This window comes from Cucumis melo, chromosome 9 (assembly GCF_025177605.1).
Source record: "Cucumis melo cultivar AY chromosome 9, USDA_Cmelo_AY_1.0, whole genome shotgun sequence".
NCBI classification, from domain to species: domain Eukaryota; kingdom Viridiplantae; phylum Streptophyta; class Magnoliopsida; order Cucurbitales; family Cucurbitaceae; genus Cucumis; species Cucumis melo.
In genome coordinates, this window is record NC_066865.1 from 6,918,086 (window position 1) to 6,990,174 (window position 72,089).

At 32.8% G+C, this 72,089-nt stretch overlaps 4 protein-coding genes across 5 annotated transcripts; all 4 read right to left on the reverse strand.

The window, feature by feature from the left end:
* Positions 1–20,836: 20,836 nt before the first annotated feature.
* Positions 20,837–23,249, reverse strand: LOC127151065 (uncharacterized). The gene is made up of 2 exons (XM_051090446.1): positions 22,531–23,249; positions 20,837–21,616 (listed from the first exon to the last, which is right to left on the reverse strand). Exons 1-2 carry the CDS (start codon positions 23,212–23,214, stop codon positions 21,110–21,112), a joined length of 1,191 nt encoding a protein of 396 aa, XP_050946403.1. The 5' UTR covers positions 23,215–23,249; the 3' UTR covers positions 20,837–21,109.
* Positions 23,250–25,338: 2,089 nt separating this feature from the next.
* On the reverse strand, positions 25,339–38,673 carry LOC103501686 (disease resistance protein RPV1). The gene is made up of 4 exons (XM_008465355.3): positions 37,596–38,673; positions 37,042–37,317; positions 35,451–36,560; positions 25,339–25,956 (listed from the first exon to the last, which is right to left on the reverse strand). Exons 1-4 carry the CDS (start codon positions 38,565–38,567, stop codon positions 25,339–25,341), a joined length of 2,976 nt encoding a protein of 991 aa, XP_008463577.2. The 5' UTR covers positions 38,568–38,673.
* Positions 38,674–39,265: 592 nt separating this feature from the next.
* Positions 39,266–47,564, reverse strand: LOC127150834 (disease resistance protein RPV1-like). Its single transcript, XM_051089522.1, has 2 exons — positions 47,071–47,564; positions 39,266–39,650 (listed from the first exon to the last, which is right to left on the reverse strand). The coding sequence occupies exons 1-2, from the start codon at positions 47,562–47,564 to the stop codon at positions 39,266–39,268; spliced, it is 879 nt and encodes a 292-aa protein (XP_050945479.1).
* A 15,525-nt stretch (positions 47,565–63,089) lies between these two features.
* Positions 63,090–64,371, reverse strand: LOC127151066 (putative disease resistance RPP13-like protein 1). Of its 2 annotated transcripts, none has more exons than XM_051090448.1 (2): positions 64,104–64,371; positions 63,090–63,660 (listed from the first exon to the last, which is right to left on the reverse strand). In XM_051090448.1, the coding sequence occupies exons 1-2, from the start codon at positions 64,369–64,371 to the stop codon at positions 63,263–63,265; spliced, it is 666 nt and encodes a 221-aa protein (XP_050946405.1). In that variant the 3' UTR covers positions 63,090–63,262. The 2 variants fall into 2 exon arrangements, with proteins under 2 accessions (XP_050946405.1, XP_050946404.1); XM_051090447.1 differs by having other exon boundaries at positions 63,090–63,717.
* Between the last annotated feature and the right edge of the window lie 7,718 nt (positions 64,372–72,089).

Here is a 72,089-nt window from a genome sequence, read left to right on the forward strand (position 1 = left end):
TGGTTACTTAAAGGCGGATTGTTGGTACAAAAATCAGCAAGCCAATTTCGCTGCAGAGAATGAAGCCTCAGAGAATGTAGAGCGGGTGAAAGTAAGCTTTTTATGGTGAACGTACCTAGTGATCAAAAGGCAGCGGAGGTATGGTTCATTGATAGTGGTTATTCGAATCACATGACGGGTTTGAAGCCTATATTTAAGGAGCTTAATGAAGGAGAAAAGTTGAAGGTGAAGCTTAGAAACGACAATGAACTACAAGTCGAAGGCAAAGATACGGTGGGAATTGAAACTCGCCATGGAAAAAGAGTTCTCACAAATGTTCAATATATGCTTGATATTGGATATAACTTGTTGAGTGTTGGACAACTAATGGATAGTGTGCATTCTATCTTGTTTAACGATGTTGCGTATTTGATCAAAGATAAGCAAACAGGACGAGTTATGGGAAAAGTCAAGATGACCCAAAGAAAAATGTTTCCGCTAGAAGTCTCAAATATGGAAAATTTTACCCTCATTGCTACAGCAACTGCTACAGCAATTTGTACAGCAAAGAATGACTGGAGCTATGGCATTTACGGTATGGACATCTCAACATCAAAAGGCTTTCATTGCTAAATCAACGAGGCATGGTTATTGGGTTACCAAAAATTAGTGTCATTGATATGTGTTAAGGGTGTGTGTATTAAAATAAACCTGAAAGCCTTTTCCTATCAGGAAAGCTTGGAGAGCCTCGAAGTGTCTCAAGTTAATTCATGCTGATTTGTACGGTCCAATGCAAACAAAGTCTTTTGGTGGGAGCTTTTATTTCTTGCTTTTCACGGACGATTATAGTTTTATGAGTTGGGTGTATTTTCTAGAAAACAAATCGGAGACTTTTGAGAAGTTCAAGCACTTCAAAGCGAAGGTGGAAAAGCAAAGTGGCATGTTCATCAAATCTCTTTGTAGCAATAGTGGTGGAGAATTCTTGTCCAACGACTTCAACCATTTTTGCGAATAACATGACATCCATAGGGAGTTGACAACGCCTTACACTCCGGAGAAAAATGGAGTTGCCCAGAGGAAGAATTAGATTGTGGTGGAGATGGCGAGAAACATGTTGCAGGTAAAAGGCCTTTTAAATGTTTTTTGGGCTGAAGCGTTCTTGACTTTCGTCTACTTATTGAACATCTCAACAATGAAGGTTGTCATGAATAAGACTCCATTTGAAGCTTGGTGCAGCAAGAAACCCAATGTAAGTCATTTAAGAGTTTTTGGTTGTATTTCTAATGCTTTGGTATCGTCTCAAGTTTGAACCTTCTTAATGGCAAGATTCTCATAAGAAGAGATGTAGTGTTTGATAAGAATGCTAGTTGAGTTTGGCAAAATAACGAAGAACATGTTTTCTTGGTGGGTGGTGAATCAGTAAATGACAGAGCACAAACGATGGTCGAAAACTCGGATGGATCCTTAACGAAGTCACCTACCTCAACACCTCTATCAAGTGCTCCATCAACACCACAAAGCTACCACAAAGATTCTGACCCATAGAGGACATCTATAATTCTTCTCAATTTGCTCTTATGGTTTATGACCTGGTGTGTTATGATGAGGTAGCAAGCAAAGAAAAATGGCAGTAAGCAATGAAGGAAGAAATAGTAGCTATTGAGAAGAATGAGACGTGGAAAATGGTAGACTTACTGGAAGGAAAAAGTGCAATCGGCTTGAAATGGGTCTTTAAGACGAAATTTGTTGTGGATGGGAGTTTAAAGAAGCACAAAGCTCAACTCGTGGCGAAAGGATATGTGCAGCAACACGGTATTAATTTCGAGGAAACTTTCTTTCTGGTAGCTCATTTTAAAACCGTAAGGATTGTTCTAGTGTTGGCGACACAACGACAATGGCCAATTTATCAATTTGATGTCAAGTCAACCTTTCTCAATGGATAATTGCAAGAAGAAGTTTATGTTGGACAACCGAAAGGTTTTGTCAAAGAAGGTAGTGAAGAAAAGGTGTATAAGTTGACAAAGGCGTTGTACAGGTTGAACCAAGCTCCTCGGGCATGGTATAGCAAAATTGACAGGTATTTTCAGCAAAACGAATTCAAAAGGAGTGCAAACGAGCCTACCTTGTATGTGAAAAAGAGAGGTAAAAATGATTTCATCATTGTTTGTCTTTATGTTGATAATATCATTTATACTAGTTCCTCTAAATCTTTTGTCACGAAATTCAAATCACATATGAAGAATGAGTTCAAGATGATGGATCTGGGTATGCTACATTTCTTTCTTGGTCTAGAAGTTTGTCAAGTTGATGGTGGGATATTTATCTCATAAAAGAAGTATGCCAAGGATCTTCTAAAAAAGTTTGGTATGCTCAATTGCAAGGCAGTAATTACACCGATGAATTTGAATGAGAAGCTGCAACAAAATGATGGTGCGGAGATGGTTGATGCGCAGTGATTTAGAAGCCTTGTTGGAGGTTTAATTTATCTAACACATACCCATCTCGACATTGCGTATTCTATTGGTGTAATTTCAAGGTTTATGCAGCGTCCTTCAAGGGACCATTTTGGAGCAGCGATGTGGGTTATGCACTACATTGCTAGAACAATGGAGTATGGCATTTGGTACTCTAAAATTTCTAATTTCAAGCTATGTGGGTTCACGGACAGCGATTGAGCGAGCTCATTGGATGATAGGCGAAGTGTTTCAGCAAATGTATTCACTCTCGGGTCAAGAGTTATCACTTGGAACTCGAAGAAACAAGCAATGGTTGCTTTGTCGTCTCAATGATGAAAAATCCGACGTTTCATAGCTGAACAAAGCACATTGATATTCACTTCCATGTTATTCGTGACTTGGTTGCAAAGGAGGAGGTTTCTTTGTCATATTGTAGCACACATGAGCAATGGGCTGATATACTTACAAAAGCTTTATCAAAGGAGAAATTTTGCAACTTTAGAGCTATGATGTACATTAACAAATTTGAATCAAGAGGGAGTATTGAAGAGTGATTCAAAGTGATGCAGCAATAATGTTTAAGTGTTTTATTTTATTATGGTCTTAGTTTAGATCCTAAATTAATGGATCTTTGATGATTCATAGCTTTTACTATTTCTATTAGTGGGTTATTGATTTAGTCAAATTAGTGAGTAAGTGGTTAAGTTTATCTATATTAGTTGTAATTTGAAATGTTCAAATTTACTTTGAAAATTATTCTAATGTATCTCATACATTATAATATAATATAAATTTTATTATATAAATTTAATTTTGAATATGATTCAAAATTAATTTATGAGAGAATAAAATATTTGAATGAGTTCAAATATTAATTTAATGTGAAATAGATTCATATTAAAATCATAAGTTAAAATTTAATGTGTATATTATACATATTAAAACAGTAGATTATAAGAGAAATTTATATTTTGAATTATGATTCTGGATTAAGTTAAATATAAGATATTTAATGGAACATTTTCAAATATAGTAAAATACACTAAAATATTTACAAACTATAACAAAATTTTAGATTCTATCAATGATAGAAACTGATAGATTTCAATTCTATCATTGTCTATCAATGTCACTAATAGAATCATATCAATGTCTATTATTGATAAAATTTGAAATTTTGTTATATTTTGTCAAATTTGTCATTTTTGACAATTTCCCATATTTAATTTAGCAATTAGTTAATTGGAGAATTAATTAATATTTTAGTTTAATTTAATTTAATTTAATTCAAAGTATATGTTATGTAAGAGATATTCATTTAAATATAATTTAAATAAAATATTAATTAAATAAAATATAATTAATTAATTAAATTAAATTAAATAATCGAAAAACTTCCTTACATGTGAGTTATTTTGGAAACATGAGATGCTTTCCCACATATCTTATTTCTCTCAATAATTTCTCCATTCTCGAGGGTAAAGAAAGGGAAAGTAGGTAAGATTACGACATAGGGTTCAGTTAAACTATTTCGCTACATTGGGCTTTTATACCTTTATATATATAATTCATATTATTGCACCTTTCGTATTTTATTCTGTCTTATGATATTTTCCTCTTTTGTTTTACCACGAATCTTGGGATTTCTATTGCTTCCTTCTTCTGTCTTTTGCTTCTTTCTATTGGTATGTAATTTTTTTCTTTCCATATTTGCATCATTCTCCATCCGTGTACCCTTCTTCTGCCTTATTGTGTCTTATGGTATTTTTTATAGATTACTTCTATTCTAATGTATGTTTCTTTCCATATATTGCACCTTTCCTATTTTGTTCTGTCTTATGGTATTTATTCAAATATTTTCATTCATGTTTCAACCACTATGAATTTGCTGTTAATGTTCTTAGATAAATTTACTTACTCTTATTCATGTTATTTCTTTTCCTGCGTGTTGTCTGTCCCTTCTACTTTGTCTATTCATATGGTTTGTTGTTTATTTTGTTTCCCTCGTAATTGATGTTTCAACTACGATAAAACCTGGTTCAACTTATTGAACTGATTTCTATACTCTGAGGCTCCTTAACATAATTTTAAAACAATCATTTTTACGTATGAATGTTGTTTTTCTAATGTCTTACATTTTTTAATATTCATATCGGGTCCTTTCTTCTACTTACAAGGTATGTAATCATTCGTTTTTCTGTTTTTTATTTCTTCATTTATGCTGGTTTTGAAATATTTTACGTCTTTTCGACGTTTGGCGTGTCCTAACTTCTTTATTTTTTTTTCAGAACGTCCGCAGTCATCTCATCCTTCTAAGAGGTACACAGATTATTCGTTTGTAGATTCAAGGTTGTATTTGTAGTTCTTTGTATTCATTACAATTAAAATTGTGTAATTTAATTTCATTCCTATGTGACAAATATTTGATTTTGTTATTTTGTCATTTATGTTTTCTATGGACATTTTACTATTTAATAAATTTGGTATTATTTTGTTTTTATTCTAAGCTTAGAAAGTTTTAACTTGGTCTTATTTTTTTACATGCATGACCATTAAATTTTATTTTAAAATATACCATCCCCGATACATAATTTATGTACTAGCACTAACATTAGTGTAACAAAATATTTCACCACAATCGTTGAAAAAAAATTCTCTAATGTTGTTAGATAACAATCATAGTTGTCAAACATGACTTTTGTTAATTCAAACGGACTAGAAAATGAGAACTTCACATTTTTATACAAAATTTCAAAATATTAGAAATGGTTGTTTTTAAAAGATGGCCCTAAGTTGTCCAAGTTATTAAATTAACGACATTTAAGATGTAAGATACTTCAAATTTCACCTCATTCTAAAAAGTGTGTAACTAATTGTCATAAGCTGCAATTGTCCTAAGTTGTAGTTGTAATTGTGAAAAAAATGTAACTTGGACTATTAAAGAGATAGTAAAGTTGTAATTATATTTCATTAATTATGACACATAATTTTACAACTTTTTGTCTTATGTTAAAAGAAATTATAAAAAATTTATTTCATTTTTTAAAGTGTTAATTTCCCTAATTTTTCACGAAAAATAAACATTTTTTAGAAGAAAAATATTTTTTTTTCAAACTTGACCTATAAAACAAGTGGGCATCATTATAAATTTTTTTTTTAAAAATAGTTCTACGTAGTTTTCCTATAGTATTTTTATGATTAATACTGATTTTTGTACTAAGTATATAGTCATTCTAATAACCACGTTATTAAATTATTTTTTAAGACATTTTAGGTAATTTCAAATGGATTAACAAACCCTTCTTGGAGTCTTAACTGCGTTCACAATGGCCCAACGTCAGATGCTCCTAACGTTGGAGGCACTAATGAACGACAATAAGCGTCTCCCACAAACACCGTACGATACAAGACATAGAATTAGGTAGCTTGCGTACTTTCAAATGATACACGAGTCTGATCTTGTGTGTCTCGAAAGCACGCGAATGGACAGGCGAACATTCGTAATTCTATGCCACTTACTTAGGACTGTATCTGGTCTTTTGTCGACAGATATTGTCAATGTGGAGGAAATGGTTGCAATGTTCTTGCACGTCCTTGCTCATGATGTGAAGAACCGTGTCATCCAATGAGAATTTGTACGGTCCGGTGAGACAGTATTTCGACATTTTAACATCGTATTGTTTGCTGTGGTTCGACTGTACGAGGAGTTGATAAAGAGACCTGCTCCGGTAACAAACAACTGCAATGATCAACATTGGAAGTGTTTTGAGGTGGCCATTATAGAAGTTCACTGTATTTGACCTTTACGTACGTCGCACTTATTTCAGTGTGTTTATTTGAACCTGCAAAATTGCCTTGGTGTGTTAGATGTGATGTACATAAAGGTCAACGTGCCTGCAGGAGATTGACCTACATTCAGAACCCGTAAGGGAGAAATTGTCACAAAAGTTCTAGGGGTGTGCGACACGAAAGGGGATTTCGTTTATGTTCTCCTCGATTGGGAAGAATGCGTAGCAGACTCGCGGATTCTACGTGATGCCCTTTCACGAGATAATGGACTACAAGTGCCAAAGGGTATATCTTATTTTTTCCAAAACAACGCCGCTTTCTACTTACGTATTCAAAGCGCTTAAATGAATGATTTAATAACAGGATATTATTATCTCTCCGATTCGGGTTATCCAAATGCAGAGGGGTTTCTCGCCCCGTACAGAGGCCAGCGATACCATTTGCAAGAGTGGCGTGGTGTTGAAAATGCGCCAACAAATCCAAAGGAGTACTTCAACATGAAACACTCCTCAACAAGGAATGTCATTGAGCGCACGTTCAGTGTTCTTAAGGGTCGTTGGGCCATTCTTCGTGGGAAGTTGTACTATCCCCTGCAAGTCCAGTGTCGCACCATATTAGCATGTGCCTTGCTCCACAATTTGATCAATAGGGAAATGACATATTGCAACGACATTGACGACGTGGACGAGGGGGACTCCACGTACACGACAACCACCGCTTCAGAAGACATCCACTACATTGAGACGACAAACAAGTGCTCTCAATGGCGCGACAAACTAGCCGAATCGATGTTCACTGATTGGCAGTTACGTAACGCTTAGATAAGACAATTTTACATTAGAAGTCATCGATTGTAATGTTGAATTTCTCACCTGTAAAATGTACTGTAAAAAGTAATTTCGGGTGTTGCATATGAAATGTACGCGTGCCTTTTGTTTTAAACTGTTAAATGTGAAATTGTGAAATTACTAACGTACTCCATATATTTTTTGTAATTTGTCATTCTCAGTATGTCAACCTCAAATCGTGCCCCGAGACATGTCTGGACGAAGGAGGAGGAGGGCACTCTTGTGGAGTGTTTAATGAAGTTGGTGTCAATGGGGGGATGGAAATCGGATAATGGTACGTTCCGCCTAGGTTACCTCGCCTAGTTATTACTCATGTTAATTGGCTTACCTTAGATTGAAATGGTTGTTTTGGTGGAATCATGATAATTTGGAATGATCTTAAGTTTAAAGTTAAAAATACAATTAGAGGAAGCTTTTCTATCTCAATTCATGTAGAGAATGAAAATGGTTTTACTTGGTGGCTAATAGCTATCTATGGTCCTACTAGAAGTCCCAACAGACATCTCTTTTGGGATGAGTTAAACAAGCTTCAGAATATCTACAATTCCTCTTGGTTAATTACTGGACATTTCAAAATTGTTAGATGGAAAAAAGAAACTAATGCAAAGAACCTGGATAAAAATAGCATGACCAATTTAAATAGCTTTATTAAAAGGAACATGCTGATTGATCCTCCTCTATCAAATAACAATTTTACATGGTCGAATCTTAGGATGAACCTAATCTCCTCTAGATTGGACCGCTTCCTTTTCACAAAAGCTTGGAAACAAAATTGCAGCCAACACTTCTCAAGAACATTGGTAAGAATACTATCAGATCACTTCCCCATTGTTTTGGAAACAACTCAAATCAAATGGGGTCCTTATCCCTTTCGGCTGAACAATGCCTCTTTGATGGAGACAAATTTTAAGAAAAACATCCAAGTTTGATGGAAAACATAAAACAAGGTCATCATAACTACTTTTTCATCCTTAAACTTAAAGTTCTGGCAAAAACGATCAAGAGCTGGCAACATAACAAGCAAAACCAATATGTATATACAAAGAATTTGCTATTGAAAGAAATTGAACAGATTGATAAGCTAGAAGAAGAGAATCAAATGACTAACATGCTTCACTCTAAGAGTCTTGCACTCAAGATTGATCTCAAAGAATACTGCATTCTTTCATAAGGTTTGCTCCATCAACCAAAGGAAAAACTATGTTACTAAAATTGAAGGCTTCAATGGTATAAGGAAAATTACAAGTGACTCCATTGTCGATGCTTTCATGAAACATTACCAAAATCTCTTTAATACAGAAAAAGAACACACCTTTGAAGGAATGGAATTCCCAAAGCGGATGCGTATGAACGCTCTACAAAAGGAATTCAATTTGTAAAACCCAAAATCAATAGTTCAGAGAAAACAAAACTAAAACCTAAGCATGCTTCTATGGAGGAAAGCGGAAAAAGAAACTAACCTTTGTAGAACCTCTAAGAAATCTTCTTCGAATCTTTCAAGAACACCACGAAATCTTCCTTGTTATTCTCAAGGAAAGAATCAACAAAGAGTTGTGGGCTTCTGTAATTTGATAGAGAATCCTTTTTCTTTTGGAACAGAGAAATCGTCCAAAAAAGAGAAAGCAACGAGATGAGAACGCAGAGTGATTCTGTATATCTCAACCAACTTAAGAGAGTGGAGGGAAGTTATCAAAATAACTCCCTCACTCTCTCTACACGTGGTAGTTATTTTATTAATTAAATATATATAAATAAAATAAAATAAATATAAATAATAATTCATACTATATCTCATATAATATAAACTTTATATTATATAATATATAATATAAGCAATGGTTTAAATTTCTCATATAATCTATAGTGCTAGTATGAATCGAATCCATATTAATTTAACCTATAGTTTATTTATGAATCTTATTCATATTATTATTATTATTATTATTATTATTCATCTTATTCGTATTATTATTATTATAACTTTTCTTCCTTTTTTTGGCATTTTGAAGGTTGAAGCATTTTCGGTTATTTTGTGGACATTTATTGGATTTTTATTACATTTTTACTCTTCATCCCGCCACTATAAAAACTCTTATCCTCCTCTTTTTTTGACATAACACAACAACTTCACTTCCTCTCAAATTTCTCTCATTTTTCCTCATTCTGCAATTTTTTTAAAGAATTTATTTCTCTATTATTTTTTAGTTTTCGAGCATAGCGAGTGTTTATTTTGAGTGTTGGTATTTCGGTGGGTCTAAGTGTTGTTTTCACCAACGAAGAAGGCTATTTTATCTTGGGGACGACAAAGCTGTAACAAGTACTAGCAGCTAGAGCAGAGTTGTGAAACATCTTAAGGAAAGCAAGTTCCGTAACTTAGCCCAACAGTTAACGAGTTTTTTTTTTTTGCAGGTTTTGCCGTTCTAATGAAGTGTTCCAGCGAAGTGGCATCATCAATTTTAAGATGTTTCATTTCTACTACCATGGATAGTCCCTTCCAAGCCGACGTGTTAACCTCAGATTTGAATTGTCCATTTCGTTTTGAAGGAGGCCACTTCAAATATTAGAAGCAGAAGATGCTGCTTTTCTTAACCTTAAAGAAGGTTGCCACTACATGCACCACCAAAAAGGCAAAAGTACCTAAGATTGATCTAACCGAGGAGCCACTTCAGGCTCACAACATATGGGTAGAGTAAGATTTCATTTGTAAGAATCTAATACTTAATGAACTTACAGATGAACTCTATGATTACTATAGAACTATGTCCACGGTGAGGAAAGTCTAGAATGTGCTACAAAAGAAGGATGACACTAAAGAAGCTTGATCCAAGAAGTATGTGGTAAGCTGATACTGGCGATAACAGATGGTTGACGATAGATCAGTAGAAGCCCAATCATGCAAACTATAGAAGATTGCCTACGAAGTAATTAGTGAAGGTATGCCTTAAGATGAGCAATTTCAAGTTGTTGTTATTATTGACAAGTTATACCTTCATTGTGGAAGGACTCTAAAAATACCCTAAGGCATAAGATGAAGAGTTTTCCCTCGAAAGCCTGATCACCCGGCTGTAAGTTGAGGAGAAGGCCTGCAAGCATGTCCAGAAGGAGGAGGAGGTGAATGTGATCCCCAAAAAGTAGTTCATTGTCATCCTAAAACCAGACTTGAGGCCTAAGGGGAATAAGATAAAGGTTCAAAATTGTGGGCCTAACATCCGAGGAATCAAAAGAAACTGCAGTCCAAAAATACAGTACCAATTGTGTGTTTCAATTGTAATAAACCTGCGCATCTAGCTAGGAACTGTAGGAACAAGAATCATCTTGTTGCATAAGAAAACCTTGTAGAAGAAGACTTAGTTGCTATGCTCACAGAAATAAATGTGATCGGGGGTTTAAAGGTTTGTGGCTAGACACTAGTGCTTCCCGTCATGTCTATCTTGAGCTTACTTTATTTAAAAGATGTAATGAACTAAGGACAAGAATATTCTTCTAGAGGATCACCATACAACCAAAGTAGCTGGCATCGGGAAAATGAGACTAAACTTTACCTTTGACAAGACACTCATTCTGAAGGAAGTCTTGCACACTTCTGAAATTCGGAAACCTGGTCTCGGACTATCTCTTCAACATGGTAGGCTTCACTCAAGTTATAGGATCCGACCTCTTTACTTTAACAAAGAATAATGTATTTGTGGGGAAGGGGTATGCAACAGATGTGATGTTCAAATTAAATCTTGATATGAATAAAAATATATCTTTTTTTACATGTTGTCTTCCTTTTAATATTTGGCAAGCTAGCTAGGTTTTGTCATGTGAATAAAAGGTTAATTATCGACATGAGTAGGTTAAACATGATTCCAAAGTTATCTATTCATGAATTTGAAAAATGCTCGTGTTGTAGTCAAGCTAAGATAAGTAAAACTTTGCATATATCTGTAAGTAGGATAACTGAGCCTTTAGAGTTATTTTATTTTAATTTATGTGAGTTTGATGGCATGTTGACTAGAAATAGGAAAAGATATGTTATAACGTTTATCTTTGATTTTGATTTTACTTTTATTCACTTGCTTACAAATAAAAGTGATGCCTTTGACATGTTTATTGAAAAGGTTAAAAGACTTCACAATGATAGGGGAACTGAATATGATTCCGTTGCCTTTAATGATTTCTACAATTCAAAAGGAATAATTATGAGAAAACTATGTTTTACTCTCCTGAAATGAATGGTAAAGTTGAAAGGAAGAATAAAGCTCTAACTGAGTTAGTAGTTGCTATTCTTCTTGAGTTAGAAGTAGCACCATCATGGTGGGATGAAATAATTAAGACTGTGAATTATGTTCTTAATAGGATTCCTAAATCAAATAACTCAATCTCATCTTATGAAATCCTTAAGAATAAAACACAAAACCTGTCTTGTTTTAGAACTTGGGGTTGCGTAGCCCATGTTAGAATTCCTGATCCTAAGAGAAGAAAGCTAGCTAATAAAGCGTAAGAGTTTGTCTTTATAGGATACTCCGAGTCTAGTAAAACCTACAGGTTCTATGACTTAGATAATAAGCTAATCACAAAATCAAATGATGCAGACTTCTTTGAAGATATGTTTCCTTTTAAATCTAGAAATATTAGAGCCTAATTAGTTAAACTAGTTGGGGCTCAAGTTTTAGTAGCTTACCTTCAGTTAGGATCCAATCCTAAGATAAGGAATTAAATCCCGAACCTAGAAGAAGCAAAAGAATAAGAATAGCTAATGACTTTGGAAAAGACATTGAAATGTACAATGTGGAAGAAGATCCTTAATTAAGATCTAACCAAAGCCCTTTCCTCAGTTGATGCCAACTTATGACAGGAAGCCATTAATGATGAAATTGATTCTCTTGAATTAAATAGAACTTGACACTTAGTAGACCTTCCTCATGGCTGCAAAGTAACAGGTTGCAAGTGGGTCTTAAGAAAGAAACTCAATCTTGATGGATTAGTTGATAAGTATAGGTCTAGGCTAGTAGCAAAAGGTTTTAGGTAGAGGGAAAACATAGACTTCTTTGAAACATTCTCCCTAGTAACTAGAATCATCTCAATTAGAGTTCTAATTGCTATTGCTAACTTCAACAATCTCTTAGTACATTAGATGGATATTAAGACTGCATTCCTAAACAATGATTTAGAAGAATAGATCTATGTAGAACAACCTGAAGTTTTCATAGTTCATGGTCAAAAGTCTAAGGTCTATAAGCTAGATAAATCCCTCTTTAGCCTAAAACAAGCTCCTAAGCAATGACATGAAAAGTTTGATAATCTAATCATGTCTAAAGGATTCAAAGTTAACAAAAGTGATAAATGCATCTACTATATGTTAATCTTTGGATCAAACTTGCACTTCATAAATGATGTAAAATCAAATGTTGTGTGCAAGTTTTGACATGAAAGACTTAGATGAAGCTAATGTAATTCTGGGTATCAAGATCACTCAGTATGAAATAGGAATTTCTTTGGATCAATCCTCTTACATAGAGAAAATTCTAAAGAAATATAACTACTTTTAGAGTAAACCAACTTATACACCCTATGATCCTAGTGTGAAGTTGTTTAAGAACAATGGTGACAATGCTAATCAATTTGAGTATGCGAGCAGCATAGGCAGTATGAAATATGCTGCCAATTGCATTAAGCCATGCATAGCTTATGCCGTAGGATTACTGTATAGGTTGCTAGTAGACCTAGCCTAGAAGACTGGAAAGTCGTAGAAAGAGTCGTGAGATACCTTAAAAAAACCTAGAACCTAGAATTACATTACCAAAAATTTCTTACTGTCCTAGAAGGGTACAGTGATGCTGATTGGAACTCTCTCTCAGATGACTCAAAGCTACAAGTCGCTATACTTTTAATATAGCAGGAGGGGTTGGTGCTTGGAAATTCAAGAAACAGACTCGATGGAGTCAAGATCATAGCATTGGCTATTGCTAGTGAAGAAAACAAGCTGACTTCGAAGGTTGCTATAAAGAGATTCCTACATGGAAAAGTCCAATACCAACCATACTAATCCACTGTAATAGTATTGCAGCTATCACAAAAGTTTAGAACCGTTATTACAAAGGTAAGAGATGAAAGATATGTCGTAAGCACAGTACCCATTAGAGAGTTTCTCACTACTGATACAATTATAGTGGATCATGTACTGACTGATGATCACTTGGTTGATCCTTTGACGAAAGGACTAGCTAGAGAGAAGGTTTTTAGAACCTAAAAAAGAATGAGACTCAAGCCTACAGAAAAGTGAATTGTTGTTGGGCAAACCCAACTTGAAAGATTGGAGATCCTAAGAACAAAGTTTAATGGGCAATAACTGATCACAAGTGATATGAAGAGAATCATACTAGAACACCTAAGAGTTCCATTCTTATGACTAACATGACATCCTGAAACGAAAGAAAAGGTTGAACTTAGTTATTAATGATTCTATACTTGATATCAAGTGTGGTATATAGCTACAAGAGTACTCTTGATAGATTCACCTTTGTGGATGTGAAAGTGAGGCCGCTTCCTATGGAATTTTAGACAAATTCTCTAGAGCGTCCACTAAACTAGGATATACGTGCTAGCTAGGCCTTAAAGCACGGACATTTTAGAACTTCACTTGAATAATGTTGTGTGTGCAAAGCTACTAGCGGTAAAGTTCAAAACCAAGAGTTACTTTACAATATTATGATCATTGTCACTATATTATAAAGGTTCAAGTCGTAAGACAAATTTGCTTAAGTACAATATTACACAGATAAACACTGCTTGATGAAAATGTTTTCAAAATTTTTCAAGTGGGGGATTATTGATGAAAAATTAAAATATATTTTTATGTTGGACCAAAAATAGGGTATGAGCCGGTTCTCCATTCAAAGTCAATGCCAATGACGTGAATTTCTCCTTCTTTTTTGGCATTTTGAACGTTGAAGCACTTCTGGTTAATTGTGGCCATTTGTTAGATTTTTATTACATTTTTACCCTCATCCCTCCGCTATAAAAACCCTCCTCCTTCTGCACGAATATTTTTTAGAATTTATTTCTCTATTATTTTTGAGTTCCCGAGCGTAGCAAGTGTTTATCTTGAGTGTTGGTATTCTGTTGAGTCCAAATGTCATTTTAAATGATGAAGAAGGCCATTTTATCTTGGGGAGATGGGGCTGTAACAACTGCTAGCACCTAAAGCAGAGTCATGAAACGTTTTAGAGAAAATGAATTTTGAAACTTAGCCCAGCAGTCAACGAGTTTTTTTTTGCAGGTTTTGCCGTTCTAACGAAGTCTTCCAGCGAAGTGATATCAACATATATATTAAAGGTGGGAGTTCTATATCAGCAATAATGGAAGACTAAGTAAGAAGAAATGCAATACTTAGCCGTTTGTGTGGCACCAAACGTAAGTTAGTGATAACATCGGAAGAAAGCGATAGTTTTAGCACCTCCTTTGGCACCAAACATCGTAAGTTGGCAACAACGTTAGAAGAAAGTTATTTAATTAACATCCTCATGTAGCAGTAATAATCCCGACCAGTTTCACAAGACCAATTTCAAATCCAGACTACTAAATTCCTACCTGAAGGTAAATGTATATATATATATATATATATATATATATATATATATATATATTATACTCTCACACCCATAACAAATAATTAGATGAAATTTTCAATTTTAATTCATTGAATATTATTTATAAATTTAGATGCCCTAATATGTTAGTATGTGTGGGTATTCAAATGTGATTTAAACGCCTGTTTTGACTAGTTGTTTAAAAATATATATGAAGTATTTTTTCATTTTGATGTATTGAGGTATATGTACTTTAATAGCTGAAGCAACGCTACAAGAAAAATAGCCTATCACGAACGCTTTTAGATTTAAAATTCTTGATAGTTTTTTGCAGTCATTGTATCGCATGTAAAAATATGATTATCTATGACAGATTGAAAAGCTGTCTCAATAAATATTTTCATGACAAAAAATAAATGTCACTAAATCTTAAGATGAAGCATGAGTTACCACTAAATTTACCGCTAAGCGTGGAATTCATAAAATAAATTTCAAATGACAAAATCTTACTCCAAGTTATTTACTCTCTCACACTCGCAAGAAGTTACTAATATCCAATTTCAACTTAGGAATTTTTTTTGCCAAATTAACAAGAATGTTTTAAAATAAAGTAAAAAATCTAGATAGAATTTGAAATTTTGTTATATTTTGTAAATATTTTCAATAGTTTTATCTTTTACACACTATAAAAAATTTAACCTTGAATGTTAGTCAAAACTTGGCGAATGAATGGTTAGGAGGTTTTTTATTGAAGGGATCTATAAATAAGAAGCTAAAGAAATCATGGATACAATTGTGATTAATAACCAGATCAATTGAGTAGAACCTGAAACAGTGACATCAATAACACTTGCAAGGACAGTAGCTAAGTGCTCAAGAAAGTGATGTGCTTGCAACAACGAATCAATAATTGATAACACTTGGCACAATTCTACAAAAGCTTGTCTTAGGCTCACAAATTGTTGCTTTAATACAAACGAAACCTTCTACTGTGACTTGTGATTTTTGTACAGATAGCCACTTGAATGATAATTGTATGTATAACCCACAATCGGTGTGTTATGTAGGTTATCAAAAGGCACAAGAACATTGGAATCCATATTCTAATACCTAAAACTTAGGATGGAGAACACATCCAAATTTTTTGTAGGCAAATTAGAGTTGTAGAACGAGCACAATCCAACAAGGTGCAAGGACAACCCCTCTTGAATTTCCTTCAGCACCACGACAACAGCTGAGAACACAACGTAACCCTCAGTTCTCCCTAATAAGAACCCTATAGTGGTAGATATATTAAATGACTATATGACTACACCTCTATGGACTCTACCCAGTAGAATAGAGAATCTAAGAAAGAAGCAGCATAAGGTTGTTACATTGAGAAGTGAAAACAAGTACAATGGTCTCGAGATGCCAAAAGAAAATGGTAAAAAAAAAAAAAAAAAGCAGCAACAGAAAACAAAGTAGACATAAGTCGTTCCCTAACTTCAAAGAAAAAGATGAAGAAACAAGAAGGTGAAGTTGCAATGGAAGTAAAAGAAAAGAATATTCCACCAACATACACTCCGCCAATGCCATTTCCACAAAGACTCTAGAAGAAAAATCAAGATTCCTAATTCAAGAAGTTCCTAGATGTGTTAAAACAATTACACATGAATATCCCTTTAGTTGAAGTACCGAATAAAATATCAAACTATGTCAAATTTTTGAAAGACGTCTTCACTATAAGAAATAATGACTACAATAGCTAACAAAAAGGCTATAAACGATTTTTTATAGTATTTTTCAAAGGTCCTAACAACCAATGTTATTAAAAGTTTGAACTTTTTATAGCTTTTTAGTAGACCTATAATAGATGCTAATGTAGACTGTGAAGATATACCATGCATACATGATTATGAAAACATCAATAACATTGATCATTAAAGCTATCTTTAACTTATAATAGTTAGACGATCCACTGCTATCTTTACTATATAATAGCCTTTTTTTAAATGTTTTCTCTATCTTTATCATGTATATATACATATAGCTTCGATCTTATGCTATAGCAACCAACGTTGATTCTATGCCCATTTACATTACAAGCACTTGTTCTTAATTCAATATATATTAAACACTTCATAATGCATGCATTAAATTAAAAAGTCTTCCTTTCATTATTGAAATATAATAATCAATTTACCTTAGAAACTAAAGGAACTATCTAATAATTATAAGAAATGCATCAAATGCGTAATTTGCAACCATACAACAGTCACAAAATATAAAATCCATCGAGTGTCGAGGATTATAGCATTATGAAATTGAGCTTCAATCTTTGATCTTTCCACATGTAAAGATATCATTTCATCCATCTACATAATAAGTGAATTAACATTGGTTCGTTGGCTTCTAAAACAAGATGAAAAGTGTCTAAATATAACTTTAAATCTCAAAACTATATAAACAGTCTCAAAACAATATTAAAATGTGTAGTTCATCAATAATCGACAATTTTATCATAAAAACAATATATTAATAAAAACAATACAACAGGTGGTGGGACAAAAAATTCTTATCAAAACCAACTTCCAATTAAAAAGCCTCGTAACCCCTTTTCTTCTTGGCCCATTGCTATCATATCATTAATAAGAAAAAAAAAAACCCTACCAAATCAATAGTTCATATATGAACTTCTATCTCAAATTCAAAACTCTACTTCCTATCTCCAAACACCCTTAAACTCTTAAATGACTTACAATAGTGGTTTGATACCGATCTAAGAAAAATAAAACAGTTAACACGATGCTTCAAGCGCTCACCGTAGTTAATAACTGAAGAAACGATTGAAAGAACAATAAACAAAAATAACAAATGGAATGCTAGACATGTTAACCTACTTCGATTGACAACATCTACATCTAGGGGGTCCTTGACTCACGATAAGAGATTATATATTGCTTTGTGATATAATATAATTCATGATTACAGACTTATGAATACCAGTACAGAAATCTCAACATATTTTCAACATTCTGTACTTAGTGACACATTCTTACTAACAAATGAAACAACAAAATATTCACTAGTGTTTGTCATAAACACAACATAGGAAAACCTCCCCCTTAATCAGATATCACTTTAAGTAATCAATCAAGCAACACTTGTTATTCGACAATCTCGAATCTCATTTCTAATTCTTGATCAAAAAACCTTTGTCAACAAATTTGACTCACCACAGGAGTCTGCCACTACAAGAAGAAGGGAGCATGCCGATGCAAATATGCGTCGGCATAATCCAGAAATGCGTCGGGAGAAGTTACCCCCAACGTGGCGACGTCGAACGTCATGAGAAAAACGTCGGCATCGCCTCTCCTGACGTGAGAATGGAACGACATCGGCAAAGCTTATTGCCGATGCACTCTTCACCGACATGGTCAACACGTCGATGGTGCGAAACTACCCATACATGTTAACATGTCACAAATACCTCATTGCCGTCGTCGCTATGTGCATTGGCCTCATCTATTACGCGGCGTCGACAATGCTATCGAATTTAATTTTTTTATTAATTAACGTAAAATTTAGAAAATATTAACATAATTCAAACTTTTATTAATTAATTTAAATTTAATAAAAAATTATTAAAATTCTAAATTGAATTAGAATTAACATAAAATAAAAATTACTAAAATACGAAATCGAATTTATTATTAATTGAAATGTTAACAAAGTACACGTTTGTAGTTAATTCAAATATAAATTACGTGAATAATACGAAGTAAAAGTGAAAACTTAAACATAATTCAAAGCTCCAACGCCAGTTTCTCAACTTCTACACATTGCCTCAATATCCCTGTAGCTGGTATGATCATAGGGGACATGAACAGGATGTGCAAAGAGAGAAGTCGAACATTATTACGAGTTGCATCAAGAGAAACACGAGGTTGCTTCAAATAGAAAGAACACTTAATCTGGTGGTTCTAGAAAATTGATCTAATATGCAAGTAAGAAACTTTCTATGGCTTACCTGTTCAGTTCTTGATCTTGTCATTTTCTGCTCCTCTCTTTTGAATCAATTTTCTGAACCACCAGAGTTAGGGTTCTTTCTATTTCAAGCAAGCTTGTAAATTCTCTAGACGTGACTAGTAATTAATGTTCAACTACCCTCTTTACACATGCTGCCCATGTCTCTATGATCAAACTAGCTAAAATAACGTTCAACTTCTCTTCCTCTATTTGAGTTCCTCCATTGCACATAATGCACACAACAAATTCGATATAAAAAATATATACAACATACATACAACAGAACGTACATTTGTATGAAATAACATATAACAACCATCAATATACATTCAAAAATATTAACATGCATACATACAACAGATAAACTATCAACTACAATCTCTACAATCTCTACAATCTAAACATTTATGACGAAACATTAACCTACACAAAAACTACAAACAAAAAAAGAAACATTACCCTAAATGTAAACATAAACATTACCCTGAACATAAACTACAATCTCCACAATCTCTACAATCTAAACATTTATGTCGAAATATTACCCTAAACGTAAACTACAAACAGAAACAAAAACATTACCCTAAACATAAGCATTAACCCAAACATAAACTACAATCTCTACAATCTAAACATTTATGTTGAAACATTACCCTAAACATAAACTACAAAAAGAAACAAAAATATTACCCTAAACATAAACATTAACCTAAACATAAAGTACAATCTCTACGATCTCTACAATCTAAACATCTATGTTAAAATATTACCACAAACATAAACTACAATCTCTACAATCTAAACATTTATGTCGAAACATTACCCTAAACATAAACTACAATCTCTACAATCTAAACATTTATGTCGAAACATAAATGCATAAACATTTATGTTGAAACTTAAATCTAAAATCTAAAATCTAAAATCCAAAATAAAAAATCTAAAGGGTTTGAAACGTACAAAAGATGGAAGAACGACGGCGAGGCGACGAGGGAGACGATGGCGAAGAGGCATACTGTAGCAAGGGCAAAGGCACGGAGGTAAGTCGCAAACTCTTCTCCCCTCCTCCTTCTTCTTCTCCTCTCTTGCAAACTCTTCTCCCCTCCTCCTCCTTCTTCTCCTCTCTTTCTCTTTGAAATTTCAATTTTGTACTCTTTTAGAGAACTGAAACAAAATATATAGGGGGACTCAATGCCATTAGCTACTCGTCGCGAATAGTTAGATATTGTCCCGACGAATCACTAATGGTGTCAGGAGCAGGTAAATTTTTTCGATGCCATGCTTGGACCGTCGAGGATCTTGTCTTGACACATAATTAATGTTTAAGTTGATCCCGACGTCTCATGCAATCTATTGGGACTGTCTATTCTCGATGTCATGCATGGAGTGTTAGGAATATGACTCTGACACATAATAAATGTTCGAGTTTATGCCGACCTCTCATGTTACACATTGACAACTATGTTTCTATTTGCGATGTCTCGACATATCATGAAGAATTTCTGGAAAAGATGCTATTGAAATAATATTTTCGTCGTTTCCTAACGTATGTGACACACGTCGTCGAGGATAGCAGTTTTCTCCAATGTTGTCTTCCGACGTCGATTTGTGCGTCGGGAACCCTCCGATTTCTTGTAGTTTACTAGTTGTTTCAACTTCACATCAATTCTTTTATTTTTAGAAAAGAATCTATCTTTTTGCATGCCTCCACACACCCAGGAACGAGGAAGAAAACCACTTTAGAAACCAAACAAACTACAAAATCAAGAGCGAATCACAACAACCAAATAGATCCCAACAACACAACCAAATTAATAATATATATATTTTTTAAATAATTAACATGAATAAATAAAAAGGGAGTGGGACCACTAACTCAACATGATCGAACACTTACAGTTAGAAAACAAGGAGTAAAGTCTTGAGTAATAATAATTGAACAATAAAGATAAAACAAAAGCGTGCGCACACCTAACAAATTATTTTCAAGATCTTTATCTAATTTTCAAGCACTCGATCAACATTGTAATTCTAGCGAGATTTTAGCTTGAACTTGAAAATAGAAACTATCTCAAATGACATATTAAATAGGTGCACAACACTAGAAATAGATCAAATGTGACATATGAACATAATTAAGCATAACACCAAAACAAATCTATTCCTTTGCATACAAACATAAACATAACACCAGAAATAGATTAAAAAAAAAAGAAGAGAAAATACCACTTTAATATGTTTAACTAGCTAGAACCAATAACATTGGAGCAAAAAATATCATAGACGAGACTTACAACAGCATGCATAGAGATGTCTCGATGCACCTTCTAATCTCTTCCTATGTTATCTTTGTTAAAAAAAAAATTATACAACCAATGAAAAGTGAAAGGGTAATGATAGCTGAATAAGGTAAAGTAATTAGTACTCAACTTCGTGCGTACTAGCTATTTGTTTAAGATGATGATTGAATGGCTTCCATCAATATCTTGTCAATCACTCTGACATCTTTCTTGTATACTACTTGAAGTCCACAACATATCACTACCAAGTCTGGAGTATCAGCTTCAATAATAGCCCAAACATGAGACCTATGACGAAAAATTTCACCATATTTCTTTCTTGGGCTGTAATAAAGCCAAACAAATTGGCGTTCATGTAGCCAAATCACTTTGTCCTCAATGATACTATGAATGTGTAATGGGTTAATTAGTCCATTCTCAATTCCAAATTGACAAATGAGTTCATGCCTTGAAACTGAGCCAAGATTGTTGAGAATTGCTGTTGGATGTTTGTTGATTTGGAAAACTGTCCAAACTGCAAATCCCATCCAATCAATATTAGTATAAGAATTCGGAGGCAATTGAATGCGAGTATAATTCCTTGGAGATAGTTGATTGATCAGCTGGGGTCGAATGTTTCTCCTTGGAATAACAAAGTCAAATGTCATTTCATATCGATCCTGTTATTGTAAACTAATTTGATATAAGAACAACAATATAAATTGTCCAACATACATCATTTCTAACATCATCCACATTATTTGTTGATTTTTAGTCTTTTCTCAATTTTACTCTTGTAATGGTTTTCATTTTTTTTAAGTTAAAACTAAGAGTTGAATTCCGAACCCAGACTCCACAATAATAATAATAAAAATTTTAAATTACTATTTTTACTTTGCGAAACTTAATTAGTGTCTAAAACTTTAGGTAAAAAATAGAAAAAAGAAAACAAAAAAATTAAGAATGAAATAGATGTTTATAATTTTCAAAATCTTAAAACTAAAATCCAAATGAAAATGCTATCAAATGAGACCTGATTGAAGGCATGAGAAAAATAGTAATGTCCACATGAGTCTAGTTCAACAACTATTCAAGAGGGTCACAGTGGAGGTGAACATTCACCCTCGAAAAAATATCAAAAGAAAATATAAAGTTTGAAAAATATCTAAATAAGGCTCAAAACTTTTAAATTTAATTTATCTCTAGCTGGTTAGTACTTGAGCTTTAAAACAATATAAATCTGTAAACTTCTAAAATGTTATTTCTAGGAAAAAAAGGGTATATTAATAGGATATTAAAACTTTGGATTTTGTGGTATAGGGAATGAAACTTTAGTAGGTTAAGCTAATTAACCATTATATACGGTTTAAACTTCACAGTCTATAGATTTGACACAAAATGAAAAGAATCAGAAACTTTAATGTCTACTTCATCAAGATATTAACCATGAAAGCATTAAAGCAGAAGAGAGAAGAGTAACTAATGATGAGCTAATGCATAAGAGAATAGTAATTATTATTGATGTACTTACTAACCCTATATTGGTATTATATAAATCTATATATTGAAAAGAGGGAGAGCGAGAGAAGTGGACCTTTAAATCCTTTTGAAGGAAAGAAGGAATGCTCTGTTTGAGTAGCGAAAAGTGGCTCCTTTCCATATTTGAACTGGAACTTGAATCTTCATCTTCTTGAGGATGAGCATTTGAATCTTGTTCCTCAACCCACTTTTCTATACGCAAATGATCTTGTCTTCTTTGATCATTTTCATTTTTCTTTGGATCGTACTTATGGCAATGTACATTTCTTAAAATGCTTTCAACATAACTTCGGTCATAAAATTCATGCAATTCAGCTGGAGAACTCAACACATTACTTACAATTATGTTGACAAATCCTTCAAGATCTTGCTTATAAACAAGATTTGCACCACAAAGAACAGCCTTAAAGTCCGAGTTATTGCATACGATCGAAAAACGAAGATGCCTCCATTGATTTAATCTATATGGATAAACAGCTCGAGGCTCAAAAAACACCCAAAGCTGATGAGAACCAACTAACAAATCTTTATTCAAGTAAAGCATTGATTCTCTTTCCATTCTATATTCATCATTGTCCACTTGGTAAGAGAAAGAATGGGATTTTTGTGAATTTTCATCAACTGAAAATACTACAAAAAAGGCCAACCCCATCCACTTCTTATCTTTATGCAAATTTGGAGGTATTTTGATTGTGATTTTAGGCTCTTCTAGTTGAAAATTGAAGAATCTTCTTGACATTTCTTTCTGAGGAAAAATGTAGTATTCAGCATACAGCTTCAGTTCCTATATGAAGATATATATGGAAATGGAAAGAGTTTATTAATTTAATGAAACATATATGTAATTAACTTCTAGCCTTTTCTTTTTGCAACTAATTAGTGATCTATACCTTGGATATGGAACACATGTTTATCTAAATTAATATTAAAACTCATAAAATTCAAATAGTTATTCGTTGAGAAAAAAAAAGAAAAAAAGAAAAAAGAGAGTTTGGTTTGAAGATTAATGAACACAAAAAAGAATCTCAAATATGCCACAATTTTTGTAAGATATTAATTAATCTTTTCGAGCAATAATATCTCCATATTTTATCTAATAGTTATGACTTTTATCAAAATCAATCATGAATTAAACAAATGTTGTTTAAAACCTTTGTTTAACTTGTGCTAATTTAATGAATCCACTAAGTGTAAGAATTAAAAGGAAACTAAAAACTCTTTTCAAACACACTCACATTGTGTGTAGAATTAATTAGCTCTAATTAATGCAGAAAATGATCAATTAGAATTAAGCACTTACTAAAAATTCTAATAATACAGTTTCAACATTCTTGTTTTTCTCTAAAATCTAGTCAAATTTTAATAAATATGTCTTACATAACTTATCAACTATACATAAGATTATTACTTTATTTCATGATTTTCCAAACAAAAGACTTCTTTAGAGGTAAGAATTATTGCAAGACTTAATTGAATTATTAAGAAACCTATCAAAAGAAAATGTAAGATCCAATTTTATGAATTGAAAACCTAAAAAAGATTTAGAGCAGTACAACTTTAAATTACTTTACCTTAACCTATACTTCTAGTTCTGGAGTACATATGAACAGTTTAAGGCCTATTCAGATTGATTAGGGAAAAATGTGTTTTTCAAAAATTTTATTTTAAAAAAATGTTAAAAACTAAATACTTGAAAAGAGCAATATAGAAAGAAAACCTCGAAAGTCCTTAAAAGTGTTGCCGTGAGGTTTCGTTTTAACATGATAGAGTAGTCACTTTCACTTTCTTCACCCTCAAAAGTTGCATTCATGGTGGAACAATCCAACATAGCCTCACGTGGTTGTTTACTGGGTCGAAGTCTTGGAAATGACCCAATTGTCCTGAAACAATGCATTATTATGATATAAGTTAAGTTTTTTTAGTGAGAGAGAAGAAAAAGAGCAAACTAATTAATAATAATCCTTTACTTAATGTATGGATAAGGACAACAAAAACATTTACCTACCTGGTATATGCTCTCATCCTTTTCCAGAAAAAAAAAAAACAAAGAAAACTGAAAGAAATTAAAGTAGATTGATGCTAATCGTGGTTTTGCTTTTAGTTTTATTTCAAAAAGTCGCATATTAGTATGGAGAAACCTCTCCATTTATTAATCAATGAGTGAAACTGTTTTTTAGGCCTCAGACGTTACTTTCTTAATAACTTGGCATGCGACATAAATTTTAAGAGTGGATGGGAGAAAGTAATGAATGGGAAGAGAGAACATAGCTACAAACTTTGTTTATTTTTTTAAAACCCTACTACACGTTCCAATTAGTATAGAAGTATTATCTTAAGGTATAAAAGGTTTGAAAAATGAGACTTGCACGTATCTTCATGCATCATTTCAATTAAATGAAAAAAAGACATATAAGTATGCTTTGAAAAGAATTAAAAAAAATTCCACATGCTAGTTTGTAATTAGGCACGTAGGTGGGTTGCATACTACTATTAACTATATAACATATTATTGGTAGAGTTCTATTATATTAGCAATATTGGTTTATCACTAATAAACTTGAAAAGCTTGAATTAAATTTTGCTATCTTTGGGCGATTCTTGAGTTTACTATGTTTGCTAACACCTTAGTCCTAATTGTTACTTAAAATAACAACATGTAATTAAGGTCAATAACGTCAAATTAGAATGAAAAAAAAACAACTTGAGCGTTGCCAGGATTGCACTTATTTTTATGCAAACAAGACAATTGAGGAAATAAGAGATTCAACTTTTTACATTTGGTCGATAATGCATATGACTTAACCTAGTTGAGTTATAGTCAAGAATATCAAAATATATATATTGAGAAAGTGGTTTAATTGAATTACCTTTGTAATGCGTTAAACCAAGAAGTCTTGTAACGAGCTCCGCCATCAAGCAAAGTAGAAACATCAACACGATTCTGACGATTCAAAAGATGGTCAACAATTGATGTATGGTATTTATCAGGAGATCCAAACAACGCTTTGATAATCTTCCCGATAAAACTCCCTGCATTTTGTTCATACAGTATTGAAGCTCCACACCATTTGACCTTTACAAATGGGTTATCAGTGATTATTGAAACCTCAATGCAACAACATTGGTTCAGCCACCTTGATATCCTATTCGTTGGTATGTAAAATACTGATAGTCCCATTTGGCTTTTCAATTCATCTTTGTTGCCATCAAACACTAGAGGTGATTTTAGAGGGCATTCATCTGTTTCCATTTTCACTATGAAGTCACAACAAACTTTTGGACTGTTATTGTTGCTAATTTCATGTTTTTGAACTTCAAATGCAGCACCTAAAGCAATTCCAATCCTTGGATTATCTTCACTTACGTAATCTGGTGGACAATGGGCTGTGATTGAGAATCCATATCTTTTTTCATCAAAACAAGCTATGAAATTAGGATAGGGAATGACAAAAAAGTATTGTTCTTGTTGCCATGTGAGTACCTGCCAAATAAAAATGGTGACATTTTTTCGGTTTATTCTTCTCTGTCTATAACTCATTTAATAATGTAAGATTAAATTTAATGTATATCCCTAACCCGTCATGAGCTTTTGGATTTTGTGGTAGTTTAACCTAATATCAGAAAACTAGAGGTATTATATTTATAAACTTATATCTTGATAACCGCAACAAAATCTATCAATAATAGATCTTCTAACTCAATAATATTGTCTATCATTGATAGATTTCGAGTTCGGCTATATATTTTGCTATATCTACAAATTCTTTTACATTGTTTATATCTCAAATACTTTGGACCCGAATACATTTGCAATAGTTTTGTTTTTTAACACGAGACAAACGAAAGAAAGAAAGAGGAGCATCAATTGAGGGTTTTCAAAGATGTTAAAGAACCAACTTGGTTTAGTGTTTAGAGGACCATTATAAATTGAGGGTTCTCAAATGCACTTCATCCTCTCCCCCACAAAAAGTAATTTTGAGACAAAATATTTGATAATTTAATTTTTGTGTAGGGAAGAGATGGGAAACATAAGACGCAACCAAGTTTTTGTTTTTTTCTTATTTTAGGGTTTCAGCCTTGGGAGGTGTTGTTAAGAAAACTAGCACAAAAAGAAGAGAACAATCTATTTGAAAAAAAGGAACTTTTATTTTGATGTACATAGATGTGTTGAGATAATATAAAAGATTTTGTAATATTAGTTAGTCTTTATAACAAATTGTGTCCATTGAGTTATTTGGGAGTTGTTAGAAGTTAGGAGAATTAAGTAATATTATATTTATGGTTTTTTACCTATTGAAATCTTATTGTTACGTTTTGTAAGCCTATATAAAGGCATGTTTATTTGAATCTAAATATATCACTTTCTCGCACTTGTGTCAAACACATTTTCTCTTCTAACAAAGTAGTATCAGAGTAATAAATTTGAGAGGAAAAAAGATGGCTAACGGTGGGATATATGTAATGATGTTCCAAAATGTTTGAAGACGTGCTATGAAGATCTTTCTTGGCTATGGTATTTACGGTTTGGCCATCTCAATTTTGGAGTTCTAGAAGATTTGTCAAAGAAGAAAATAGTGTGAGACTTAATTACCATACATACACAAGTTGAACCAAGTATGAGAAGGGTGCCAACTCGAAAACATCATCGAAGTAGTTTTCCTAAGCAGTCTATGACAAGAGCCAATAAGCCGCTAGAACTCATTCATGCCGATGTGTGTGGTGTAATCAAACTGGAGTTTCATGGTAAAAGTAGACATTTTCTTCTATTTATTGATGATTTTTCTAGAAAAACATGGGTGTAATTAATTTTGAAAGAAAAATCAAAAGTATTTGAAATCTTTAAGAAATTTAAGGTACGTGTGGAAAATGAAAGTAACCTTACAATTAAAGTCGTTAGAACAAATCGAGGTGGTGAGTTCACATCAAATAAGTTCAAACAATTATATGATGAAAAAGGCATCCGAAGTCCGTTAGCAGTGCCAAGGACACCACGACAAAATGGTGTGGTGGAGAGGAAAGATCGAACAATCTTGAACACGACAAAAACCATGTTAAAGACAAAATGGTTTGTGCAAAAGTCGTAGCTTGTGTAGTCTATTTAACAAATTGAGCACCAATTAAATATGTGCATGATAAGACACCTCAAGATCTATCAAGAAGAAGAAAGTTTGGAATTAGTCACTTTAAAGTGTTTGGAAGTATTGCATATGCTCATGTGTCATAGGAAAAAGGACCAAGCTTGATGACTGAAGCGAGAAACTCATCTTCATTGGTTGTGACACAAGTTCGAAGGGTTATCGCCTCTACAATCCTTTGAATGAAAATGTAATTGTTAGTCGAGATATTGTTTTTTATGAAGAAACTTCTTAGGATTGGAATATACAGAAGGAGGAGTATGATTTTATTCCAAACACGATGAACCAAGCAGAAATGAAATGGGTGAAATTTTGACCATTCCTGTATCATCTTAGTTAACTGTTCAGGTGTCAGCTCAAGGTTCTGCATCGCCCAAGAAAATGGAGGCAATTTCCAACGATTCAAAAAACGAAATTTTCCCAAGAGGAATCGAAAGTCTAGAGAACTTAATGACGTAAGCACAAATCAAAATGAAATGATTGATCGTCTATTATCGTTTTGGTGATTGTGAGCCACTAGTTTCCAAGATACGATTGCAAATAAGAAATGGTAATTATAATGGGTAACAGTCTTAAGAATAATAATTAAGTATACAACAACATTTTAAAACAATTACAAATGTATAGCAAAATCTACCAGTGATAGACTTCTGTCACTATTTGCTAATAAACTCTTATGATCTATCAATGATATATTGATATTTGCAAAATATGGTCTATCAATGATAGATCTTCTATCATTTGATAGACTTCTACAGTTTTTGCTATATTTACATTTTTTTTAAAATGTTGTTATATATCCTAATACTTTTAATCTAATTTTCTATATATTTGCAATTATCTCAATAACAAATGGAAGGATGCAATAAATGAAGAAATTTAGGTAATAGAAAAAAATGACACATGAGAGTTGACCAAGCTTTAGAAAGAAAAGAACCAATCGAAGTGAAGTGGGTGTACAAAACAAAGAGAAAGGCCAATGGTGACGTTGAGAGGTACAATGAGAGACTAGTAGTGAAAGGGTATAGTCAACAACACGACATTGATTATGATGAGGTATTTGTCCCTATTGTTTACCTTGAAACTATTCATTTGATTATTAATTTGGCAGTCCATAAATCATTGGAAGATACATCAAATGGATGTCAAATTGGCATTGTTGAATGAAATTCTTAAAGAGGTCAGAAGTCTATGTGGAACAATCATCGGGATATAAAGCCAAGGGTGAAGAAAAGATAAAGTGCTTCAATTGAAAAGAAGGCTCTTTATGGTTTGGAGCAAGCATCAACAACATGGAATTCAAGGATTGACAAGTATTTTAGAGAGAGAAAGTATATGAAGTGTCGTTATGAGCATGCTATATATATCAAAATGCATGGTGAAAACATACTAATCATTTGTTTATATATGTTGAGGATTTGATATTTACAAGAAACAATTCTTGCATGTATGATAATGAATTTAAGAGGGAGATGACAAAGGAGTTTGAAATCAGACATTGGTCTCATAAGTTATTATCTTGGGATCGAGGTCAAACAAAGTGAAGATGCTACTTTTATATCTTAAAAGGGCTATGCTAGAGAAATCCTTAAAAGGTTCGATATGGAAGATGCTAATCCAATTGAAACACCAATGAAATATGGAGTCTAAATTACGAAATCAATTGGAGGAGATCGGAAGGTAGATTTTACAGATTTCAAAAGCTTGGTTGGAAGTTTGAGATACTTGGCATGCATAAAATCGAATATTCTTTATTCTGTTGGAATTGTTAGTCTATTTATAGAGGTGTCGACAAGAACACATTACAAAATGATAAAGAGGATACTTCATTACATGAAAAGAGACAATTGTCTATGGTCTTTCCTATATCTCTTTTAACAATTTTGATATTGTTGGTTATTGTGATATAGTGATTAGAGTAGTGGCTTGGATAATTGAAAGAGCAATACAGGGTTTGTATTTTTTCTTGGTGAAACAGCGTTCACATGGATGTCAAAAAAGCAACCCATATTTACATGATTATCAACACATGTGAGGTAGAATATATAATGAGAACTTCATGTGTATGTCCAATTTGGTTAAGAAACTCAACGAAGGAGTTGAAGTTTTAAATGGGAAGATCTAATGCAATTTTTTGTTGTCAATAAATTGGCTATTGCCTTGGCCAAAAATCGATTATTTCAATGAGAGAAGCAAGCACATCGCTACACGATTTCATTTCATTTGTGATTATGTTATGAAGAAACAAGTGGAATTTAAATATGTCAAGTCACAAGGCCAAGCAGTAGGCATTTTCACAAACCCTCTCAAGTTAGAGAGTTTTATTAAAATGAGAAGTTTACTAGGTGTGACAAATCAAGTATAACGGGGTGTTGAGAATATAAAAGGTTTCATATTATTAATTAGAATTTGAAGGTTTTATGAAGTAAATTGATTTGTAACTTTCGGTTTGTAGAAAAAGTGACAAATATTTAAGTGGTTAAATATGGGTTTTCTAAGTTGAGGGTAGAATGGTAATTATGCCTAATGGCATTATTGCAAATATATCCTTCTTCTTTATTTTAGGTTAAAAAGAAAAGAAATAAAGATTGCACAGTGAGGAGAGGGGGAAGCCGCAAACAAGAAAACACAGAGAATTTTTCTTACACACACAAAGGTGAACACGACAAAGAGAGATTGACGACGATCAGCGGCGCAATCCTTATTCGACGTTCTCGGTGCGTTTCGGCAGCGTTTTCCGGCGTCCTCACGATGAGGTTTGACGGGCATTGGGTTTTGGTGTTCGGGCAGAGACAGTGAGGTTAGGGGTACAACGGGGTTCTTGGCATCCACGAGGTGTGGTTCGACGACCATTTTTTCGACGAGTTACGACAGCCTTTGGGGTAGTTTTCGACGTGTTTGGGTCTTGTTTCTGGGGTATTTTCGAAGCTTCTCGATCTCAAATTCAGAGGTATATTTTAGCACGTGTGTCTCTCATATTCTTTGGTGTTTGATCGATGGTAAAGTCGTATACGACGGTAAAACTACAGATTACATATTGTTGTGTTGATTTCTGTAATTGTTCTTTGAATTGCTCTTAATAAAATCCCTCCAAGCTGGTTCTCAAAGTGGATGTAGACCGAATTGGTCGAACCACTATAGATCTTTGTGTCGTTTACTGTTTTATCGCTCTTTGTGATTATCTGGCTATTGCATTCTGGTTGGTTGTTCCGCTGCGTTCTCTGATTTAATGCAGGAATTCATAACAAGTGGTATAAGAGCTCCATTCGATCCAAAGGATATTTGGATTTTGTGTAGTAGTTGCAGTTTACATATCTTGGTTAAATCAATTTTTTGTAAGGCTGGCTTCGACGCAATTTGAAGTGTCTAAGTTTAATGGGAATGGAGATTTCGCTCTTTGGAGAAGAAAGATTACAGCTATTTTGGTTCAACATAAAGTAGCTAAAGTCTTAGATGAAGAGAGACTCCTAGCAAAAATTACAGAAAGTGAAAAATGAGATATGGATGAAATGACCTATTCAACTATTCTTCTGTATCTGTCAGATGAAGTTCTTAGGCTAGTAGATGAGGCTACTACTACAAGGGAGTTGTGGAAAATGCTAGAGAGCCTTTACTTGACAAAGTCCTTGCCAAATAAGATATATATAAAGGAGAAATTCTTTGGATATAAGATGGACCAAAGTAAAAGTTTAGAAGAGAACCTGAATGAATTTTAGGAGATTGTAGTTGACCTCAATAACATCGGGGAGAAGATTTCGGATGAGAATCAAGTAATTATTCTTTTAAATTCATTACCAGAAACATATCGAAAGGTTAAGGCAGCTATTAAATATGGTCGAAATTCATTGATCATGAGTATAGTGTTGGATGCCTTGAAGACTAGAAATCTCGAAATTAAGAAAGAACGCAAGGATGGAGAGATACTTATTGCTAAACGAAGAAGTGACAAAAAGAAGTGGAAACGCAAAGAGAAGAGTTCCATGATGAATTCAAATGGGGAAGCTAGAATTCGTTTCCTTTGTCATAAAGGACACTTTAAGCAAAATTGCCCTTTGAATAAGAGTAAAGATGCATCAAGTAGCAAACATGCAGACAGTGAAGCGAATGTTACTGATGGGTATGATTCAGGATATGATTCAGTAGAGGTCTTGATGGTGTCTCACAAGGATATACAGAATGCTTGGATCATGGATTCAGGGAGCACGTATCAGATGACTCCTAATCGGGATTTTTTTATTAACTTTCAGAAAAGTGATGGGGGGGAAAGTCTTATTGGGTGATAATGGTACCTGTGAAGTAAAGGGAACTGGTTTAGGTTTAATTGCAACACATGACGGGATGATCAGAATGCTTACAAATGTAAGGCATGTTCTAGAACTCAAACGTAATCTAATATCTCTTGGTGAATTAGATAGATCAGGTTATACCATAAAATTTGAGAATGGATTATGAAAGTTACCAAGGGTTCTTTGGTTAAATTGAGGAGAATATTGAGGAATGGTCTGTATGTGTTGGAGCGTACTGTAGTTTCAGGTAGTGCCACTAAGGCATTAAAGCAACAGAAACAGCAGATAGTTGATCATGTTGTGACAGATATCAGAATTGATGGTGTACAGTCATCAGGCAAAGGTTCAGATATATCTAGTGATCAATCACCACTAGTTTCACAAATAGAGGCTACAAACCAGTCTGAATTTGATGGTGTACAGTCTCAACAGGAGAGGATTTTGATTGATGAGGGAGTTTGCAGTGACAATATTGCATCTGATTTGAAGAAACAACGGAAAGATGCTATGGAAGCGGAGTTGTTTATTTTTTAAAAGAATCAGACATGTTCATTGGTTACAAAGCCTCATATTCAGAAACTCATTCAACCAAAGTGGTTTAAGCAAGGAGGTGACAGTAAGCCTAGGTATAAGGCTAAGTTGGTAGCAAAGGTTCTTCCAGCTCATAGGTTTAAATACCGGTCAGATGAGCTGAAGGTTAATTCTGGATGATAGGGTGATTGGGAGAATCAGTTTGATGACTTAAATTGTTTGTCATGAGGGAGATTTGTAGAAAAAGTGACAAATATTTAACTGGTTAAATATGGGTTTTTTAAGTTGAGGGTAGAATGGTAATTATACATAATGACATATTTGCAAATATATCCTTCTTCTTTATTTTAGGTTAAAAAGAAAAGAAAAAAAGATTGCACAGTGAGGAGAGAGGGCAGCCGCAAACAAGAAAGAAAAGAGAGAATTTTTCTTACACACAAGAAGGTGACCACGACGGAGAGAGATTGATGGCGATTAGCGGCGCAGTCCTTGTTCGACGTTCTCGATGCGTTTTGACAGCGTTTTCCGACGTCCTCACGATGAGGTTTGACAGGCGTTGGGTTTTGGTGTTCGAACAGAGATAGTGAGGTTGGGGGTACAACGGGGTTCTTGGCATCCTCGCGGTGTGGTTCGACGACCATTTTTCCGATGGGTTACAACAGTCTTTGGGGTAGTTTTCAACGTGTTTGGGTCTTGTTTCTAAGGTATTTTTGAAGCTTTTCGATCTCAAATTCAGAGGTATATTTCAGCACGTGTGTCTCTGATATTCTTTGGTGTTTGATCGATGGTAAAGTCGTATACAACGGTAAAATTACAGATTACATATTGTTGTGTTGATATCTGTAATTGTTCTTTGAATTGCTCTTAATAAAATCTCTCCAAGCTGGTTCTCAAAGTGGATGTAGACCGAATTGGTCGAACCACTATAGATCTTTGTGTCGTTTACTGTTTTATCGCTCTTTGTGATTAACTGGCTATTGCATTCTGTTTGGTTGTTCCGCTGCATTCTCTGATTTAGTGCAGGAATTCATAACACGGTCTTTATAACAAATTGTGTCAATTGAGTTACTTGGGAGTGTTAAGAATTTATGGGAATTAAGTAATATTTATGGTTTCTTAACCATGAATTCCTCTTGTTACATTTTGTAAGTCTATATAAAGGCATGTTTAGTTGAATCTCAATATCCCTTTCTATACACTTGTGTCATCTGCATTGTTAGACTGGTGTCGGTCCGATTCAAGTTTTAAAGATATTTGTTCACATAAGATTATGCAGTTGAAGATTTTCTATTTGAAGATATGATTAAATATTCACATTATTTAAATATCTTCTGCGAGATATTATTCCTAGTATCATGGAATTATTATACAATAACATAGGTATATCCTATATTGACCATATCTTCGAGATAATTAAAGATTCTCAAGGCTCTATCTATCTATCTATATCTATATCTATATCTATATATATATATACACACACACACACACACACACATATACATATACTTGTGAGACGTCCAAGGTATGTGTAGGTAGAAGAGCTGAACCGAAGAAGATTGTTGTGATCGAAAATACTTGTGTAGCAAGTAAGTATGTCCTCTGAGAAAAACATATGATCCTTAAACTTGATATTTTAATCTATGATGGTTTATTGAAAAATGCATATGGTGATCTTCTAAAGCAAGATTGTTTAACCTCTATTTTGTGAAACAAGTTCAACTCACCCATCAAGATGCTTGATGAAATTTACCATTAAAGGAGATTCTTTCACCAAAAAATCCTTAGTTAGTTGATTGATAATATAAATGATTAAGGGGGAGGTTTTTTTTTGATAATCTTTGTATCGTGATAGTGATAGGTTAAATTTCGTTAAATTGTATCACTGATAGTATAGAGTGAAGAGGTTAATGTAGAAACTCTATACTCGACATCATAAGGTAATTGTACTTATGATTTATTGCTCAAATAATAAAATCTCTGAAATCGTGTCAAAGACTCCCAAACGTAGATGTAGTATTATCGAACTTGAGTTACCAAAGTTAGCATTCTTACTGTCTCTCCTTATCTGCTCATATTACTGTACCTATTGTTAACTAATTGAAGGCACATCCTATTTACTGGTGTTGATCTTCTCATTTTATCATGCACCTTTTCTCTTGTAAAAAGATGAATGGTTCTTAGAGAACACTTTTTTACTCCCTCGAAACATTCACTATTCACTCTAAGTTTTTCTCTAACTCTCTTGCTTTTCTTTCTTACCTTCTTTTGCTTGCATTGCTTACAAATGGAGTCAGTATATGGTCTCCTATTTATAGAGATGAGATCCTTGGAATCTATGTAAGTGGATTTTCTATGGTCCTCAGACATTCTAAATATTTCTATGAAGTTTATCTTTGTCTAAAGCTGATTTCTCTAAAATTTCTTGTACCTAAATAAAGACTAAAAATTTTCTTCACAAATAGTTTTTTGGAACTCAAGGACATAGATGTACAACCTATAGAACAGATCATGTTCAAGTAATTGGTTGGTTTTTCATACATAGTTACTTGCATATTCAACATAGTTCCAAAGAAATACTAAATCTATATTGCACATACTACAAAGAAACTTCTAGAGAATAGTCGGTATTATTTCTAATTCAACATGTTCAAACCAAGAAACAACTAAATTCATGAAAACCTAAACTTAACTAGAGATGATATAGTATATTAAAAGGTTGTATAATCTAGTAATTGGGATAATAATTTTGTCTTTAAAAAGTTACGAATACAGGCAAAATGGTGATCAAATGTTAAATCTCTACGAGTAGTAGATTTGATTCTAAATTTTGTTATTATTTAAAAATTATTGTACAATATGCTATATCTACTAATATTTTAGGCATAATTAGTATCGTTATGCAACTTTCTTTTAATTTAATGATAGAAACTTCACAAGTTAAACAATTAATTATGAAAAGGCAAAAGTTGCAAAAACATGTTTAAGGATTTGGCATAAAAAGTAAAAGGTAGAGAAATTACCTCAAGGTATCGTTGGGTTGTTGTCCTTAGGTGAATGGCAGAAAGGGCAGGCTGATGAATTTTGTAGCTTTGAGTTGGTTCATTGGTTATAGGACAACGAATAATAGTCATTCCCATTTCACTTGAAGGAATTTGTTTCTCTTGATTGTAATATTCTTTTAGTGAAACACAATCCCTTGCATCCACATCTCTAACACTTAATGGAAGCTTTGGCAAACACAATAGATGAAAACATTCCACCAAAAATAGACCTCTCAAATTAACAAGATGACGAATGCTTTCTGGTAATTTGGTAAAATGGTTTTGGCTTAGATCAAGAACTTGCAATGAAGCTAAGCTATGAAGGTCATTAGGTAAATCTCCATCCCACAAATTACAATCACTCAAATTTAAAACCCTCAAAGAACAACCAAAATTAAACCAAATTGTCACTTTCAACCCTTGTGAATTGGAGAATTTTCTAGTGAAATTCCAAGTAGGGAATAATGAATGTAGAAATTTGCGAGAAAGTCCTTGACAATTTAGTATTTCTAGTTTAGTCAAAAGTTGAAGAGACATTGGAGCTTGATTTACACAAGTGCTAGTAATATCAAGCTTTTCCAAACAAGAAATATTTCCTAAACTCTCTGGAAGACTATCAAGTTTTGAGCAGCCATGTAAATTTAAGCTTTTCAAAGATGTTAAACAGCCAATAGTGGTAGGAAGTTTTAGAAGATTTGTGCAATTTCTGAGATTTAATAGAACGAGTCCTGTTAAATGTCCTATTGATGAATGCAAAGTTTTTATGGATGTTTCATCTAAATGAAGCTCTAATAAATGGTTCATGTTTGCTGAGATTTTTGGGAAATGGGTGAGATTTGAACAGCCTGAAAGAACAAAAGTGTTGAGAGATTCTAAGCAAATATTGAAAGGAATACTTGTTAATTTCTTGCAATGTTTGAGGTCCAATTGAGTTAGATGCTTTAGATTCCCCAAAGAGTGGTGAAGTTGGTGTAATTCTACACAGCCACTCAAAACCAACCTTTCAAGATATGGAACTCCCGACAAATCAGGGGTCTTGGATAGGAATTGAGAATCACTTAGGTTTATCACTTTCAATGTTTCCAAGCTCTGCAAAAAAATATAATAGTAAAAACCAAATAATGCCAAAATAACAATTCTTTTAAAGAAAAATTCATTTGTAAATGGGATATTATAGTGTACACGTTGATATCTTAACTAGTATAATATCTTTATTAGGTATCGTATCTTAGATATCCAATAATGATGCAATCATTTGACATGGAAGTTCAACATGCAGTGGATGGTTAGATAAAATCTCAAACACATAAAGGATAACCAAAACAAGGGTGTAGAGAAATTAAAGACCCTTTTAAGAGCTAATGGAGAGGCATCACAATAATTACAAGAAAAGATTGGATTTTGTGCTCCGAAGGGCTACCCACGATAAAATATCGTCCAATAAATTGTGGTTATGGTTAAAATATCAATTATTTTTGTTCTAGAGAGATATTATTCCCCAAATTCTAACGAATGAAGTAAAAATGGTAGAGGCAACATTATAAACAATTTATTATTAACCTTAATTTACCTTTGAGGCAGTCCAAAGATTCTGAATGGAGCTATTAGGCAACTCAAGCTCCAAGAGGTTTGTGGGATTGAAATTTGATGGTAAGGTCGTTAAAGGGTAACCATGCCAATTGATAAACCTCAATTGATCAGAAAGATATTCAATTTCTTCACAGAGATGAACATTGTTCACTTTCAATACTCTTAGATTTGTCATTGCTGAAAAGGATTTGGCATTCAAATGCGATTCTCCCTCCTCATCCAAATCCATCATTATGCCTTCGATTGCTTCTGTTCCCTGACAAATTTATTCATCATATATAACATTTGACATGAATATATTTGAAACACAGGCCAGATCGAAATTAAACTAAAAAATTCAGCAGTAATAGTTAATGTTTTTTGATACAAATGGAGCAAATCAATACAAAAGGAGTATTTTGTTTTTTTTTTTTTTCTTTTTTTTTTTTTACTTTTTTTAACCGTAGGAACGTAGTAACATAATTTTAAAAGTATAAGAACCAATGTCATATTATAGATTGATGGCTTAAAAGTATGATTAGGTTAGAATCGTACCTCATCACGACTTAGAGCAAGATTTATATCTTCTCGAAGCCACAACCTGCTTCGTTTTTCAGGCTCGTTCGGAAAGTTTTGACGAACGATTTCTTGACCCATTTCTTGTATTAAATCATGCATTTGTATCTTGTCATGTGGCACAGTGATTAGAGATTTTTCCTCCAATATTTCCAGTCCAAGAACAGCAGGAAATCCAAAACTTTCAAGAATTTCGATTGCTTGTCTCTTACTCTTCCTCTTGAAAAAACATGCAATGTCTAGAAAAATTTTCTGTTCAGATTTCTCTAACATATAATAACCAATTTTCAACTTCTCAAGAATTTTTTTATCACAAACTTCCTTCAGTTTTTCCACAGCATTTTCCCATTGCTCCATTGGTTTATTTCGTAGAGAGGATCCAAAAACCTCAATTGCTAATGGAAGCCCTCCACAATAATCTACAACTTGGCTACAAACATCAAAATACCCTTTTTCTGGATGGTCTTTTCCAAATGCCTTTTGTGAAAAAAGTTGAAGAGCTTCTTCAATTTTTAGCCCTTCGACATTGTATCGTCTTTCGATCCCGTGTGAAATCAGAAGATGTTCATCTCTTGTTGTAACGATGACTCGACTTCCCGGACCGAACCAATCAGAACCGCCGGCTAGCTTTTGAAGCTGGCTTAGATGGTTGACATCGTCAAGAATTATAAGAGCTTTTAGATTACTTATTCTTCTCTTGATTAACGTAGCTCCATCAGCATTAGGGATGTCAATGTTTCTTTTCATTAAAGCTCCTGTTAGAAGTTTTTCTTGTAATGAAGCTAAGCCTTCTTTCTTTAAAGCTTCTTTGACATTGTCTAAGAAATAACATCCTTCAAATAAATGGGAAACACTTCTGTAAATGATTCTAGCAAGAGTAGTTTTGCCAATTCCACCCATCCCCCATATTCCAACAAAGCGTACGTCATCTAAACCTATTCCCAAAAGCATATTTATTTGGTGTAGTCTTGGGCTAATTCCAACCAATTTATCATCATATCGAAACAAATCAGGACGCAACTTGTTGAAAATATGCTTCACAATTTCATCGATGGCCCCTGCTTCCGACCTACATAATTTTCATGAAAGTAGAGTTCTCAAAGCCATGGGGCAGAAATTTTAAAAAACCTCATTCTTTCTTTCCTTTTTGTTTTCCACTAAAAATTTATATGTTTGGGTTGTTTTCAAATAAAAGTGTCATTGTTGATAGAAAATATGAAAAATGATTTGAAAGAAACTAGGAGAAAAACAAACATTATTTAATAAAAAATTGTTAAAAAATTCTTATTATCACTTAGGTCTTTTAACTTTTTTTTTAACAAAATAAATTTTCTTTAAAAATAATTATTGTAAATGACAAAACTGTTAAAAATATTTACAAAATATAGCAAAATTTTAGATTCTATACATATTACTGCGATAAGATAATCTAAAATATTGCTAAACACGTTAAGAGTGTGTTTGGGCCCCAAACTAGAGGGGAGTGGAGTTGATTATTTTAGCCCACTCCAAGTTTGGGGTTCGGATTATGGAAATTCTAGTCTTAAGGTTTCCATAATCTTTACTGACTCTTCTATCCTCATCAGATCTCCCTTTTACCGTTCGACACTCCTCTGTCTACTGTTCCTCACTCCTTCTTTCTACTCTGCTTAATCCTTCTCCCTCTTTCTCGTAATCCTTCTCCCTTCTCTCCAAGCCCTTTCTTTGTTCCCATCTCTTTGTTCCCGTCTACTTTTTCGTTTTCTGAATGCCTTCTCCGAATCCCATATGTCAAACACTTGTCCTTCTCTGTCATTGGTTTCATTGAATGCTCGGTTTCCACCCTTTTCCTTTGATTTCCTTCTCCTTCTTCGTCTTTGGTTTTGTTGGAAGCTCGGTTTCCACACTTTGCCTCCAAATCCCTTATCGTTCTCCGTTGTTAGTTTCGTTGAAGGCTTGGTTTCCACACCTTGTCTCCAAATTGAAATCCTTCTCCTTCTCCATCGTTGGTTTTGTTGAAGGCTGGGTTTCCACCCCTTGCATATGAATCCCTTCCTTTGCATGTTCAAAGAGGGTTCTCTATGAACAAACAAGGATCTCAGCTTCCTTTCCACTCCTACTTCCCACTACCGCTCGTATTTGAACCCATAAACGAGACTATGAACTTTTGCTACTTCTAGTGTGGGATCCAGAAAATTGTAAGTGTGTCGACAGTCTAAACATGGTAGGGATGGAGGTTCTTCTCGATTTGTATCCCAAACCTTATAGCCGATGATGAGGTCTAATTCTGAAATTTTACTATTGTTTTTCATATCTGTGTGTTAATTTTTCATGTAGAACGTTTTCCATTTTCTTGTGTGATCTCTTCTCAACATGAAGATTTTTTTTTTTCATATTGTTCTTTCTCTATTGTGGATACATTGTACGTCAAACTTCTTTTTGTTTCTTGATATATTTCTGATCTCTGTTATGGAAATTGTTTGTTATTGTTTCTTCATATCTTTCTGATCTGGGTTCATTTTTCTCCTTTGCTCTTTTTATTTTTTATTTTTATTTTTATTTTTATTTTTTTGCTCATGATTGTGTGTATGCCTCAATCCTTTGGTCACAATTCTATGTTAATTCTTTTCCCTTTGCTCAAAATTCTATTTATGCTTCAATCCTTTACACCATTGTATGCTTCATAATTCTTCTGCTCTAATTCCCTTTTTCATATTTTTCCTTTGTTCATAATTCTCTTTATGCTCATATTATAATTCAATGTTAATTATTTTCCTTTGCTCAGAATCCTTTACACAAATGTATTCTTCAATCTTTTGGTTAGTGTTAGACAAATTTCAATCTATTGAGGCTCCCATTTCTCCCTATTTTCTTTATTTTCTATCTCTTATGTTTGCTCTTTATTGTTTCATTCTAATGTATGGTCCAGTTTCGGTCATCAAATTAATATGCTATTTCAACTTTTCTATATTTTTTTCTTCACTTGGATTCATCTAAATACTTTTATCTTTGATCTTTCCAAGATTCTTCTTCATTTCCTAACTATTTTTTTATGAGGCAATGTGGTTACTACAATGTATACTTTATTTCCTATGTTTCAATGCTTCTACTTTTACTATATTGTAACAATTAGGAACTTATATATTTAACAATCGTTGTACCCAAACTGTTTATGTGGACTTTGTCTTAATTATTTTTTAAGGAATATATTAGTATAATTTCTATTATTTTCTTTGATGTCTGTAATTGTAAACATTTTTTTCCACCCACTAATTTGTGCCACAAGTTTGGAAAATATGTTTGGAAAAAAGAACTCTACAAAAATAACTTAGGAAAAGAAATAGTAGAAACCAATAACATAGAAATAATAATTTTGCAAAAATAAAAAATCAGCTAGGAATAATAAAATAGGAAAAAACGTAATTTAAAAAAAATAACTTAGAAATATGGCTTGTTAGAAAAAAAAAATTAGGAAACATTAATTTCACAATATATCTTATGAAAAGTTTATTTAAAAAACATTAAAATTCTAAAGTAAAATTTTCAAATTAATTAAAAGGTAGAAAGAGGAATAAAAAACACTATAGTCTAAGTAATTTTGTTTCCAATTACAATATATCGACCTCCTAAGAAAGATGGATGATAGATAGGTAAGATTTGTAGTAGTGGATATGTTATAAAAAATCAAATCAAATGATCGAAGCTAAAACTAATTATTTTTCAAATAAAAAAAATACTTTTTTTTTTTTAGTATTTAGCAAAAACTCCAAATTATGGGGGGATGTTGGACTATTTTTTAATTACAAAATGCTTCTACTTCAAAAAAAAAAAAAAAAAAAAAAAAAAAAACTTAAATATCTTTAACTAGGTTTAACATAAAACTTAAATATCTTAACTAGGTTTAACATAAAACTTAAATATCTTAACTAGGTTTAACATACTCCTGACTTAAGTGGTTACTCACTAATGCTCATAGATTAAATTCCTACGTAATTATTTGGGGGCTTTTCAAAAATATAACAAATCGGTAAAATCTTTACACTTTATAGAACAATTTTAAAAATGAAAAAAACCCACAGACCTATAATGAAAAATACCAAAAATACCCCGTCAATGGAAAATACCAAAAATATCCCGTCAACAACACATAATATATTTGATATATTTGGTACATCACATGTAATATATTTGGTACACGATCATTTAAATTTGGCTATTGTTTGGTAGTTTAGATTTGGTCGTTTAGATTTGGTTACACTACCGTTTAGATCTGACTAACTCAGATCTAAATGATTTTTTTTTCAAAATTTGGAACACGATCGTTTAGATTTCGCTAAACTATTTTTTTAAATTTTTTTGGGTACACGATCTTTATTTTTTTTTACATGATTGTTAAATTTGGCTACTTCAATTTAAACGATTTTTTTCAAGATTCTTTATACACGATGTTTTAGATTTGGTTACTCCAAATCTAAACGATGTACAAAAGATAAGAAAAAAAAGAAAGATGAGAAAAAAAAAAGAAAGATGATGTACACAGCGAAAAAAAGAGAAAAAGAAGAAATGGGATAGAAAGAAATCAGATTTGGTTACCCAAACTTAAACGCCGTAAAAAAAAGAAGAGGAAAAGAAGAAAAACGATGAAAGAAATGACAGTGAAAAAAAAAAAGAACAGTAAAGGAAGAAGACGATAGAAAAATCGAGAAGAAAGATGAAAAAGAAGACAACCTAGAATATTTAAAAAAATGGCTAAACTTTATGGCTTTTGTTACGTGAGCTGTAAATATTTTAATAGTTTGTTATATTTATGAAAATTTCTTGCTTTTAGTATTGTATTTAGATTGATATTTGAGTTTTCAGAAAAGCAAAATAATATTTAAAATAGGAAAATCGTGGTGGATGGAAAATTGAGTTTAGAGATTTTCAAGTTTGTCATACATTTTTTTTATTTTGCAAATATGAAAAAAAACAAGTCCAATCCAAGTGATACATCTAATACACTCGATATACTTGATAAATGCATAATACACATATTTATTTATATAAATGTTGAAAATAAAAAAATATTAAAAATTTTCAATTTAACGAAAATTAAGTAAATATGCCGGTACATGTAAATAAAGCAATGAGAAATTTTTGGAAATAAGTTGATCTGTATCATCTTGAGGAACAAAAAAATTTAAGGGGACACTTGGGGACAAAGTTATTATAGTCATAGTGTAACGCCCCGACCAATTTGATTTCCATTTATTATTATTTAAGTGTGGTTACGGAAAAATCCGAATTTATTTGAGGAACTCTATCATTTTGATTTGTGATTAATTAAGGTTGGGAGTTTTTTTATTTGGTTGGATTTTAATTGTTTTATTTGGAAATAAATTGGTGAAGTTTTGTTGTTAAAGATTAAAATTGGTTGGTTAAGGAGAGAGAGGTGAGGATTTAATTAGGGAAAAGAAAGATTCTTTTTCTAAAAAAGAAAAAAGAGAGAAAAAGGGGGGATTTAATGAGATTTGGGAAAGAGAGAGAAGGTAGAGTAAGTGGGTTTAAATAAGCATTGGGACCGGTGTACCAAAAATAAATTTTCTTTTTGGAAAAGAAAACAAGAGAGAGAAACCTAGAGAAATTTTGGAAGAAAAAAAAAAGGAAGAAATTGTTGAAAACCCTAGCCGCCGCCGACCTTAGCTCTATCGTGCCGCCGCCCTCGCCGCCGGATTCCAGCCGATTCGTCGGGAGCCCAGCCGCAATCCCGAGCCGGTTTTTCGTCCATTCCGCGTCGCCGTGCCGCCGCATCGAGTCGGGAGTCGCGAAGCGTCAGCCGTTCAGCCGAACAGTTCAACTAAGCCGCAGCCATCCGCCCGATTCAACCCGCGTCGCTCCGCCGACCTGTTCCGCGTACCCCTCCGCCTCGAAACCCGCCGTCGCCAGCCGCAACCGCCCTTGGGAGCCGAACGTCGGCCACTGAAATCGAGTGTTGTCGATTGAAGCCGCGAAGTCGAGCCGCGCCTAAGCCCCTAGTCCAGCCGCGCCTCTCTTCGGTCGCAAGCCGAGCCGCGTCCATCCGCTAGCCGAGCCGCGCCTCCCTTCTGCCACAAGCCGAGCCGCACGCGCGCAGCACCTGTGTTCGAGCCGAGCCGCGCCTGCGCCCAAGCCGAGCCGGTCCCTGCTTTCCAGCCGAGCCGCCAAGCCTTTTTAGTCATCTAATTTTTGGTCTTTCCCCACGTTTCCTTGGTATGTTTTGGTAAGTTAGTTGGGTTTTGGCATACCCAACGAAGAGAAATTTTAGTTTTAAATAATTTAATTTTTGGATTAAATTAAATTATTTTTCTGAAAGGGGCCGGTTGGACAAATTGGTGTTAGAGCGTGGGATTTCTCGACTTAAAGGGAGTTAGCGCAACCTTGATTTTGGGGTAAGTTGTTTCAAACGACTATTGGACCTCTGTTCCATGAAGGTTAGGTTTTAATTGTTGTTTCTAATCATTTAGGGCCCCGCTGCTTGGAAAGCACATCTTTTTCTTACTATTAGGACTCGTCAACCAAATCTCCAGGTAAGAGATTTCTACTACTAGCCCTACGACTAGAATCATGAGACTGCATGCATTCCTAGTTATGCACTTGAGGACTACATTGCATAACGATAGTATAACTAATGAAGGCATGATGTGACTTATTATGATGACAGGGTTAATGTGTGACGGCTGATTATAACTTTATATTTGGTTGTAGTGATGAGATGTGATATGATTACATGATGATGTTATGTATATGTATGCTATGGTTAGGGTGTATGTTAGCTCCTTATTAAAGTCGTACCCATATGGGTGTCCTTCGGGATCACCATCTTTATGACACAGACATGATGGAGAGACCCGACGGGGTCGCTCCCACTTATGACTGCGTAGTCTGACGGGATTACCAGTCTGACATTGACATTAACACAGACATGACGTGAGTGATCCGACGGGACCGCTCACAGCCCGAGCGTCTTAGGTATTCCCTTGGGAATTACCAAGGACCAGCTTACCCCTACAGGGGCGCGTGTTGCACGTGTTCGGGGACGTGCCAGTTTTGGGGGTACCAGTTTCAGGACTCTAATAGGAAGTTAACAGGCACCTAGTGGGACTGGTAGTGGGTCCCTTACTGAGTATTTTATACTCACTCTTTCCATGACATGTTTTCAGGTAGAGGCTGAGGTAGGGGCAAGGGCAAGCTGGCGAGCGACCAGAAGTGACCGTGGCGAGCTATAGAGATTTCTGCTTCCGCTTACCCCGTTTTAGACATTTTGTACTTGAGTTTTATTTTCTTCCTTATTTACTATTTCATTTCTTTAAAAGTAGATAGGGCCCGAGTAGGATTTTAACATCATTTACATTTTGCATATTACCTTGATTTGGTTTTATAAATAAAATTCTGAGGTTTTTTTTGTTTTTTTTTTCGTTTTAACTAAACTTTATGGCTTAAATCATGTGTTTTACCTTTAGTAATAACTTCGGCTCAATATAAGGAGTTGGGTTGTTACACATAGGTTATTATAGTTGAGTTATAATAGTTTGTGTTTTGGATGTAGATTATTTTAGTTTGGATTATAATAGTATGTGTTTGTGGTTTATATTTTTACAATAATTATATATTTTTATTTTCCCAACACCTTAGCAAAAATTCAAAATCTTTAATCATAGATCAAAGTATTTGGTTGTTATGTTTATTAAAGTTGAGTTTTAATATGTTTACAACTATCATGTTACTTTTATCATATGCGTAGAAAAATTGTTTGTTAGTCAGCCATGTGTGCAACCAATAATTGTTTTTAACATTCTAATACAGCAGCGATGCTCATTGCTAGTAAATAGATATCATATTGAATATAGGGCGAACTGATCATTTACTCTTGGTCAAGTGATTTACATTAAAGAAGTGTTATATAGTAAAGGTGTTAATAACCGATAATAAATCATCTATAATATAAGGTAAAAACAAACATAAAGGTGCCCAATATTGAACATCATTTTAAATTGCATTTTTTCCCGGTTGGGCAGGCCGTGATCAACATTGTACTGCTGTAATGTCATTTTCTACTGACATCAAAGGCTAAATTTTTTATAATATATACCAAGTGTATATTAAGTTTATATCACATGTATCAAGTGTCTATTAGAAGAGTGTCAAGTATATATTATAGGTGTATCTAGTGTATCAAATTCTATATTACTAGTGTATCGAGTGTGTCAAATATATAGCAATGGTGTATCAAGTACATATTAATTATATGCTCATGTATATTAGGTCTACTACGTAGGTTTTGAGCTCTTCTTTTTTTTTTTTTTTTTTTTGTCACTTTTTGCAAAAGTAAATAAGTTTGGGCTATAAACCTAATCTTTTAAACTTATTTGGCTAGACATGCAATAAGCCGTTCAAAAATTTTATAACAATGATAAACAAATTTATAACACAAAGCATAATTAGTTACTAATAGTTAAGATTCAACTGAATCTTAACTATTATATTGATTCAGTTGGTAACAATATCTATTTTATGGTTTTTAAATATATTATTACACCACATCTTGAAATATTGATTATATTGAGATCCAATTTCAAATTATCTTATGGAATGTTTTACATTAAACTACTCTTCTTTCCATATTAGTTTTTATTTTCATATGTCTGACCATGTGATGAATCTAATTTTTTTCCCCAAAAACAAATGAATCCTAAATTTTAAAGCAAAAATAATTTTGGAAAGTAATAAGTTATTTTTTAAATATTGATATTATACATATTTTACAAGAAAAAAAATCATTAGAAACAAAATTATTATAGTTTTGCTCTATATTTTTTATTATTGATTTTTATAAGGGAGAAGATTCCACACTTGTGTTCTTCCCTGATCTCCCTTTCGGTTTCTTAGTTTATTCTTCTGTCTCTTAATTTAATAATTTACTCTATCTTTTAGCTTCTCACTCTAAAACTTCTTTATATATATAAAGAAATAGATATATCCTCTCTCTCTAAAGAGATATCTTCTTTCCTCTAACATTTTTTTAACTTATCTTCTGCTCTCTAACATTTGCCACTTTGCTTTTGAGAAAAAAAGAATTCTAACTTTCCATTAAAAAAATAAAATAAATAAAAAAGAAAATTATCGATGTTAATTTTTCTTCATCCTTAACATGCCGATGGTTGTAAAAAATCCTAAGTAGATGACTATGGTAGATTGAACTCATAATCTCTTAACTATTTTCTTTTCTATCTATATTTAACAGCACACACATATATATATATAGACACACACATTTTGGCTTCTTTTTAAAATGATTGAAACTAAAAATTCACACTACAGGAAAAGGAGAGAGAATTTTCTAAAAAAATAATATGAAGCCGGAGAGAGTGAAAACAAAGTGCAGAGAGTGAATAATTTACTTAACTGAGAATCTTGGATATGCCATCCAGAGAGATGGCCAACTTGTTTCATTGAATACCTCCAGCTTTCAACTTCTTCAATATCAATCTCATGATTTGCTTCATGTTCATTAAAATGCTTCTCAAAGTTCCCCTTTTGCTTCCTCACATTGGTTGGATCTATTTTGTAAAATATGGGAAGAACCAATTGATCCATCAACTCTTTACACATTACTATCTTCTCTATTTCCTTCATGCAAACCAAATTCCCATAGTTCTCTGAAAAAATCACGATCGAACACCTCGATTCTTCCACCGCTTTCATCTTCTCCACTAACGGTTTCCCTCTCCCTTCTTCGTTTTCGTGGTCTCTGTAAACTACAATTCCTTGAGATGTCAAAGCTTTATGGAGATCGGCCGCGAAACTACATCCAGTGTCCTTAGCTCTGTGGCTGAGGAAAACGTCATAGTTTCGTAAGGGAGGAAGAGGGAAGGAGAGAGAATAAGGAGGCGGAGGAGAAGATAAGGATGCTATTGAAGAGACTCTACTCTCAATGATTAATGGAGAAGCCATTGAAGACTATGGTGAGAGCTGTTGTGTGATACTAACAAATTAATGGATTCTAATAGTTTGAAGAAAACTCAAGTGGGTGGCCAAATGATATTCTCTCTCTTTCTCTCTTGTGGAATAATTTCATTAGGTATAGCCTAAATGGTTTTCAAATCTATTGTAAGTGATCAAATTTTATATTCGTTTCATCTTTCGAGGCTTTAATTTATATATACTTTTTTTAGGTTTTGATGCCCCCATTTCTTTCATTGGACTTCTATTGAAACCATGTTTAAGTAATATATATGAAATTGAAATCCATGAAGTTTAAACGAGTAATAGGTCTTGAAAGTGTTGAAATCCAATAATTAATCCAAGAAAATTATAAACTCAAAGAGGTACCCTATTGAAATTCATATGTTGAGAATTCCATGGAAAAATATTGTTTTGATATATGAATATTATTGTTTTGATAGAAAATAAAAAAATCTTCATCATCATTTACAATTTCTTTGAGTCATGTTGTTGAGCTTTAGGAAAATATTAGAAATGCAACTATCCCATGTTGAAAAGTTTACAAAAACGAAATGCTTTTATATATAGCTTATGTCACTAGTTTCAAATTATTTCAATTAGCTAGAAACACTTGAACATTAATGTGTTAATTTTAGTTAAGTTTTCCTTTTGTTGTATTTCTCTAGTTGAGTGTGGAAAAAGAGTGTCGGGGATAAGTATATTTTGTGAGTGTCTCCGATGTGATTCTTGTGTAATTGCGATATATTTTCTCAAAATGAAAATTTTCTAGCCCGTGAATGTTTCTTTGGTTTGGAGATTTTTCATGTTCATTATTGTGTTTCAATAGTTTTTTTATTCTTACTTCTCTATGGCAGTGCTAGTATGATTTTTTTTTCTTCCAATAAGTGATATTAGAGCTTTAGGTTTGTATATTCTATTATATATAAATATACCAAGCTCTAATTCCACTAGTTATGAATACAAGTGAGCTCTAATACCACTTGTTGTAACTACAAAACCAAACTCTCCAACCACTTTGTAAAATTTTCTGCACAAGACCAGAGAACACAATACCAAATACAGAACGCAATTGCCAAATAATCTCAAACTAAGTAATAAAAGAATAAATGACACAAAGATATATAGTGGTTCAACCAATTTGGTCTACATTCGCTTTGAGAACTAGCTTGGAGGGATTTTATTAAGAGCAAAGTGAAGATACAATTACAGATATCAACAAAGATAACAATCTATAATTTTACCATTGAAACCCGATTATATTGTCAATCATACACCAAGAAACAGAGAGACCCACGTGCCAGTTACTGTCTTTGATACTGAGACCCAAAACCCACCAGAAACCGTCTCCTCTAATTGGAGACCCACATGTCAAAGAACCACTACACACCCAAGAAGAACCACGATAGAACCCACCTTTGATAGCTCAAAACCACAACTAAACCTGGAAGACCCGTTGCCGAACACCAACAAAAACCGTCCAACATCCATCGGCAACAGATCACCACATTCTCTCTCTCCCTTTGTTTGTGTGTTTTACGGCTACACCCTTCCTCTCTCTATCAACTATCGGCTGCGCCTCTCCTTTCTTCTCCTTTCTTTTCTCTAATTAAAAGACCTAAAAGAAAGAAGATGTGAATAATTGTAAAAATGTCATTGAGGCGTAATTACAATTCTACCCTCAACATAAAACCCATTTTAAACCTCTTAATTAAATATTGATCATCTATATATTCCTAAATTTTTGAATATGCTCTATGGTTGCAACATAGCTTCAACTTCCATGCTCGCCAGAAAAGAATTTGGAAACATGTGTTGGTATTTGTATGGTGTAGGTTGCTCAAGTACTATTTGTTAATGTGTGTTATGAGTGAAGCAAATGTTCAAACTTTATGAGTCTAGCTAAAAAAATTTAATGCGGAGAAATTTGATGGAAATTAAGACCGACTTTTGACATTTGTCAAATGCAAGTCAAGAATGTGTTATCATAATATTAATTAGAAAACGAAAAAGGCTTCAGCTCATCCTCATGCTTCCAGTGTTTCTGTAGCTTTGGATACATTTTTGTATTAGATATGTAATGATGAAACTGTAGATGCTGGTCTTTTTATCTATAATAAATTATTAAGGCATATTGGTACTTTTGGAGTCAAGATTCCTATTCCATTGCCAAGGTTCTTTTCGAGCTTGTTGATCCATCTGAACTCTAATATATTGACTCTAAATGATGCTTCTAGGCCGATTTTCAAGACATTAGCGCTAAGATACAGACATTTTCAAGGGAGTCATGTACATGATATTGAGCATGACATACGGCCATCAAGAAATACTAGGGAGTTTGATTTTGAAGATGTGAATTTTGCGGCAGGAGGTTTCAATCTTTCTCGAGAATTAGTTTCATGTGTTATCAATACACTTACAGTTGAATCTCGTGCACTTTCTACCTCGACAAATATACTATCTGAGAGAAGACTTGAAGTGGATAATCTTATTTGTCATTTGAAGAGCTTACTGTCGTCTACCAATTCCACAGATCAAGAGTCGGAGTAAATCTTTTCTGTTCAAGGGGGATAAGAGTGGAAGAAGAAGGCCTGTGTTTGTTGTTTTTTGTGAAAGAAGGAAGATGGAAGTCATTCTATTTTGTGCTTGATAGTTTGTTGTTTATATGTTAGTTGATGAAGTTTGTTTTTATTATGTGGATCTTTTGGTGTTCTTTTTGGATGACTTGGATGACTTTGAAGTTTGCTATTGTTAGTTGATATAAGCTGGTTATGAGATATATCTTCTGTTGCTACAGCTTAATGTTCTTGTTTATTTTATGAATGATCTGTTGAATCTCAGTAATGAAAGTAATGTGAAGTAATTCTTAGTTGCAATGGTTGTTACATGAGTTGCAGTGCTTCTTAGTTACAATGGTTGTTACATGAGTTTCGTTGCTTCTTAGTTGAAATGGTTACTTCATATGTTGTGTGACTGAACATAAAAAGATTTCTCCTCTTTTTGACCAAAGGGGGAGTTTGTTGGAAGATTTGTCAAAAAGATTAATTGAGAATATTTTTATTATTAATAAGAATTAAAATTTCAAAAGATAAAAAGATCTTCCTAAATATTAGAAATCTTTGGCTTAGGTCTCTTTTGAAATTTACGTATATATATCGACTTATGGACGAAAAACTATGATGATTTTGGTTTGCAAAATTATATCAAAAGTATGCGCTCGAGAATTCACGGGTGTGGAGTTCGCCAAAGAAAGATATCGTGTGAAAGGTATTAATGATGACTGACGAACATAACTTAGTGAGGCTTATTCACTGAGGTGGTGGTTGATAAGTAATATGAAGGAAGACTCTGCTATAGTTAAATCTGATGTTGAATTCAGGTGGAGCAGCAAACTGACTTTAAGAAGATTCTTTCCTAAATTCGGGGGAGCCTGAATGTATCTGTGTGTCATCTTATTTAATCAATATTTGATACAAATAAGAAGGAAGTACCTTACTGTATTAACTATAATTCGACTCAGTTGAATCTTAATAATATAGCTTATTTGAACTGTATCAGCTCCCCATACTTAGGTGACATTCACTGAACAGGGTTATCAAAGTCCTCTGTGTTACTTATTCTTTTATTGTTTATTTAGCTACTCTGTTTGCTATTTACTTTAGAATTAACTAAAGGAATCTGATTATCTCACACGGTTTTTCACCTTCCAACACATACAGATACCATTCCTCAAGGTTCCCTTCAGTTTGATCAAAAAAATCCTTGGTAACTTTCAGAACTCCATTCTTAGATTCATAAGCATAACCTGATCTATTTAATTCACCAAAAGATGTTAGATTACATTTGAGTTATGGAACATACCTCACATTTGTGAGCTTTTTGATCATCCCGTCATGTGTTACAATTTTAACCGACCAAGTTCCCTTGACATCATAGGTACCGCTATCACGCAATAAGACTTTTCCCCTATCATTTTTTAGAAAGTCAATGAGAAAATCTCGATTAGAAGTCATGTGATACGTGCACCCTGAATCCATAATCCAAGCATTCTACATATCCCCGTGAGACATCATCAAGACCTCGAGTAGAAAGTATGCAGCTGAGACTAGTGCAGCGAATGTTATTGATGGGAATAATTTCAAAAATGTCATTGAAGCATAATTACAATTCACTACACTAGTATTAGTTGTATACTTGGTTCTTGATGCTTCCTTGCTCTTATACAAAGGGCAATGTTTCTTAATGTGTCCTTTACGACAAAGAAACACTTTCTAGTTTCCCCTTTGATTTCATCGTGGAACTCTTCTCTTTGTCTTTCTAGCTTTTTTTGACACTTCTTCCTCTGACCATGAGTACTAACTCTCCATCCATGCATTCTTTCTTAATTTCGAGACTTCTAGCCTTCAAGGCATCCAACACTATATCCATGGTCAATGAATCTCCGACCATATTTAAAAGTTGCTTTAACTTCTCGATATGTTTCAGGTAATGAACTTAAAAGAACCACTGCTTGATTCTCATCCGACATCTTCTCATCAATGTTATTGAGACCAACTATAATCTTCTAAAATTTATCTAGGTTCTCTTCTAAGCCTTTACCTTGGTCCGTCTTATATCCAAAGAATTTTTTCTTTAGATATAATTTATTTGGAAAAGACTTTATCAAGTAAAAACTTTCTAGCTTTTTCCACAACTCCCCTATAGTAGTAGTCTCATCCACTAGCCTAATCACTCCATCTGAAAGTAACAAAATGATCGTCAAATAGGCCAATTCATTCATATCCCTTTTCTCATCTTCTGTAATAGTTTCCGGAAGGTTCTCTTCATCTAAGACTTTTACTACTTTTTATTGAACCAAAATAACTCTAATCTTTTTCCTCCAAAAAACAAAGTCACCTTTTCCGTTAAACTTAGCCACCTCAAACCTTGTTGAAGCCATCTTTACGAAAGTGACTCAACCAAGAATATGCCAATTACAAACTACTACACAAAACCCAACTCTTCTTTGGATCAAATGGAGCTCTTATACCATTTGTTATAATTATACCAAGCTCTGATACCACTTGTTGTATCTGAAACAAAGCTCTCCAACCACTTGTATAATTTTCTGCACTAGGCTAGAGAATACAATGCCAAATATAGAACGCAACGGCCAAATAATCATAAAGTAAGTGATTAAAAAAATAAACAACTCAAAGATATATAGTGGTTCGACCAATTTGGTCTGCATCCACTTTGAGAACCAGCTTGGACAGATTTAATTAAGAGCAAAGTCAAGATACAATTACAGATATCAACAAATATAACAACAATCTGTAATTTTACCGTCGATCACACATCAAGAAACTGAGAGACCCACGGATTGTTACCTCTAATATTGAGACCCAAAACCTACCAAAAATCGTCTCCTCTAACCGGAGACCCACGTGTCAAATAACCACTACACACCTAAGAAGAACAATGGTAAAACCTACCTTTGACGACTCGAAACCACAACTGAACTCGAAAGACCCGTCGCCGAACACCAACATAAACTATCCAACGTACGTTAGCTGTAAATCACCCTTACCGATTCCGACTCAAAACCGTCAACCAGGTAATAGTTCGAAACTCACCACCAAACGCCGTCAACGGAACACCACTTCTCTCTCCCTTTATTTGTGTGTTTTACGGCTCTACCCTTCCTCTCTCTATCAACTCTCGGTTGTCCCCTCTCCTTTCCTTTTTTTTTTCTAATTAAAGGACCTAAAAGAAAGAAGATGTGAATAATTTCAAAAAATGCGTTTGAAGCATAATTACAATTCTGCACTCAACATAAAACTCATTTTAAACCTCTTAAATATTTGTCATTTTTCTATATATTCCTGAATTTCTGAATATGCTCTACGGTTACAACATTGCCTCAACTTCCATGCTTGCCAGAAAAGAAGTTGGAAACATGTGTTGGTATTTGTGTGGTGTAGGTTGCTCAAGTATTGTTTGTTAATGTGTGCTATGAGTGAAGCAAATGGTCAAACTTTATGAGTCTAGCTAAAAAATTTTAATGCTGAGAAATTTGATGGAAATTAAGACCGAGTTTGACTTTTGTCAAATGCAAGTCAAGAATTTGTTAATTAACACAATAGGACTTACACAAGTACAAGTTAAGCACTGATATCAGTGGCCCATCACAGGTAGTTTAGAAAGGAATTCCAACAGAAAAAGGTTTAAAGAAGAGAGCCTTTCTAGTAGAATATAAGTTTGCCAGGAAAGCATACAATAATATGGCACATGTAATTATGTAAATAGTCAAGTTCGTCATAGGGCTCTGCGGATATTGACGTTATCTTTTCTCATAACAGGAAACCATGACTATGAACTTCCAGATAAGCTAAGTATTAGGTGGAAAGTGGCACCATAATAAAGAATCTTTGAAAGGTGGGTATTTTAAATGGTCAACTATTTATGGTCGAGTGAGTTCAATTCCTTCGATTAAAAACTTATGATTGTGGTGAAGATAATACATATAGTACAAACTATGAATTCTTTAAATATCTTGCAAATGTAAAGTTTGTTCAGTTTTAACTTATGATTTTAGGTTTAATCATCCCAATTAGACAAAAGATTATTTTACGAGACAAAACATTATTTTACGCTTTAGTGTATGCCAACTCTTCTTAATCTTTCTTTTTGTATTCTCTATTTTTTTCAATATAACAATTATCGAGAATGGAGATTGAACCTCCTACCTCTTGGATGGAAGGTTATGTTAATTATCACTAAACTAAACTTAATTTAACTTTGTATTTCTCTAGCTAGTTTGAGAGTAAAAAAAAAAAAAAAGATGTAAGTGATACAAAAGGAGTGTTTTCCTATAATGGGTGTTGGGGAGAAGATTTAGTGTTATTATATTAAGTAATAATTTTCACATAGTAAATGTCTCCTCACGTGAGTTGTTTTGAGGATTTTCTAGCATGTGACTTTTTCTCTAGTTTAGAGTTTTTTTGTGTTAATTCCATGTTTCTATTTTTGTTGATTTCTTTTAATTTTTCTATTACTTTTCTACTTATTATTAATTCGTACAACAATGATGAGAGATTTTTCTTAATAAGGGTTGCATGGTCTAAAGAACATTTATTTCGCTAAGTGTAACTAACTTCTTCACGAGAGCGTTCAAACTTGAAGTGAGAAACTGTCTTTCCTTCATCTATTGGGTTTCAATAAAAAAAGAGTGTTAATTCGTATCTAACTATTTGTTTTGGATTAAAGCCAAAATGATATTGAAAAGTTTTAGAAATGGATAATTAGTGGGTTCTCATAACCAAATGGTTTCTAAGCTTGAATAGGATTTTCATATCACCTTTTATTAAAAAATATCCGTATAATTATAAAAGTTACAATATTATATTTTCTTTTCTAGTCTTTTGGATAATATTTCTAGTTTTGCATATTTAATCCATTATGGTTGTTTACGATTATAACTATAGGATTTAGGGGAGTGTACAATATAAACTCTTGCACCCAAGAAAACGTTTTCCATTTTGTTTTCTGTAAAATGCTTTTCAATAAAATTGTCTCTCTCTGCCTCATGGACGTAGCTAACGCACTATTAATAAACCATGTCTGTGTATCAATCTTCTATATTTTATGACTTCAACATTCTTTGTTTGTCAATTTTGTAACAGAATTGTTGGAGAAAACTAACATAAAAATTAAAATAAATAATAAAGCTGGAAACATGAAAAAAAGAACTTTAAACTCTAAACATAAAAATTAACACGAAAAAACTCTAAACTGGAGAAAAAAAATCATGGAACAGAAAAAGTCCACTATCTACAAGTTATTACAAATGTAACGAAAATCTCTCCTTGACAATTACGAAAAAAAGTAAAACATAATAACTGCTCACACCCTTTTTCCACTCTCAAACTAGAGACTACAAAAGGAGAAATTAACCGAAGTTAGCACACCTATATGCTTAACGTGTTTTTAACTGGAATAATTTGAAACCAAAGACATAGACTCCTTTTATAATACTTTGAGAGCTCATGAGTTTTTTATTTTTTTATTTTTTTATTCTTTTCTATGTAGGACATAACTAACACAATAATTTATCTTTTAGATCTTAATTACAAAGTTGAATTATTCTTAATTAAATTTAAGAAAAGAGAAATACAAGTTTTTAAAAGCCACTTTTTCTTTAGTTTTCATGTTAGCTTGATTTCTTAGGGTGCGTTTGGGGGAGGGAAAGAGTTATGGGGGTAAAAGAATTATAATAATCCTAGGATTATGATAATGCTAGTATTATGATAATATGTGTTTGGGAAAAAGAATATAAAAGGTAGTATTATAATAGTATGTGTTTGGGGGAGAGATTATGATAGTAGTGTTATAGTAATATGTGTTTGTAGGAAAGATTATGATTGTAGTAATTTAAAAAATAATAATAGATTTTAGATTGAGTTATTTAGGTAGGGTAATGTAGGGTCGTAAGAAAGTAAAAATAGGATAAGATAGGGTTATTTAGGGATTAGGATTATTTATCATATTCCTTGGGCCAAACACGGTTTGGCCCAATTTCCTAATCCTTTTCCCTCTAAAATCCCACCCCAAACATGCCCTAAAGTTTTTGTAAAAAAATAAATAACAAAGAAAAAAAATTAAGAGGTCGAAAGAAAATGTACTAGATCTAAGTTAAAAAACAATTAAAAATAAAATTAAAATAATTATTAAATAGGTCTAAAAATACAAACTAGTCAAAGGCAAGCTAGATTTAAGAAAAAAGAACAAAATTTTACATTACACTTCTTGAATTTAGAATTAAATGTGGGGGAAATTATATAAAAGGGAATTTAAAATCTTAATCAATTAGAAAAGTAGTTGAGATTTAAGATAAGTTTTGGGGCATATTGGTTTTAACACTTTATTAAGGTTATGTCGTTATTGTGGTGGACAACGGCTCTACTTTTGGATATCTATGCCTTTTGACTTTTTTGGTTCTCTCAAGACAATGATCTAAGGAGGTAGAGGGAGACAAGATTTTTTTTTTTTTTTATTATTAGAAATGGAAATGGAAAAGGAAAATACTAAACTAAGTTATCATGTTTGTTTTATTTTAATATTTCAAACAATATAATCTCAAAGCCAATTTAGTACTCTCAAGACAACTTTATGTGTTTAGAATTATGTTTTTTTTTTTTTACTTGTTTTATATATTTTTACTCCAACATTTGAAACGACTCTCTAAAATAAGTGGAATATGTTTCATTAATCAGACTATATTGAGGAAAAATTCATCACCTTAAGAGAATGAGAATACTATTAAAGTTTTTCAAAATCTACGATAAGATAGTCTTTGAATAAATATTTGTTTTAAAACATTGATTAAATTCATTTTTTCTCGGGATCAAATTTCGAACTTCCAAAGATATTGATCCTTCACCTCAAGAATCTAGAAATAACGGGCTCCCAAAAATTTCTAGATTTCGTCGTAGGAGTTTTTTAGCGAAATCGATGTGGGTTATTAAGAAAAGTTGATTAGAACACCCTATGAAATATAGATTTAATTTTGAACTTTGAAAAAATATATAGAATATAATTTTAAAGAAAATGGTTTTTGAAAAGAAAATGGTTTTTGAAAAGAAAATTTAAGAAATATTTCAAATCACTTAGCACTTAGTGATTTTAGTTAAAATATTTTAGAAATGCAAAAACAAAAAATTTTAAATAGAGGTAAAAAGCGAATGATGCATAATATAACAAACAAAATTCAATATGCCACATAATAAATTAAGCAAATAACATAAGATTTTGTTATTTAAGAAAAATATTGGCAATTGATCTCGAACTCTCAAAGAAGCGGCCCCTAGCCCTCACCTCAAAAATTTAGAAATAACGAACTCCCAGATATTTCTAATTCTGTCGTCGAAGGTTTTTGTTTAAGAATAAAATGTAAAGAGAATAGGGATGTAAAGAAAAAAATCAAATTAATTAACTAATGCAAAATAATATTGTAGTATTGTCAAAATAAATTCAATGTAAGATGTTAAAGTGTAACGACTCAAACTTTTAAACTAAGTTAAGGGCATTACTCAAAAGATAACTAACAATTTAAACTTTCTCAGACAGAAAACTAGAATTCTTATAAATTCCATACCAAATAAATGTTTATAAAACATAAGATTATCAAATCTAACAAAAATAATTTGAAAAACGTGACCTGTGGGTTCTTAACACTTTTTTTAAGGAAATAAAGATAAATAAAAGAGATAAAACTTCAAGTAAAATATCTAAAATTTAAAATACTAAAAAAACATATAAATAGACGTGAAAGTTGAATTGTGTCTCTATATGGCAAGTCACAGATCTTTTCTGTCACTTGCATGCTTTTCAAGATTAGCTACCTTTGTCTGAAATATTAAACATAGAAAAGAGTTAGTATATAAATATACCCATTAAAGGACCCACTACTCGTCCCGCTAGATGATCTATTAACTTCCTGTTAGAAACACAATCATAACGTCGTGTGTCATCCAATGGAACACACCTGAGTAAATGATAGCAGGTACACACTCTATAAACATATTTGTAATACGTAGGTACACCACTAATCTTGTGAGTTATATCGTCGGAACACCCCTAGTCGTGCGAATGACCCTTTATACACAATATAACTGTCCCCTAACTGTGCATGTATCCGTAGGTACACCCCTAAATCCTGCGAGTGGTCCCATAAGAATACTTCTGATCATGCGAGTGACCCCACAAATAGGATCACAATACAGGTGGGGTAAGAAACCTAACAAACACACCACAATCCAAAAGCATATCACAGTCAACATAACATGGCATGAATCATTAGTCAAAATAGTCCATAATCATAAGAGTCCATAAAGCATGAAATCCATAATCATGCTTAATCATTAAGTAACATTTTTCAACAACCATAAGTCTCATTATGCATTCTCAGCTACTATCAATACAAAATCACAAAGTACATGCAGCTCTTAAAATTTAATTCGAAGGTCCAGTAGTAGCATCTCTTACCTCGAGATTAGTTAACATATATTCCTTAACTGTCAAAGCTTTCCAAATAACCAATCCTAGAGAAATTCTACAATTTAATTAATAAAAAAATTAACAGTTGGCTAAAGATCCAAAAATCCTTCCAAATCAACTTACCAAAGTTGGGGTTGAAACCAATTCAACCTTGATGGGAAAAATGCACAATTCAAATCCTTCAATTAGCCAATTGAACCTTTGAGGAAAAAATAATCCAACTTAATTCAACTAAATCCAAAAATCAACTTAAACCAAAAAAAGTTAACATAGGATGAGCATACCTAAAACCCAATCAAAACTCACCGATAACTTACCCAAATGGCTCAAATAGTTGTTAGAAGGCAAAAAATTAGCTAGTGGCTCAGCTTGGATGGAAAACAACTAAGGGAAAGGGATTGGACGACTCAAGTACAGCGGCTCAACTCATAAACTGGAATTGGAAGTTTGCTCGGGTGAGATTGGCTCGAACGAAAACAGATCGGTGTGCACGGGTCTTTGATCTTCTTCGAATGGGTCGATTGGCATCAACAGAGGAGGGCTTCGCCGGACGTGACAAAGGACAACGACAGTTACACAGTGCGAAGGAGAGGCGCAGTTAAAGAGATGAATCCATGTGGTGGCTTGCGACGAACTTCAACGAAAACTCCTTGTCGACGGACAGGAAGAACGACTACTTGGTAGCACCCGATGGTTCACGATAAAGAAAAATCAAGCACCTAGAGGAAAAGAATGACGATGAACGAGGCAAAGTGGCTGGCAGCGCTAGGGTTTAAAGAAGGGAAAGAGAAGAAGATGAATAGTGTTTACACAGAACGATGAGGGTTTAAATAAAATTAATAATAATAATAATAATAATAATAATAATAATATAATATCATTATTATTAATAATAATATATTTCTTTTCCTTTTTCTTTTTCTTTTACTTCTTTTCCAATTAAAATAAAATATTCTCTCTTTATTTAAATCTCCCATCCAATCAAATTCTTTTTTACCGTAATAATTATCTTATTACCAATAATTATAATTTTTGAAATATAATTATCTTCCTTATTTTTCTTTTTCTTTTTTCTCAGCAAGTATCCTTTCTTCAAATAATTATCCTTCAATAATTTATTCATCTTTATTCTCTTTCCAAAATACAATCTCTTTTTCTTAAATAATCATGTTTTAATAAATATAATTATCTTTTCATTTTCCACAATAATTATATATATATATAAATTTCAAATCTCTACAAAAATTTTCTACTCCTCCAATTTAATTAAATAAACATCCAAAGTTATCTAATTAATTCCAACTTCCACAAAACCACGTAGCTTCAATCAGATGAAAAATGAAAATTAAATAACGTCCAATAAATGAAACCTAATTAAATAAAACTAAGATAATTAACTCCAAAAATTATTTATTTAAGATTATATAGATAATTCTTAATTTTTTAGACGTTACACAAAGCATACATACATATATTTAAGATTATATAATAACAATTATTATGAATAATGAAAATAAGTCGAAAGAAAAAGAAAAAAAAATAGAATAACGGTAAACAAAATAAGGAAAGAAGGAAGAAAGGAAATGAAAAAAAGAAAAAGGAAAAGATAATGGAAACTTTCCTAAATATAACAAACTAGTGAAATATTTATGTGTCGTGTAACAAAACTCATAAAATTAATCATTTTTTAAATATTTTAGGTTTGTCATTCCATCTTTTTCTTCTCCCTGCTATTTTTTAATCGTCCTCCTCTTCTTCTGTATTCTACTTTTTTAGTTGCGATTTCTTCCCTTTTTTTTTTTTTGTTTTTTAGATTTGGGTGACCAAATTTATTTCTTTCTATCGTCTTTCTTGTTTTTCTCCCTTTTTTAGATGCATGCATGTCTTTCTTCTTTTTTCTTTTTTTTTTTCATTCACTGCATGCATTGTATCGTCTTTCTTCTTTTTTTTTTTTACGTTTAAATTAGATTACCAAATCTGATGGTGTATAAGAATCTTGAAAAAATTGGTTAGGCATTTAAATTAGGACAACAAAAATTAAAAGATTGTGTATAAAGAATATTAAAAAAAATATTTATACCAAATTTTGAAAAAACAAATTGTTTAGATTTGGGATAGTCAAATCTAAACGATCGTGTAGCCAAATCTAAACGATAGTATACCAAATTTTGAAAAAAAAAATTGTTTCGAACGATCGTGTACCCAAATCTAAACGATCGTGTAACCAAATTTAAACGATCGTGTAACCAAATCTAAACGATCATGTAGCCAAATCTAAATGATCGTATACCAAATTTAAAAAAACAATCGTTTAGATTTGGAAAAATATAAACGATCGTGTAGCCAAATCTAAACAATCGTATACCAAATTTGGAAAAAAAAAAAGGTTTAGATTTGGGCTAGCCAAATCTAAATGATCATGTAGCTAAATCTAAACGATCGTGTAACCTGATTAATTAAACGATCGTCTAACAAATTAGTCAAATCTAAACGATCGTATATCAAATCACGTTATCAAATATATTACGCGCATTGTTGATGGGCATTTTTGATATTTTACACGTTGGGCCTCTGAGCTTTTTCCATTTTCGGAATTGTTCTATACAGTGTAAATATTTTGCTGCTTTTTTATATTTTTGAAAAGACCCCAAAAAATAAATAAATAAAGAAAAGAAAAGAACAGAGGGGTCGACCAATAATAAAAATAACAATAAGATAAGTATAATAGTTATAATAATGAGTTTAAAAAAATGGGTCTTTTCAATAATATAACAAAGGGGCACAATATTTAGACTGTATATAACAATTTCAAAAACGAAAAGATCCCACAGGCCTACCGTGGAAAATACCAAAAATGTACTGTCAACCACGCCGTCAACAATGCGCGCGTAATATATTTGGTACAATTTATTTTTTAATTCTATCGTTTAATTTTGTTATACGATCGTTTAATTTGGTTATGTTTAAATTTGGTTACATAATCGTTTAGATTTGGACTCAAATCTAAATGATTTTTTTTTTCAAAATTTGGTACACAATCGTTTATATTTCACTAAACAATTTTTTTTTAATTCTTTTGGTACACAATCATTTCTTTTTACACGATCATTTAGATTTATTTACACGATCGTTTATTTTTTCAAGATTCTTTAGTACACGATCGGTTAGATTTGTCTACACGGGGATTTATTTTTTTAAACAATTATTTACATTTGGCTACTCTAATCTAAATTATTATTTTAAGATTCTTTATACACGATCTTTTAGATTTTGTTATTTTTTGTACACGGTCGTTTAGATTTGGTTACCCAAATTTAAAAAATGTAAAAAAAAAAGAGGAAAATAAGAAAGACGATGGAAAGATTAAACAACGTAAAAAAAGAATAGGAAAATAAGAAAGACGATGTAAAGAAATCGCAGTGGAAAAAAAAAAAGAAAAAACGAAAGACGATGAAAGAAATTGCAACGAGGAGGAAGACGGTGAAAGAAATTGCAGCGAGGAGAGGAAGAAAGACGGAAGAGCAAACTTAAAAAATTTTAAAAATGACTAACTTCATGGGCTTTGTTACACAGGTCGTAGATAGTTTGGTGTTTCTTGTATTTATGAAAATTAACCTTAAAAAACAGTAATAGTAATATTGATATTAATATAATAATAATAATAATGATAATGATAATGATAATGATAAAAATTTTCCTATCCCTCTTTCTTTTCACTTGGTCTTTCTCTCTATGTTTTAGAGAAAAGAAACAAGGATCAAGAGTTTGGATTTAAAAAAAAAAAAATGTAATGATAATAACCATAAATAAAAAAGCAAACATTTTTTTTATGTCTCTTTCTTTTTCTCTATTTTTTAGAGAGAAGAAAAATGCTAAAGTTTTTTCTCTAAAAAAAGAATAATGATACAAAGAAAAAAAAGTAGCAAGAGAAAATAATAAAATCTTCCTTTATATATATTTTTTTCTCTCTCCACCTTAAAAAAAATAGAAGAAAAAAAGATTTAGATCCCGAAGAAAATTACTTGTTATTTAAGGTGCGGATTCTTGAAAATAAATTTCTACCAAATGCAACCTTCAACTAAATTATCCTTCATCGTGGGGTTAGGTTGTTTAGGATAAAGAAAAAATAAAGAAAAGAAAAGAATAAATAAAAACCCACCTTTTTTTTACAGAGAAATCGACATTTCGCAGAGATTCTCTTCAAAGAATTTTTTTTCTCTCATAGAAATTCTTTTTAAACTATTTTCTCTTATGGTAGAGATTCTTTCTAAAGATTTTTTTTAAAATGACCAAAGACCGCTATTTATAGACCCAGAGTGTACCACAAATTCGAAAAATTCAATAGGAATAAAATCAAATTAGATGTAATGTGGATAAATTAGTTTTCCTTTTCCCTAAATAATAGAAATAAATTCAAATGAGATATTATGAGATTTTACGAAAAATAAATTAATTTATTGTCAAAAAATTGCACATCATTCTCATAAAAAACTTCTGGAATGTTTAATAATTTGGGACATTTACCTATTTCCAAGCACTTAAGATTGGGAAAAATTGTAAAATTTGATGATGCATCATTTGTCCTTACTTCTTCCCATTGCTCGAAGTTGATCGTATCAAATATTACAAATTTCTCAAGCTTTGGGAAGAATCTAGCTTCTTTGATTTGGATCATTACCATAGAACTCGTTGCCTATAGCTTGGAGGCCTTGGAAGCTGGAAATCTCAAGTTCCTTTAGGTTGTTTAATTGTCCAAGCATTGGAAGCTTTTCACAACTATTACAACCACATAAATTTATCTTTCTTAAATTCTCAACAAAAATATTGTTAGGCAAATGTTTTCCTGCGAAATGGAGGATTTTTAATGATTGGAGATTTTGGTTTGGTTGAAGTCCTTCCAACACTTCCAAATCATTGTAACCGTTGTTATCATTCCTTTCCATTGGCCAATTTAAGTATAGCTCTTTCAAATTCTCATTTTCTGCAAAGTTTGCTCCATTGGCTTCCTCTTTACTATTCAACTTTCTCCAAACACAAAACACTCGGTTACCTTGCAAGTTTTTCAATGGACCCAATTCAGTAATCTTACAACCTTTTTCAAACCCAACTGCAAAATAAGACAACGTTTGAAGTTGAGACAATTGACTTAAATGTGGAGGTGTTTTGCAACCAGGTATACTGAATTACAAGTGTCTTAAATTTACCGTATTTGTAAAGTTCATCGGAAATTCTTCAATCATCGACAAATGATGATAAACCTTTAGTGTTTGCAAATTATGAAGCGAAACAATATACTTTGGAAATTTTGATCTTATTGACCAACTTGAAATCTCTAGATATCTCAAGTGTTTCAATTGACAAATTGACTTGGATAACTTATCACTAGATATCTTCAAAACACGCAAACAAACAAAGTTCCTTATCTTAACATCAAAAGGTGTCTGATCTATATTGTGAGGAATCTTTTGAATGAAATCAATTGTGTGAACTTACATGCAACATTTTGAATCCCCTTCTTTTGATGTTCCTTCTCCAATATATTGCTAGGATTTAGCTGCAAATTTTGATCCCTTGAAATTGCCATTGCAATATCATGTACAAGATCATGCATCTTATATTCTTCTATTCTTCTGGTCCTTGTTTCATTGGCATCTTCAAGTAAGCAGTGTGACAACAAGATCTTAAAATATATATCTCCAACATTTTCCATTGTCACGTTTCTTCCTTCCTGTGGTTGAAGAAAACCGTGTGCCATCCACATTTGAACTAGTTCTTGTTTTTAATTTAAACACAAAAATCCTTGGAAAAAATTGAACAATATGAAAAACATTGCTTTACTGCAGATGATGGTAGACGATCCGCACTTAATTTTAATATAGACAAAAAAAAGTTTTCCTCTTGTATGGGAGTTATTAGCACACTTTTCAACATTTCCTCCCATCTCTCAACATCTCCTTCAAATTTTACTGCCCTTCCCAAAACTCGTGCAACCAATGATACACCACCAATTTTTTTGACCAACTTTTTTTTAATGATCCACAAGTTTGAAGTCATCGATAGTCCATATGCATTTGCACTTTCTTTAAACAAAGACCAACATTGATCACCAGATAATTTACTTAAAAGATGACCATGACACATTCCCATGATTTTTGCAACTTTGGCACTCCTTGTAGTCACAACAATACTATTCTTAGAGTTTCTAGAGATCTTGAGCAAACAATATTTCAACTCCTCCCATAGAAAACAATTTTTGTTCCAAACATCATCAAGCACAAGAAAATATCTTTGCCCATGCATCTCTTTTTGGAGTTCACGAAGTAAAACCTCCTTACTATCCCCTCCATTAGAAATGCCGCCTTTTAAATTGTGTAAAATATCTAGCAAAATCTTGTTGACAATAAATGGTTCGGACACAGAAACCCATACAGTTTTATCAAAATGTTCTCTAACCAACTCATGGTTGAAAACTAACTTTGCCAAAGTTGTTTTTCCTAATACCCATACCAACAATGGGTAGGATTGATGTAACTTGATTTCTAGCATCAATCACTTGTTTCACTATACTTTCAACTTCAACATTCCTCCCCACAATCTTATGATTATCGAGTTCCGAAATTGTGTGTCTCGAAATTGACTAATAACATCGATCTTTGGTCTTGCAATTTCATTTCTCACTAGTCCTAAAGGAGTAGCCTCATGGTAATGCTTTTCAAACAATGCTACAAGAGTCGTCATTTTTTTTGCCATGTTACGACGAAAGATCAAAACATTGGTAGAAGGAGAAAAGAAATCACACACCTTCTTCGTTTTTCTTTTTTGGACCTTTTGTCGAAGATCTTCATAAACAATTTCGTCTAATAGATCATCAGCTTGATAAACAAGATGTTGAAGATCGTCCACCCACATCCTCACAGAATCATGATGTAATTTTCTCGTGTTGATGTCGCGTAAGAAAGCTTCAGCCTTGAGTAGCCATTTTTGGAGCTTGGAGAGATGTTCCTCAAAGCCCCATGCTAGGCCAGTTTGCTCCCCTGCAACCTTCAACACCTTCTTCAACATTTCTTCCACAGCGAAAGTCCATAGGAAATCACCCATTATTGTTCAATTCTAAGGTTCTATCTCAGAAAGAATGCTCAAATGATTTGGAGAAGAATTAGATCTAAAATCCAAAGGATGTATGAATCGAAGTGGTCTTTGTAAGTCAATGTGGACTTTGGGACAGAGGATGCTTCACATAAATGAAATTTGGTTGGAAATTAAATGTTCGGCACTGTCATATTCATATCTAACCTAACCCAACAAACAAACAAAAATAAATAAATAAATAATATAAATACATTTACATGAAATACTATTTTTGGAATAAAAAACATAGTTCTAACTATATCTTTCCCTAATTTATTACTACGTGGGATGCATTTGTTATAAAATTTTATAATATAATCTCTCTTATAAAATTGATATGTGATTTTATTAAATCTTGGTAGTTATATTATTTATTTAGTAAATCCAATATTATCTATCTATATATATTATTTAGATTTTACTAGATTTGGAATTAAAATTTTATAGACTTTATCACTCTAGCTAATTTAAAAAAAAACCATGTTTTATTTAATTATAATTTGCTAACTTTTTCGAATTGAAATAAATTAATAGTTTATTCTTGAATTCAATTATCGGAAAATTAGAATTTTTTATTAAATTATATTTCAAGAATAAAAAAATCATAAAGTTTTAAATTTTAATTTTTATCTTGCCACTAAGTCTTTTTCTAATATTGTGATTTTTAAGCTTAAAAATTCGTCTTCGAAACAGTTAAATGGACCCAAAAAAAAAAAAATGTCAGTAAACTAAATGAGAAATTTTATACATAAATAAATAAACTTAATAATATATATTAGTACGAAAAGAAGTCTAGGGGTGGTCATTTAATCTGCAAAAACAGATCTGTTTCTTAAAATTGAACCTAACTGAACCGAATACTCACCAAAAATTCGGTTCAACCAGTTTAAAGAAATTTGAAACCGAATAGAAACCGAACGGAACCATTTTTAACTACTATATATTTATTTTTATGTTTCTAATAATTTATAAAAATATCTCAAAAAGGGAAAAAAAGCATGAGAAAGTGTATTTCAAAAAATATTATTATAATTAAACTAAAAATGTATTTGGAATGAATTAAAAAATGGTTTTTCAAGAATTCATTTTTATTTAAACACTATTGATAAAATCTTCTAAAAAAAACACAAATGTGTTTTAAAACTTTTTTGAAAAAGTATTTGTCTAAACAAGTTTATTTTGTTTGTTATATTTACTAAAAGTGATTTTATTAAACTTTTTCAATGTTGATCAATGGTGACGGTCACCGTAGTTAGTTGTTGGAAGTTCGTCAGTGGAGTTATCGGTGGTGATGATTAGAGATTGACCTGAACCCTAAAAAAATGTTTTTATTAACTATGGGAGGCTCTGACCATGTACCACTGATACAATAAAGGTCCAAGGTGAGAACATTATGCGGAAAGACTTATAAAGTAAAATTGCGATTCGCGATAGAGTTATGCGATGGAGGATCTCTACGCAAAGGGGGTTATGCGGCAAACAGTTGGACAGCTTGAGATACTTCACCAGGATGCAGTGACGTGACTCTTGTGTCAAAAAGCCAACATTGATTTGACCTTGCTGTCTAATTCAAACTCATGATAAGGGTTGGACAGAGGCATGTAGCGTTTTGAGATTGGACCACTTCTCGCCGTAGGTAGGGGTAATCATTTTGATATGGAAAAATCCACCGGAGAGACCTCTAAATAGAGGAATTTCGACCAGTTTGAAGTTGCTTTTTTTCCTAAGCTTACCTGAGAAAGAACAAAGTTCACTACAAGAAGTGGGGAGACTCCCGATACATAAATATGTCGGCGAAAGTGATAAAGACGTTGGAAAATGAATTTTCGACGCAAAAAGGAACATCGAGAAGACCATCGAAAAAATGCATCGGAAGGCTGATTCTCGATGGTCACCAACAAGGCATCGGGACTCATCTTCTGCTGATGTCATCTTTGCTGACGTCTTCGATGCATCAGCAACAAGTTATCCCTGATGTCCACAGTTCGACGTCAGTTATGCGTAAAAAATAATGACTCCCGACGTTTATATATCCGACATCATCCATGTGTTAGCAATGATCATCTCCGACGTGATGTTTGCACCATATTACCGACGTATGTACTATGTTGAGAAATATTTTAAATACATAATTTTTTAAATATTTATTTCTTGAAATATTTGCATTCATTTTCGATTCAATTAAAGAAAATTTAAAATAAATTATTAAATTATGAAATACAAACACAAATTTAATAAAAAATTAAATGTTCATAATACAAAGAAGTACAAAAATGTAACAACGTTCATAATACAAATAAAAAATATTCCCCGTTTAAAGAAAGTGCAAAGAAAGTTGTACTTCATAACTTACGTCTCCTAACGAGTCTCGTACGTCATTCTACACCGTGAATCCTATAATGATACAAAAGTGGCTAAGTTTAGAAAATATATATGCACATCATCAATATATACTATCATTTCAAAAACTTAATAATAATAGAAACGTATATACGTACCGACAAGCTAGGGATCATGTGGTGGTCCTTGTTGTGCCCGAGTCATGTCTTCTACGAGCTTCCGCATTTGTTCCTCTTATGAAACTAACGCTTCGTGATTTCTTGTCTGTTATTCAATTCGTTGCATAGCTTGATCAAGCTTAGCCTGTAATTAGAGTTGTACTATGGACTGCAAAAATGAGTTCGTGGAACTGCTCGCACCGGTCGTCTTGCAAGCCTTGGGCTTGGGTCCCCAACCAATGCCTTTTGAGTAGTCTGATCATCTACCCAACATTGTCTCTCATATCTTGTCCCCAGAAAGTGGCTAAGTAGCTTCTAGGGTAGATTGGAACTAGAGTTCTAGCATTTGATTCTGCAACAAATTTAGAAACTATCTTAGTAAGTAAAAAATATATTATATATTAAAGAGGACAAATAAGAGCAGAAGTGTTACTTGGATAACTTACATGCGCATCCTCCACAGCCTATGACACAAATGTCTTGTCTCGAACATGTGTTTGCCTAAAAAACTCCACACAGTCGACCGACTCACCTCTTTGCTCAGCGAGCTCGTGTTTTTGTTGTAGAAATGACTTTGATCCCCTGCTATTATTGTAAGGCTGCTTCTGTCTAGTAACCTTGTTCATCCGTGATTGCTCATGCATGAAAACAATTTATTATTTATTTCTTATACATATTAAAAGTTGAAATTATAATTAACCATGACAAAGGATTCAATTGCTCACCTGGAATGCAAACTCATTCTGTGTAGTAAGGGGATATTCCAATAGTCAGTAGATGTCGTTCCACACCCTCTAGTGAGTTCCAATTTAAGTTCATACATCTCTTGCATGGACACCTTATTCGTCCGTAGGCATCATTGTGAAACTTGACAAATTCTAAAAATTTGGTCACTCCCTCTCTATACTCAAGGAAAAACTTATTCCTAAGTTTCATCCAACCCTTGTCCATCGTTTAAGTCCCTAAAACATAAATAGGTTTCATTAGAAACATATTCCTCTCTTTTCACATCCTAAACAACTTCAATCTTCGCATCTTATCCACCCCTTCTAACAATGCTACCTTACAAGCTATACTACTACCACCCCTTCAAACCCTCAGAAATACAAACAAATTCAAAACAAAAAAGGCTACCATAACTGCAGGATAGTCATCCCAAATCAACAACAAAGTTATTCAAAAGTACTAAGAATAAACTAGTAGAATTGAACTAAACGCTACTATAACTACATGATAGCCAAAACAAATCTTAACACAAATTACAGAAATTTTAACATAATAATAAACATCGCCCTCCTCCTCTCCCCAAATTCTCAACCCTAATCCCTCAAATTTTCAATTCAAATCCCCCAACCCCCCTTCAAAATTTCAATTCAACCCCCCCTCAAAATTTCATCCTCAACCCCCCCCCCCCCTCCCCAAATTTTCAATCCTAATCCCTCAAATTTTCAATTCAAATCCCCCAACCCCCTTCAAAATTTCAATTCAACCCCCCCTCAAAATTTCATCCTCAACCCCCCCCCCCCCCTCCCTCTTCCTTCTAATTTTCAACCCTTCCCTTCAAATATTCAATTAAACTCCACTCCAACTCACACATTCAAATTTTTTAATTCTCCAAATCAATTTCTCAAATACCCCTCCTTTCAACCCACATTAAAAATTCCAACTTCAAAAACAGAAATCTATTCCATTATCCTAAAACTAATTTTAAAAAATAAAAACCTAAACTATTTAAACTAACCTAACCTCAACTAACATTTAATGAGTTCGCGTTTTAAACTTACCGCAAATAGAGATGTGCAGTGGCAAACGGCTGGAGAGGCACAACGGTAGGCTCACGGCGACGAGGGCAATGGCGGCGACGGCTGATATTTTCTCCTCTCTTTCTTTTGTCGACCAAACTCTTCTCTTCCTCTTTCTCTTTTGTTAAACACAGAACGGAAACATATTTTTTATATAGGAACTCCCAACGCAGCACGAAAACATCGGGATCTCCCCTTACTCCAAACGTCGTTCTCGACGAATCACTAATGGCATCGGGATCTCTCATTACCCCTGACCCCATTTTTTACAAATTACTAATGGCGTCGAAAGCTCTTCTTACTCCCAACGACATTCCCGACACTGTGCAAGATTTATCGGAAATCTCTATCTGACATAATTAATGTTTGAAAATTTTAGACTTAGAGTTCTCGACGCGTGCATGGGGCGTCGGGAAAAGGTGGTTATTTTTGACACCCTACACTCAGACATCGGAAAAAGGTGATAATAAAATAATGTTTTCTCCTTTACCCGACGTGTGAAAAGTGGCATCAGGATAAGGCGTATGTTCTGACGTTATTTCTTCCGACGCATTTTTGTGCGTTGAAAAAACCTCAATTTCTTATAGTGTTAACATTAATACGAGCTTAATTCTGGCCAGGAATTGCAAGGAAACTCTTGGCTGAGGAAGCTAGACTAAAGAACTAATTGACTGTGACTGTAGTGATTCTTCTTATAAAAATGTTTCCGAAATAAAAAGGAGCACTAAAATGTGTTTGAAACCTTGCATATATTTCTATTGAAGCCATGAACTATAAGATTTCTCTTAAGATGCATATGACTGATAAATAAATTGGACTTGTAATTATGGTTCGAAATGATCTGTTTTGGAGAATGCTTAAGATTTTATGAAGTCTGAAATAAGATAATCTTTTGTATCCTACGCGATGAGAATGCCTTATTCTTGTTGTGTGATCTAAGATAAGATGCTTTATTCTTGTTGTGTGATTTGGAATAGAATGTTTTATTCTTGTTGTGTGATTTAGAATAGAATGTTCTATTTCTGTTATGTTTTCTGGAATAAAATGTCTTATCATTACTATGTGATCTAGGATAAGATGCCTCATACTTGCTGTGTGATCTGGTATAGGATGCCTTTTTCTTGCTGTGTGATCTGACATTGGAAGACACGTTATGCGTAGTGGAATTGATGAAACTTACTAAATGCATCAAGATTACTCCGCATAGTTGTAACTTGGCAAAAGAGTGTGGTAAACTCTTAAGCTGTGTTTGGGGGGAGGGGGGAAAAGGATTATGATAATCATAATCCTAGGATTATGATAATCCTAGTGTTATGATGATATATGTTTGGGGGTAGAGTTATTATTGATAGTTTTATTATAATATGTGTTTGGGGGAAGAAATATGAAAGGTAGTGTTATGATAATATGTGTTTGGGAAAGAGATTATTATTGTAGTATTATTATAATATGTGTTTGGGGGAAGGATTATTATTGTAGTATTATTATAAATTGTGTTTGGAGGAAGAGTTATGAGTGTAGTATTATTATAAAAATTGTTTGGGGCGAAGATTACATTAATTGGATTTATTATATATTTTTAAATAAGGAATGTTAATATAAGAATAAAAAATATATAATTTAACTTTTTTTAAAATGATCAATATTCAATTATGTAATTAGAATAACCCAAACATATTTCTGTATATACATTTTGAAATATTTTTTTACGTACCCTGTGAGTAACAAAATATTTGTTTTCTAAAATAGTTATATTGAGTCTCATTTAATAATTTTGTTTCTTCTCTTATGTTATGTCGTGCAAAATTAATTCGTAAATCTGTAAATTCATTAGCGCATTTAAACAAATTATTTCCACGTGTACGCAATTTAGAAATATTGTAAAAAAAATGAACGAAACAGTACATTAATACAATAATACAACAATATCAAACCATTACATTGGAAAACAAAATGAAAATACAAACCATAAAGCTTGAACAGAAAGAAAAGTTTGTTAGATAATAAGACAAAACAAGTAAGAAGAAGAACATATAGTCGAAGTAAGAAAA

Excerpts from the sequence above, each read along its gene's own strand:
- LOC127150834 (XM_051089522.1), bottom strand. The coding sequence starts at position 47,564 with ATGGCTTCTCCATTAATCATTGAGAGTAGAGTCTCTTCAATAGCATCC. Across the intron at positions 39,651-47,070 it reads GAAGAAGTTGAAAGCTGGAG|GAAGGGATTCATATGCAAGG; the intron begins GTATTCAATGAA and ends GAACATGCAAAG.
- LOC127151066 (XM_051090447.1), bottom strand. The coding sequence starts at position 64,371 with ATGTGGATGGCACACGGTTTTCTTCAACCACAGGAAGGAAGAAACGTG. Across the intron at positions 63,718-64,103 it reads GGGGATTCAAAATGTTGCAT|TTGGGTTTGAAAAAGGTTGT; the intron begins GTAAGTTCACAC and ends CTTATTTTGCAG.
- LOC103501686 (XM_008465355.3), bottom strand. The coding sequence starts at position 38,567 with ATGCTTTTGGGAATAGGTTTAGATGACGTACGCTTTGTTGGAATATGG. Across the intron at positions 37,318-37,595 it reads TTGCTCTAAGTCGTGATGAG|GGAACAGAAGCAATCGAAGG; the intron begins GTACGATTCTAA and ends TAAATTTGTCAG. Across the intron at positions 36,561-37,041 it reads ATCTTTGGACTGCCTCAAAG|AGCTTGGAAACATTGAAAGT; the intron begins GTAAATTAAGGT and ends ATTTTTTTGCAG.
- LOC127151065 (XM_051090446.1), bottom strand. The coding sequence starts at position 23,214 with ATGTCAAGAAGATTCTTCAATTTTCAACTAGAAGAGCCTAAAATCACA. Across the intron at positions 21,617-22,530 it reads TCCTTCAAAAGGATTTAAAG|GATCGATATGAAATGACATT; the intron begins GTCCACTTCTCT and ends TTACAATAACAG.